Genomic DNA, 67,340 nt, shown 5'->3' with positions numbered 1-67,340 from the left:
CATGGTTGAGGCCTGTGGCACACCCCACATTCCAGCAGGGGATATCAGGGGGCTTCCAGTGGCAGCTTGGTCATTGCTGGGCTGGATGCTGATGTCAGGGGGGTGTGGCTGAAGCCCTTGGTCCTGCACCACCCTTGTTTGGGAGCCCAGGGTGTTTCTGGGGGTTGCTCAGTGATTGTCGCTGGGCTGGTTGCGGATGTTGGGGGTGTGTGGCTGAGGCTCCTGGCCCCCACCACCCTGGCTTGGGAGACCAGAGCATTTCCAGCAGCTACTCAGTGGTTGTTGCTGGGCTATTTGTTGGGGGGACATGGCTGAGGCCCTCGGCTCCCCACTGTCCTGGCTCGGGAGTCCAGGATGCTTCCTGCAGGAGCTTGGTGGTCATTGCTGGGCTGGTTGTGGATGCTGGGGGTAGGGCATGGCTGAGGCCCTCAGCCCTCCCCTCTCTCTGGCTTGGAAGCTCAGGGGTCTTCCAGTCCTTTTAGGTTTTATAAGTGTTCTTTGGTGGTGTTAGACCTTTACTAGTTAATATCAGAACTTTGTCTCTGACCTGTGGGTATTTTGTTTTTCTTTCAGTTCTGTGTTGGATTATTAGCTATTCCTACCACTCAAACTCTATACTGGAAGTAATTTGTTGTCCTTTACTTACTTCTGAAATGGGGGAACTTCCTGTGGGAACTAGCACTTGAGCCCTGTGATTGAGCTAAATTGCTGCTTTGCTGCTAATTCTCTGGGGAAGGCTTTTTATACAGCTCAACTTTTAATTGTTGACCTTGTAAGCACTTCCAGGTCTTGTGAGGTCCGATACACCCGGGTTGTGTGGAAACTCTGGTTGGGGCCTGAGGCTTTCAGCAAATTGCACCCCCTGCAGTTCTATATTCCCCACTGAGTGGGTCTGTGCTGATTGGGGGCAGATCAGCTGTCCTTGCTGTGCCCCAATGTTCCCCTGGTGGGCCTGTCTTCCCCACTGCCCATACTCCAAACACTTCCCATGAGATCGGTCGTGTGCTGTTCCCTTATGATGACTCACCAGCCTCTGAGTGGCTCCTTTTCTCAGTTGTTCTGGCTTCTCACTCCTATGTGGGTCCACGGGAACCCTGTTAGTGGTCTTCCTGGCCTGGGGGCCACCCAGGCCCTCTTCTCCCCTGACACCTCCAAGCAACTTCATAAGAAGGGCACAGCTGCAGCTTTTGCCAGCTCTTGCTCCATGTGCTCACCAGGGCCAGCCTTTCTTTCTCTCATGGCAGCTTCTCCTGCTTTCATGCTCTCCGTAGTCTCTCCTCCTCTTCCCTTGAGCCCTAGCGACTCCAGCTTTGCTGTCATTGCTTTGTAATCGTTGTAAATTGGTTGATTTGTGGGAGAGAGTGACACTGGAGACCATCTATTCCACCATCTTGACTGGAAACTAGGAAAAATGTTTTAAACTGATGGTTTTCTTCTACTATACTGTACTCTTAACACAACACAGAACATTTCTGACTCCAGATGTGTGGGAGTTTTCCGCTCACACAATTCTCCAGTAGACATTGACTAGGTGGTTTATAATTCAAGTTAATTCTGATGCTGTCTACCTGGAATGAGTCAGATCCCACAGGTCAGGGATCAGTCCCACAAGACTGCCCCACTTCACATGCCAATTGCAAGCCCCAGGTTGTTTTACCTGTACTTCTATCCACTAGCTATATATCAGAGTTTCCCACAACCCCCTCCTAGGCTTCGATGAATGTGCAAGAGTGACTCACAGAACTCAGGGAAACATTGGACTTGCTATTGTTGATTTATTATAAAGGGCATTTGAAAGGATGCAAATGAACGTCCAGATGAAGAGATACATGGGGTAAAGTTTGGAAGGGTCCTGAGTGCAAGAGCTTCTGTCTCCATGGCATTGAGCTGTGCTAAACCTCCTGGTACATAGATATGTTCTTGTTGAACAATCTGGAAGCTCTCCAAGCCCTGCCCTTTTGGTTTTTATGGAGGCTTCATTATGTAGGCATGATTGATTAAATCACCGGTCATTGGTGATTAACTCAACCTTGAGCCCCTCTCCCCTCCCTGGAGGTTGGAGGTGGGGTGTGGCTAAAAGTTCAAACCCTTTAATCACAAGGTTGGCTTCCCTGGCAACCAGCCACCATCATGAAACCATCCTGGAGCCCCAGCCACCAGTTATCTCATTAGCATGCCAGAAGATACTTATCACTTTGGAGAGTCCAAGGGTTTTCAGACCTATATGCCAGGAAAAGAAGAAGACCAAATGTATATTTATTATAAATCACAATATCACAGAAGGCCAAGGAGGCAAAAACAAACAACCCATACCTGGAAGTATTATAGTAAAACCTAAGAATATCAAGTGCAGAGAACATTCTAAAAGCTTCCAGTGAGAAAGAATTAACCACTTATAAATAAGGCAACTAAATACCTGTACAAAAGTAGACAAAATGTCTCAGTTTACACAGGATGGTCCTGGTTTACTCCTACTGGCCAAGCCCAATTATTAGTACTGTGCACTTCACCCTCAAAAGTGTCCTAGTTAAATGGTAAGTTATATCATCATCCTGCCTACAAAGGATCAGAGACAGGTTGACAGTGGACTTCTCGATAGCAAACAGTACAGGAGGATAATGGTGTAATGTTTTTAAAGTATTAAAAGGAAAAAGCCTTTGAATATTAAAACTTTTTGTGCAAATGATCATTCAAATGTGAGAATATCATAAAAATATTCTCCTCATACAAAGGCTCAAAAATTTTGTCAGACATAGAAAATGTTCTTGAAGACAGGATTCAGATTAGGAAAGCAAGAAACCCAGAAGATAGCTACAAGAGACATGGAAATTAAAGTTGATTAAATATTTAAGTAAAGTTTATTATAGGACCAAAAAAGGAAAGACACTGTACCCATAACAGCCTAGAACTAAAATATCAGCCTGAAAAAGCCGAGGGAAGAGGGAGACCAAGGAACATGATCATGTGCAAAAATTCTTGATTTGTAAGAGGTACAGTACAGATATTGCTAAGTTTATTACTAAGGGTAAATATGCATAGTTACAGGCTTCAAATTAATGGTAACCACTATAAGAACAAAAATATAATGTTTAATTTTAAACTGGTAGAATACTCAGAATGACCAAACGAAAGCGGGAAAAGAGAAAAAAAGGAAGCAAAAAGTAAGTCCAATAAAAGTAAAACATAAAACAGCAAAAATACATCCTAATATATGGTAATTGTAATAATTGTAAATAATAAAACTCATAAAAATAATAATAAAGATTCTGAGATTGAATATAGAAAAAACTGTATCCAACAATATGATGTCCAGAAAGATTGAAAATAAAGAATGGCAAAAATACAAATAAAGTATTAGCAAGTAGAGTCCAGCACCACATTAAAAAAATAAATGATTCACAATGACCAAGTGGGATTTATTCCAGGAATACAAAATTGGTTCAACATTTGGAACTCAGGTGGGCTGGTTGGCTCAGTTGGTTAGAGCACAGCCTTGTAAAACCAAGGTCAAGGGTTTGGATCCCCCGGGGCAATATATAAATATATTTGGAACTCCATTAATATAAAACCAAGGTCAAGGGTTTGGATCCCCCGGGGCAATATATATATATTTGGAACTCCATTAATATAATATATATATTTATAGATCCAGGAAAACATCAAATAATTATCCCCACAGATGACATAAAAGTCTTGGACAAAATTCAAAACCCATCCCTGATAAAAATTTCTCAATTGAAATTAGAAATGCTTTCTAAATATAATAAAGTATGGTCAATTGGCCCTAAACCCGGTTTGTTATTTAATAAAGAAACGTTAGAGGAACTTTCATTAATATCAAGAAGAAGGTAAGGATGCCTCGTATGTACCCTGCTATTCAGCATTGTACAGACATATTAGCTGATGTAATTAGGTAAGAGAAATCAATTATAGGCATAAGAATTGGTAAAGAAATTTTAAAAAATTCTCTATTTGCATATGATATGATCATATGCCAGGAAAACCCTACAGAATTAATGGTAAAACTAACTTGAACAATAAAGGAATTCAATATGGTAGCAGGATATAAAACTTACATACAGAAATTAAGGGTCTTCATATACACAAACAATTACCAACTGGAGGACACAGTAGCAGGTAAAATCCTATTTATAATAGCAACAGAGAAGACGAAATACTTAGTAATAAACATAACAAGAAATATGATGCCAAACCTGTATAAGAAAACTTTAGAGCCCTCCTGAAAGATACAAAAATAGACTTGCAGAAGTGGAAAGAGACTCCCTGTTCTTATAGGGTAATTTGACATGATGTAGACATCAGTTCTCCCTAGGGAAATTTATAACTGCGATTAAATCTCAGTAAAAACATCAATAAGCTTTTTTATGGAGTTAGACAAGTTAATATTAAAATTCATATAGAAAAATAAACATGCAAAGGTAGCTAGGAAAATACAAAAAAAAAAAAAAAAAACACCAAAAAGGAACTATGAGGGTGGATTATCCCTAATATACTATAAACATTTTAAATTAAAACACTGTGGTATTTGTGCATGAATAGACAAATAGACCAGTGGAATACAATAGAAAGTCCAGAAATAGACACAGCATGTATAAAAATCTAATATAAGAAAATGGTGGAATCTCAAGTTACTGGGACAAAGACTAAGTCATATTGATAGTGGACTTCTCAATAACAAAGCAAGATACAAGAGGACTTTTAATAAATGTTGCGGGGACAACTGGGTAGCCATCCAGTACTAGACATAGTTAGATCCATACCTCACACCATATACAAATATAGACACCAAATGAAACAAGAATGTAAATGAAAAGAAGAAACCATTCAAGTGCTAGAAGAAACCATGGGTGAATTCCTCTTTAGCCTCCGTGTAGGGAAAGGCTTTCTAACTATGACTGAAAAAAAAATATTGACTACAAAAAATATTTTAAATTTTTGCATGAAAAAAGCACCATACACAAAATCAAAATGCAACTGTCAAGATGGGAGAAAATATTTGCAACTTATAACACAGTAAAAAAAAAAACAACCTAGAATGAATGATGGAAATAAAAAGTTACCATCAGGCAAACACTGCAGTAATAATTGGTGGGCAAGAATGATCTACTGATGCTAAAAATCAGCACACTGAGGTATGATGAGAAACAATTTTTGCCATCTCAAAATATCTCCCCACAAGGTTTGTGTTAATGACAGAGGGGAAAACAGCCAGTCTGCAGTGAAGAAGCCCGGCCCGCACCACCCTGCTCAAGTGACCAGAGTTAATAGTCCCCTAAGAGGACAAACAAGCCCTTCCTGATATGATGGGCTGAGGAGAACACGCATCACTTCTGTAGTATTCTTGTCAGAAACATACCACCCTGACGTGATCATGAGGAAATAGCAGATTAACCCAAACCAAGGGACATCCTACAAAAGAACTGCCCAGTAATCTTCAAGTGTGCTGAGGTCACGAAAGATAATGAAAGGCCATGCACAGGCTCCGGCTGCAGGAGACCAAGGAGACAATGGGACTGGATCCTGGACCAGAGAGCAGAGCCTCTGGGACAGCTGCAGAGGTGTGAGAAAGTCTGTAGGATAGTTAGTGGGATTGTACCAACCTTAATGTCCTGTTTTTGACCATGTCACCCAGTTATGTAAGGTGCTAACATGAGGGGAAATTGGGTGAAGGGTATGAGTAAATGCTACTATTTTTGTGACATTTTTGCAAATCTAAAATGGTCTGGAAGGGAGACATCATACAGTACAAAGATGAACACAATAAAAACTACAGCATTATAATAACTGATGTGTACTAAGCACTTAAGATTTTCTGGGCACTTTACACACCCCCATGTCCTTCCTTTTACAGATAAAGACACTGAGGTATAGAAGGGTTAAATAACTTATCTGAGATCCATCACAGGGTGAGTTGGGCTCAGAATTTGAACCCAGCTCCTTAAGGCCCAAATCCATTCACCTAACCACTAGGCAGTGCTGTAAATTATAGTCCCAGACACTGTTTTGAATTTCAGTGGTGGAATGTTCACCTGAGACAGGTTCTGACTTTGTGATTGCCAATACTCACGTTAACTAAAATGTTTGTTTTCTTTTTCCTGGTTTCAGCTCAGGTTCCTTAACAACTGTATCAGCATTTCTCATCCCACTGGAGTTTTCCTGAACAGAACTCGGATGGAACACAACCAGAGTGAGAACACGTCCTTCCCGAAGGCCTGGGAACTGCTCTCCCGGGCCAGGTGTGGCCTCTCAGATCCTCCGTTCTTTCTCCTGTTTACATCAGCTCTTGCATGTTGGGCCTTAGAGAGAGCTGCAAGGCCAAGGACATAAAGGGCAACAGTGATGGAGGTTGTTGAATACGAGTTAAAAATATAATAACAAAAAAAGGAAATTTGTTGGCTTGCTGTCAGATTTAGCAATAAATTAAATATTTTGAGTTTGCAATAAAATACACTGAAATGTAAAAAATATCCTATGTCACTAAAATTGCTGCAGAAATGACTTTGCTTTTCCTGTCTGTGAATTGAGGTTACTTAGGAACACAGTTAGCTTGTCATTGGGTTGTGATAGACTCACCTGTGCGCTCCTTAGGAGCAAGCAGCACTTCAGCAAGAACCTAGGAGCTAACGAACACCTCTCTTCCTTCAGAATCCCAGTGGCCCCTAGTGCCCCTTCCAGATGTCTGGAGTATCTATGGCAACCCTGCACCACCTCAAGGTGTCAAAAGATTCTGACTCTGAGGTGACGAGTAGGACCTTGTAATTTCTGTTTATCTGATATTTATTTTAGGAAATATGAAAACACTTTCAAAACATACATTCTCCTTATAAGAATATCCCTTTCATCTAAAAATATGTATATAAAAATCTAAGACAAAACCCTCACAGATTTTTCTAAACTGAATTTCTCAGATTTAGCATCTGGCCTAGGTAAGGCAGGGCAGAGACTAGGAAAAGTATGGGGCTTTTATTCTTTGTAACCAATCCTTCTGCAAGAGTGATTAACAAACGGCCCTGATGGGGGTGAAAAAAATTTGCCTCCTTACCACTTTCTGCCTCCATAAATATATCTAGATGGGAAACAGGAGGTGAGGGGAGACTGGACGTCACAAAAGGAGGCTTGAGAGGCCGTCCTCCTCACCCCTGCCCAGGCCAGCAAGGCGGGTAAGGCTCTGGTCACAAAGGGCTTGTTAATCTGGGTGTCGTTTGCTTGGTTCCTAATCAGGTATGAGACTGCAAGAAAGCCACTTGCAAAGTCCTTGGACCTTGATTTTTTTTTTTAAGGAAAGACAAGATGATTTCTAGTTAACTTTTGGAATTAGAATAGAATGCTTTGCCCATTCATTCATGCAAAAAATATAATTGTGGAGCCTCTACTACATTATGCAACTCTGAGAATACATGGAGACAAAAAAAAAAAAAAAAAAAAAAAAAGAAGGGCATGGTTCCCCAGTTCAAGTAGATTATCACATGGGAAGATAAGATGTTCATCCTATGGGAAAAATGCAAGGGCAGGGAACCACAACATTACTTCATCATCAAGCAAAATGACACGTCCAAACTTTGACACTAGGAAGCCGTGTAAACGACGGAAGAATCGCACAGTGCACAGCTAAAATACTTTAGGAACTGGGGCAAACGGCTCCTGCGTACTGCCTCACTGGCCTCGTGGGAAGCTGCAGAGCCCTGCACATTAGTGAGATAGCTTTGTTCCAACTGCAAAGGCTCTGGCAGAGAGCTGAGGAGCAGGACGCACATGACACTTGCATTACCCCAGCTTTTAGAGTAATTGCCAAAAATCATCCCGTTTATATTAAACATAACATGAACTAATGTCTGCACCAACAACAGGCAGGTTTCCAATAAACTTTTTGGGGATGTCTATGCATCCATTATATTGACTGTACTTGATGCAGCATATGAAAATTCTCTGTCAAGAGTTTTTTCAAAGGCATTCACTGTTCTGGTGATGGGGAAAACAAAGAAATACTTGATCATTGTGTTAGAGGTTCAATATTTTTTTGACATGAAAATGTAAATTGTACTGGAGTAAAGCTAGCACACAGTTTACTCAGTGAACGTCACACAGCGCCGAGAGAGTGCTGTGTGCAGAGTAACCCCAGGTTCCTGCACCCTGAATGTTAATATTCTTGGCAGTTGCACAAAACATTCCCCCCCCCCCTTTTTTTCTTTATTGGTTGTCCAAATGGATTGTTTCACACCAAATTGCAATTCACTTTCTTATCCAGGGAATAGAATTTATGAAAGATGCAATCAACAAAGTGCATGAAGTAATGTATTCCTAAGCAGAGATGTGAGGAAGTGGGGGGAAAAACACAAGGTGTGACATTGTGATATTTGTATACTGGTTTTCGTCCACGGTTCCTGGCTCATGACGCTCTCTGACCTTCTCCTGCTGTCCTTTTACCTGCTCCTTTTTCTCCCTGAGGTGAGAAATTCTCTGACCCAACTTAGCTGATTGTAGGTTACAAGACCCCCATTTCAGGAGGGTCCCACCCTATGCCTGGGATGAAGGAATGCTGCACAGAAAGACCAAGAAGAGCCTGAACAGACAGTCCTTGCTGGGTTTCTCCACCCAGGCTGTTCGTGTTGGATCAGACCCTTCTTGTCCAATCACATCTCTACACAGTTGTCATGCTTCAGTCATGCCTATGCAATGAAGCTTCCATAAAACCCAAGAGCACAGGGTTTGGGGAGCTTCTGGACAGCTGGACATGTGGAGGTTCCTGGAGGGTGGCACCTGGGGAGGGCATGGAAGCTCCGTGCCCCTTCCCCATACCTCACCCTATGCATCTCTTTGTATCCTCTGTAATATCCTTTATAACAAACCAGTAAACATGTTTCCCTGAGTTCTGTAAGCCACTCAAGCAAACTAATCAAACCCAAGGAAGGGGTGTGGGAACCCTGACTTATACTGGTCGGTCAGAAGTTCCAGAAGCCTGGACTTGAGACTGGCACCTGAAGTGGCAGTCTCGGGGACTGAGCCCTCAAACAGTGGGCTATCTCCAGGTAGATGGTGTCAGAATCAAATTGGAGGACACCCATTGGTGTCCACTGAAGAACTGCTGGCTTGCTTGCCACTGGGGAGAAATCCCCACACGTGTGGTCACAGAAGTCAGAAGTTCAGAAGTCAGTCTTCTGTGTTGATTGTTGTTGAGTAAGAGCATAGAGGGAAAATCACTACAGTTTGTGTTTTCCCCACTTGTTCTCTCTCTCACGAGGTCACAGAACAAGTAAGTGACCAAGCTGGGAAATATGGTTGGTTTATACAAGCCAGTGACACTAAATGCATCATTCATTGAGTGAGCACTTCACATGTAGAAGGCGAGGCTCTGAGATCTCTACTTGTATGATCTCATTGAGTCCCTACAACAGCCCTACGATGTAGGTACTATCATTGCTCTCTACTTACAGATAAGAAAGAGGAGACAGGCAAAACATGAAGTACACTGGTCATACTAAACGGAAGAGTCAGGATTCAAATAGACTGCCCCTCCACCCTTGATGTAAATTGAGATGTCCCTAAAGTAACCTTCAAGTCTGTAGCCAAATAGCTTTTAAAGATCTGAGAGTGTGAATAGAATCCAGTGGTCTTTGTCTCCAGTATCCACCATAGAACTCCCACCCCGCGTTCCCCCATGAGTTCCCTTTCCAGCTGCGGCAGCTGCCACCAGTGCCTCCGTGCCATGGCCTTGCCTGAGCCCCCACTCTGGCTGGCACCTGGCACCACACACTGCTGGCCTCTCTGTGATCACTGGCTGACTGCACCTCTCATGCGTAGCCCTGGATGAGTCCTTCGGTGTTGGCACTGACAGCTCCCAGCTGAGCCATCTTTGGGAACTGCCCCGTGCTGAGGAAGCTGCCTCACCAAGGTTGCATGCTACCCCAGAGGCAGCTGGCATCCAGTGACCGGTCCACGTGGGAAATACAGGCCCAGGCCTCTGCGGGGCCACTGGCTCTGGGGATGGGTTTGCTGCCTTTACGGTGCCTCATGTGCTGCAGTGTCTCTGTCTGACAGCTGCTTTTTTATCCCCTACAGATGGGATCCTGTTTCCTGCACGCAGATCCCTGCATGCCTGTTTCCCCCTGGAGACCAATCTTGACCACGTTTGCAGGGGGGGAAGCATCCTGGAGTTAAAGCCGAGGGGTGTCATCATACTGCAGTTCAGCCGGTCACCTTGGCAGTGGAACGAGTGAGTGAGAGCCGAAAGAGCCAGGCCAGCAGGGAGTCAGGACACACTCGCTGTAAGGAGGAGTGAGGCGGAGGCTCTGCAGAGCTGGTGGAGATGGAGAAAAGAGGACAGAATCAACAGGGACTGGCAAAGTAAAACATCTGAAACTTGGCAGTCAAGTCCTCATTCTTATGTAAGTATCTTTGCAAGTCTGCCTCTTGGATAAAGTGCCTCTGAATCTCCCTCTCCCCCTGAATACCTGTGGAAACCGCAGAGGAGACCAGATCCTTTCACACTGGCCTGAGGCTCCTGGTGCCCCAGATGGTGAGTCAGCGGGTAAGCAGGGGCCTGAGATTCTGCACTTCCAATGGTGGTAGGGGTGGCTGCCGCTGCTGGTGCACACACCACGCTGTAAGCAGCAAAGCCAGAATTCACTACACACAGTCGTGCTTTGGTTCATCCTGATTAAATCTTATTTCAAAAATTAATTTGTAAATTCTTCGAGGGCAGAGATAGTATCTTTTTCTTCCCCGAATAAAGTGTCGAATACACAGCTACGTATGTTACTCCACTGATTCCTTAAAAACGAGATTGTTATTTTTAATTAGGTCACAATTTAGTAGCACCGATACGCACTCTTTTTCTATAGATTGCATCCTGGCTGTTACCTCAGTTACCATGGGAACATTTTAAACTCATTTGTGTAACATTGCGGTCACAGTTCCATCAACTAATTACAGTAGGGATATAACAAACGGATCGGGGAAATAAATTATGAAGACACTGAATCTACTTTTGCTTTTAGGCAAGCAACATCCAAATCGTGTTTAGTTGGCTCAGTAATTCAAAGCATCAATTTGTGGGAGGTTCATTTGCTTTCATGGACTAGCACATGGGTTTTATGAAGGCCTCAAATGGACACTCACAGAGTCACTGGCAGCTTCATCACACAGCATAGCTGTGACTGCAGCAGGGACTTACGGCTGGCGACACCTGCTGTTGTCAGAAAGGTAAGGCAAGGAACACTGTTTGTCTCCAGGGCTCCAGCCTCTCTCTGCTCTCTCTTTGAAGACAGGATTTAAGGAAGGCATTTTCTCTCATCATGGGGTTTCAGGTGCAAAAATTTCTCTCCTGGAAAAAACATAAAGCCCAACACAAAACTGTACAAAAAATCACTTTTGTGCCTTTCTTTGGAATGATGCATATAAGCAAAATATAAGAGCAGTATATTTTCTGCAAGAGCATATCCTTGGGGAAAATATTTAACCTACTCATCATTCAACAGTTTATATGGGTCGGTGAGTGAGAGGAGCTAAGTATCAAGACAAATTGGACATTGGTGCTTATTTATCTGCACGTAGCAAAGCTTCTGGATCTTTTCTTCAGTCATGTGTGAGGGCCCATGAACAGCCCAAGGTGGAAGAAATGCCTGGTTTATTCTGGCCATCTGAATGCTCAGCTGTTCCTTTCCAGACCTCACTACCCTCTGACAGGAGAGCTACAGAAACACAGGACGTGGTGCCACTTCGCCGTCCCTCGCGCTCATCGCGGGCAGATGGGATGCCCGCTGCGCCCCTTCTCAGCGCGTCTGCTCCCTGCTCCCCGCCTTAACAGCCTCTACAGGACTTGGCCGGCATTTTTGCTGTCCCCGCTGGCTTCCTGGGGGTTTTCTTCACTTCCAGGGCTCCACCTAGATGTCTCCCAAACCTCTAAGTCTAATCTATCTGCACACAGATGTCTCCCAAGCATCGCTTACTCTGAACATCCTTTCCCTCAGCCTCCTGGACACCAGCTGTACCACGGCCTCCACGCCCAGCTGAGGCCCGAGCGCCGTCCACCCCACTTCCAGACTCTCTGGATGGTTCACTTCCATCTTGTAGTTGAAGCCACCGTGACCCTCCTCTGGTACCTCTAACAGGTCCCCCTCAGCTACACCTGTTCCCAGACCCACTTTCCAAGCATGAGCCAGAGTGAGCTTTCTAAACTGCAGGTTTGCTTTGGTCCCACACTCACACCTTCAGTGGCCTCCCATCTTTAGAGGATACAGTTCAAAATCCTGAACGCCATCTGCAAGGTTCCCTCCGGCCCCGTCCTGCCTCCCCTACCCCATCTCTCTCTCTTGCTCTCTAAGTGCCTGCCAAAACACACACAACTTTCTCTTTCAGCTTCAGGTATGCTAACTTCCTCCCACCTGGAGGCCTTTGCAGGTGCTGTCCCCTCTTCCCAGAACACCCTCGCCACTCTCCACGGCCTCTCACACACTCTGTGAGACCTCTGGGCACCTTCCCACTCCTGAGGCTCATGCGGCAACCCCAGCTGCAAACTGGACTGAGATGTGCGCTTCTTTCCTGACAGTGGCCACAATGTACTGAACTCTCTCGAACCTATCATTTTCAATGAATAGACTTCATCTTTTTGAGCAGTTTTAAGTTTATAGAAAAATGGGCAGAAAGCACAGAGTTCCTACATAGCCCCTTTCCCCACCGAGTTTTCCCTTTTATTAATATCTTGCATTTGTGTAGTACACTGTTTACAACTGATGAGCTAACTGATGCATACTTATTAATTAAAGTCTGTAGCACACATTAGGGCTCATTCTTGGTGTTGCGCATTCTGAGTTTGGACAAATGTGTAATGAATGACATGTCCACCATTATAGTGTCATACAGGTAATTTTCACTGCCCTAAAAATCCTGTGTTCTGCCCGCTTATCCCTCCCTCCTCTCTAACCCTTAGCAACCACTAATCTTTTCACTGTCTCCCTAGCTTTGACTTTTCCAGAATGTCATACAGTTGGAATCATACAGTATTCTTTGACTTCGTAATATGCATATAAGCTTCCTCCATATCTTTTCACGGCTTGAGAGCTCATTCCATTTTAATGTCAAATAATATTCCATTGTCTGGCTGAACTACAGTCTGCTTATCCATTATAATTATTTTTTTAAGTTCCTCCCTTCCTAGCCAGTCCCCATCACAGGGCAAGGGCAAGATTTCTCTCACTCACTTATGTTAGTTAATTGTTAATTAACTAACACCTGGATTTATTTTCTCCTCTAAAACTAACCCTAAATATCATATGGAGGCAATTTACGTCTCAGATTCTTTAACATGCTCTAGTTATGTTATTCATTTATTCGTTCTAGAATCATATGCCAAGTTTCTATCACCAGGCAGGCTCTATGCCCAGGGAGAGGTCTGGACATGAATGAGACCAGCTATTGGGGCAGTGGATAGTGGTTGGCGATGTCAGTAGGGTGACAGGTGGGGTCCCCCCTGGGGAAACACTGGAGCTAGGATAGCACAGGAGGGCATCGAGCCAGATCTTAAGAGGTCCAGGAAGGCTTCCCAGAGGAGGAGACATCTCAGGTAATACCCACAGGTCAGGTGGGAATTGTCCAAGAAAGGAAGCATGGAGGAGTTGAGGGAGGTGACAAGGCATTTGGGGAGCAAGATTTCATGCAGTGAGAGCTGTGTGTGCAAAGACTCGTCAGTGGGACTATGACTTCACAGACTCAGAGCAGGGTGGTCAGGCTAGGTCTGGGAACTTCTACACATGTTCACATGCATGTGTGCCTGCCTGCGTGCACACATGAGCACATGCATGTATTGTGGAAAGAAAGGATGTGGTTATGCTAGACAGAAAAGCTGGGGCTGCTCTGTGTTTTATGTCAGGATTGTGGCCTTTATTCTGATGACACAGGGAACTGTTGAAGGTTTTTAGGCAGCAGAGTGAGATGAGCAGATTTACATCTTGAAATCACCTCCCTAGCCACGTGTTGAAGGACAGGTTTGAGCAGGGCCAGACTGTAGGTATTAGCTGCAGTTCACTGGCCATTTCTGTGCCTTGTGTCTGCCGGGATTGTCAGACTTACCAAACCATGTGCAGCTTATTCACTACATGTCTGCCTTCCTTCTTAATCGTCTCACTGCCCCTCCTGACCTGAATGGAACTGTGGGGAGGGTGCCACCTCCTGCTCTAATTGGACCACGGACATGTCCCTTGTATCACCTTTATGGCCACAGCTGTCAAAGCAGGTCACTTTGTTTCTAGGATACAGGAATAACAGAAACACTGAAACACGTAATGGACAATAATCAAGGTCTCTTGGGAAAAGTAAAAAGCATAACTAGAACTAAGGCTGGGCTTTTCTAAAGCCTGTCTCATCTCTTTATGTTAGTCATATTCCTTTGAAGCAGTTATCTCTAATTTCTCCTTTCTCACTCACACGTTGATGACCAGTCTTTGTTCTCTGCCCGGGGTGGGCCTTGGTCCTGCTGTTCTTTGACTGTATTGTTCAGGTGAGTATGGCAGCAGACTGGGTAATAGCTGGCCGACTGTTCACTCACAAGGAGTTCTGGGGCCTTCAGTCTTTAAGGAAGAATAGCTATTGTGTTACAGTGTGTACCAAGATTTGTTGTCATGTTCAGAGAAGCGATTAAGACAAGCTTATGAAAGGCAGCAAAAGACCAGTGACTCAATAGTATTAGATTTATCCCAAACTCATGGGTTGTGCACATTTTTAAAATGTATTTCTCACCATTCAGAGACTTACTTTCAAGTGTAATTTCCTATCTAAACTGTCACATGAGAGTGTTTGACACATTTGATGTTTTCTACCAAGTACAGCATGAAATCTTAGAGATGGGAAGACAATATAAGACTGTGGCTGTCAAGGTTCTACATTACCTCTGTTTCAAAATGCTTAAAACATTGCCATTGGGGAAAGGTGCCCACACACCTCTGTGATGCTCCTGTCCTGAGAAATCCTCCAGGAACCCAGCCCCTTTCACCAGTCACCTGACTGGGGTGGTTTGGGTGGGGTCCCTGCAGGGCAGGGTTCCATTCACATCTCAGGGATGGACTTCTGTAGGGCTCTGGACGGTGGGCTGGGCCTGGGCTTGCCTGAGGAAAGGATGAAACTCCCTAGCTCCCATGGCCACTGCGTGGCATGGCTGGGGGTGGGCTCCACTTCAGAAATGAGACTCTTCTCTGAATTTGTCTTTGCCTTTCTTGCTTCTGCTTTCCCGCAGGTCAAGGCAAGGAAAGAGGCTGGAGCAGGCTGCAGGGGCTGATTTCTGGTGTGGAGACCATGGTCTATGAAACTACTTCCTAGCAGGATGGAGGACAGCAGGTCAGGAAAGGTGCTCATCTCAGTGCAGACGGGAGAGATGAGATTTACTCAAGCACCTTGTCTCTCTCCACTAGGAGCCTCCCTGTATTTTGTGCCTGGGGCTGCCTTGCATTGGGGAGGGTCATTGGCTCTGGAAAGCTACGTGGCTGGGAGCAGGAAGAACAAGGAAGTAGAAGGCCACGTTGAGTTTTTCTGGGTTTATGCACAAGAGGAAAAGGCCCACTTTAGATTTCCTTACAGAGAGCTCGGTAACTCACTAGGATGGGGATAGAGAGGGATCCAGATCAGAAATGGAATGTGATGAACAATGATTGTTATAATTATAAAAACCAACATTGATTTGGCACTTGGCATAAGCTAGGCCCTGTTCTAAGCGTTTACATGTACTGTCATTTCTTGTCACTTGGGGTGGCTTTGTTCTATAAAGTCAGCACAAACATGGAATTAGTGAACGCTGAAGTACTGCTCCTGCAGGAAATACAACGTTAGGCTCCTGTGAGCCTGTGGCCATAACAATTCTGTCAACTAATCAATACATAACCTTGTTTTATATGTGTATATATATTAAAACACCTTATTTAATACATACTGTTGATTCATTAACATCGATCTCAAAGCCAGCAGCCCTATTTCTCATGGCTGAATGAAGCATCTGTAACACATGTTTTTTCTCCATAAGGCGCATCACAGCTATATTGTGTTTAGGAACACCAGACATTACTTCAGCATTGTGCTTGGGGGCCACAAAAAACAGCGAAGTCACCAACAGAAAAAGCACAAAAATGTGAAAAACATGGCACTAAATAGGCCATGAAAAGGACATTTGTTAACAGTATGAGCTGAAACAAGAATGCAGAGGGTCATCTTGTTTGATCTCAAATGCGAGCATAAATTTTTCAATCCTCTGCCTAGGTTTCTGAATTATCTCGAAAATGCGGCAAGTATTAATCTTGGGGTAACAAATTTTCGTGAGTTGGTGCATTTGCAAATACAGAACCTGTGGAAAATGTGGATTGATTGTAATATTATTTCATTTAATCCTTATAACAGCCCTGCAAGGTAGAAACTATTATCTCAATTTTCACATTTGAGAACATGAAACACAGTTTAGGTTGACTTGCTCCAAATCCTGCAGCTACAAAACAGTGGAGCCAGAATTCTAACCCAGGAAGTCTAACTTCAGAGCCTTAAACATTGCATTATTTCCATAAGGGCTATTAAGTCACAAATAAACTTTGTGCAGTACTTTTTAGGAAAATAAGCTTGGCTTACAGGGTACAAGAAATAAAAAGGCCCATACCCCATCCGTAAACCTTCAATATTATTTTCTAAGAAAAATTTCTTACATACAAGTACAAGCTGAACTATATAAAATTACAGTTTTTAGGTTCAACTATTTTAGTTGAACATTGGCAACGTCATACGGTTCAACCTCATCTGCCCTTGGAAAGCACTCTGTCCATTACTAGAGGTATAAGTTTATTTCATCTTTTTCCATATAGAAAAATAAACTTACTATACTAAAAAAAAACTCTTGAAAATTTATAGATGTACTCTGTTTTATTAAATAGAAGCACAGAGGTTTATTATTCTACAGATTTTATCATCTATTTTCTGACCTTTTAAAGTTAAGAACAAAAGGTTAAAATTTCACACCTAAATTTTTTTTTTATTAAATCATACTTGATTATACATTAAGATTTCACACTTTGGTATGAATAGGCTGAATGTAAATATTTTCTACCTGAATGATGCTGGGTATTGGACTGTTGTAGTGGATTGAATTATGTTCCCCCAAAACTCACTGAGGCTTGAATTGTCTCCCAAGTTTTATGTATTAGAAACAGCCCCCACTGTGACTGTTAAGAGGTAGGGAAATCCCTCCTATTATGGTAGTTGAAAGGTGGAGCCTTGAAGAGGTGATTCAATTGTAGGACCCTGCAGTAGTGAATGGATTAAAAATGGTGGTCAGGGGCGTGGTTCTGAGGGCCTTGAAAGAAGAGAGTCTGTCTCTGCTCTCTCTGCTTATAACATCTTGCAATGTGAGACCCCTGTGTCACTGTTGCCACCACCAGATGGCCTTTGGACTTCCCAGTCAGAAACTGTAAGCAGCAGTCATTTTGTTATAAGCAACATAAACAGACTAAAACAACTGTTTTATCAGAGGAAGTGTATGACCTGCTTTTCTAGGGGTGTTATGATACGATATCTCTTTTTATCTAACTGAGATTAAATATCTACTAAAGGCAGTGGGAAGGACTATGAAAGTCTTTGGGGTTCCCCTTTTACCCATCAGATTTTAGGGAGGAAACAGAGTGGGTAAAGTAGTAAAACAAAATAACAGACTCTTTCGTCACCAGTTTACCAAACCTGAAAGCAAACAGAAGAACAAAACCAATCAGTTCACGACTTTGGAGTGGCATACTTAACAGAATGCTCCAAATTCCTCTAGAACCCATATTGAACAGACAGCCCTAATTTTTAATCTTTCTTAGCATGGTGTTAAATGATAGGGAAAAAAAGTGCCCCTTCCCCATTTTTGCCAGTGCTGCTTCACTCAGCACTGGCCAGGGAACAGTAAACCCTTGTTCAAAGGTCTGCGCAGTTCATGCAAAACTGAAAAGATGGGTTTTCTTATAAGGAGGGTTCAACGCTTTCAAATTCCTATCTGGTAGGTGAACTGAGTAAATTACCTCTCACGAGTGAAAAGGAATACGGCAGCCTCCTGCTGTCTCTTCTGAGACAGTGTGAAGTTTACTTATGCTCATGCAATCTCGAAAGGCAGGTGTCTGCATCTCCTGCCGAGGGGAGCAAGCCGGCAGCGGCCTGACGGTCTCTGAAGCCACACCGTCCGCAAGCGCAAGCAGCAGGGCGGAAGTCAGGGCACGGGCCACCTACCCGCAGATGCACTTGGACAACTCCGCTGCGGGTGGCACGGCTGGAGCCCTCCTGCCAGGACCGCAAAGCTGACTGACGGGATTCTGCTCGCGCCCTGCGGCTGGACTCCGGGTCCGCATGGCCAGGCGGCTGTGGGCGCTCGCGGGGTCCGTACCCACGGCTGTGAGCCCGCTGTAGGCAGGGAACCCTCAGGGCGCTGCGCCGTGCTCTGCGTGTGGACACCCCAAACCCACCGGCCAGCGGGACAGGACTGGAGCCCGCTTCCCACAGCCCCCGCCGCCCTCACCCCCACGCCCTCACACCCCCACACCCCCACACGCCCACCGACAGGCGGGGAGAGCAACCACGCATGCGCACACGGCGGCGTGCCGGAAGTGGGCGTACCCAGACCTCCGGTAGGTCCGTGGGGGTTCGGCTTCCGGGTTTCCAGGTGGGCTCGGGGGGCCGGAGAGTGAGTGGCCGGCGCTGCGGCCCGGGAGCAGGGCCATGGAGAAGCTGCGGCGGGTCCTGAACGGCCAGGATGACGAGGAGCAGGGCCTGACCTCGCAGGTAGCGAGCCCGCGCCCTCTCCCGGCTCCCGGTTCCCGGCCGCGGCGAGGACGGGCGGAGCGGGCACTAGTGGGTGTGGGTCCGGGCCCAGTAGTCGGAGACCTGGGCCCCTCTGCTCGGCCAGTGGAAGGAGGAGGGCTCCACCCGCCTCCTGGGAAGAGTTAGGGTTTTTCCGGGCTTTCATGGAGTCTGCGTACGCCCACTTTGAAACCCACCCCCAATCCCCGCATTTGGCCTTGTGATTCAGGAAGCCGCTTTGCTGCTGACCACCCTCTTCCAGGTAACCCGTCCGCCCCACGCCTCCCTCACTCAGCCTTTGCTGGGCTTCCTGAGCCTGGCGTGGGCGTCCGGACTCGGGCTGCGCAGCGCAGGTGGGTGTGCGGGTCACTCATCCTGAGAGCAGTAGTGACCCGACATCTTCAAGCTTGTGGCATCCGTTTGCACGTGGAGGTAAATGGGGGTCTGTGAGTGGGTGCGTATCTTTTGGAAGAGGGAGACTGGAGGAAAAACAGGTCGTTGAAAAGGAAAATGATATTGAATTAAAAGTTGTCTGTTAAGGCAGTGAGCCCGATGAGAGCTTAGAACAAAAACAAAAACCCTTGTGTCTGCGCTTTACCCATGGGACTTGATAAGGGTTACTTCCTCCTATAGGAGGTTTAAAAATAGGAGTGGAGCAGGAAGTGCTTTGTGAGTATTCTTATTATTTGCATGCGAACAGATTCTTGTTTGCTGGCCACAGAAGTTGAACATTTAAGGTGGATTGTATTACCCAAGGATCTTTTGTTTTTCTCTTTTCCTTAACTGACTTGCTTCCTTGTCATATTTATTCAGCAGTTCTTGTGGGCAGGGTTCTGGGCTAGTCTGAGAAGGTTCAGAGACTCTAAGACAAGAATCTGCACTCAGTGAACTCTCTAACTTTATAAATAGTAATACAAGAACTTATACATAGTAATATCAGAAATGTCAGAAAGACAGTGTATATGGCTTACTCAACTCATTTGACCTTTTTTGAACCACTTTTTTGTGCTTGACTTGATGCTCTAGATCTGTGCTGTACAATACAGTACCATAGCCACATGTGGCCGTTTAAATTAAAATTAAGTAAAATTAAGTAAAATATAAAATTCAGCTCCTTAGTTACACCAGCCACATTTCAAGAGTTCAGTAGGCATGCGTTGTTAGTGGCTACTGTATTGGACAGTGCATATATGTAACATTTCTATTGCAGAAAATTCTGTTGGACAATGCTGCTCTAAACCTTAGGCCCACTGTCTAGAGGGGAGAAAAATATGCAGGGAAGTAATTGATTAAAGATTAGAGTGACTGACTGCTTTCAACAAGTGCTGTGAGTTCATTCAGTCATTTGGCTTATTCAAGTTATCTATCTACACATGTGGTACTGTTCAAGATGCTGGTGTTATAACAATGACCAGCATAAAAACCTCCCTCATATGGAACTTACATTTTAATTGAGGGAAACAATTAATAAACTAGTAAGTCTGTAACATGTCAGAGAGTGCTAAGTCACTTGGAAAAAGTTAAAGCAGGTTGAGGAGGTTGGGATTGCCATATTATGTAGGATGGTCAGATAAGGCCTCCCTGTTAGGGCGACAGGTGAGCGTAGATCTGAAGAGCTGTTGAGATGTCTCTACAACTCATGTGAGTAAGAGCATCCCAGGCAGAGGGTGCAGCAGATAAAGAGCCCTGAGTGGAGTGTGGGCCACATGTTCAAGGCCAGTGAGGAGGCCAGAGTGGCTTGAGCAGAGAGACAGAGAAGATAGACAAATGTAGGAGACAAGGTCAGGCAGGAAGTGAGTTCCTGGTCATGTGGGGTTGGAGGCCATAGAAAGGATTTTACTTTACTCTGAGTGCTATGGGAAGCCTGTGGGTTTGAGCCAAGTGATGGGTGACCGACCTAGATTTTAAAGGATCACTTTGGCTCTTCCATGGAGAACAGACTGTAGTGGCAAAAGGGTGGAAGCCTAGAGACTGGCCAGGAGACTAGTACAGCAGTCCCAGCAAGAAGTGACTGTGGCTTGAATCAGAGTGATAGAAGTGACGGCAGTTGTCGGGTCCGCTGCCGGTGGACCAGAACAGCCCTAGCCTCGTTATCAGTCTTTTCCCTTTTGGTGGGCGAGCGAATTGCCCGGATTCCTTTTTCCCTCTGGTCCCCGTTGGGAGGAGACGGGGAAAGAGAGCTGTGAAGAGAGGTGAGCACAGGCGCCGGCCCCAACCAGCCCGTTAAAGGACACACTCAGATGTGGTGGGGGTTCTGTCAAGCAGTTCTGTCACACAAGCACTTGCTTTTAAAGGCAAATGGGGACGGGAGGTTTTTACATCCTCCAATCAGCTTAAAGGTTACGAGAGCATGCATCCTGTCTCAATGCCTAGCTGTTGCAATCACGCAGTGTTCACGAGCGTGGAAGCGCATATTTGGCCAATAAGGGCTAAGGCAAGATTCCCGCAGACACTTCCACCCTACTTCCTCCCAGCACCTTCTTAGGCTGCCACATTAATACGCCCTTGTGGGCCCATAATGGCACCACTTGTAATGTCACTTAAGGTGGCATTAGTTTTAAGGCCCGACAGGCAGTTAAACAAAAGGGGTCAGGTTCTGTAAATGGTGTGAACATAGAGCCACCAGGGCTTGCTGTTGATGGACTTGGTGTGTGAGAGAAGGAGGAGCCAGGGATGCCTCTGCGGTGTCTGACCCGAATAGCTGCAAAGATGGAGTTGCCATCAACTGAGGTTGGGAGGAGCAGGTTTGGGGAGGAAAATCACTTCAGGATGGGTGCTAAGTCTGAGGTGCCAGGTAGCATCCAAGCGGAGATGTCAGGAGAGCAACTGTACGTAAGGTTCTGGACTTCATGGGAGGAAATATGAGATGAAATCACCAAGGGATTGTGTATAAGTGGAAAAGAGATGAGGTCCAGGTTTGACCTCTGGATGTCTCTGGTGTGTAAAGGGTAGGAGGACAGAGAAAGCCGAGAGGAGAACCGAGAGAGCGCGATGTCCTGGGCTGTGAAGGAAGAGAGTTTCAGGAAGGGGGTCCAGTGCTATGATGTGTCACGTAAGTTAAGAAAGATTATCAGCGGAGGTCACGGTCACTTCCACGAGAGCAGTTTTGGTGACTAGGTGGGAATGAAGGCCTGACTGAAGAGGGTCAGGAGGTAATAGCAACAGAAAGTGGAGATGGCGAGTGTGGATATCTCTGATTTTTGCCGTAGAGCAGAGAAGCAGATGGTAGTTGGAGGAAGAAGTGGGGGCAGGGAACATTTTATTTTTCCAGGGAAAACACTGGATGTTTCTGTGCATTTGGGAATGGTCTAGGAAATGGGAAAAGGATAATGCTGGCAAGAGGGAATCATTGCCAGGGTGCTGCCCAGGAGTGCTTGGGGAGTGGTAGGATCTAGTACCCAACAGAAAGGCTGCCTGGTGGGAGCATGCAGGGGTGCGAGCACGCGGGCTCGCAGGAGGAGAGGCCAAGGGTGTCTCAGGTGCAGGTGTAGGTGTGGTGGTTGGAGTGTGTGGGAATTCCTTAACTGTTGTCGCTGAAATAGGAAATAAGGTCACCAGCAAAAGTTTGGAGGAGGTGGGTCTTGGGAGTTCAAGGAGAAGGTAGGAAGAGATTAAGAGAGTGGGGGAGTGAATGGGTAGGAAGGTACGGTAGATGTGTTCTGGGGCCCCCTCCTCATGAGATGTCTGGGAAGCATTCAAGGATGAAGAGACCTGAACCAGGTCTTAGAGAATCCCATTGTATTCCTCCCTTGATGAATCCTTCAGTGACTTCCTGTAGCACTTGGAAAAAGTACAGTGGCTCTCAGACCTGCACGTGGTCCACTTCTACCTGCCAACACCTGCTCTCCCAGCGCTTGCGAGTCCAGCCCTCCTTCCTCTCATTGTTCTGAGGGTCTGAGCCATTTTCTTCAGCCTGGGGGCTTAGCATTTGCATTTCCTTTTTCTGGAGTGCCCCAAGCTAGCCCTTTTCAAGGTTGGCTTTTATTCCTACGTCTTCACCTCTGTGGAGAGGCCCTTCCTGATCCCAGGTGCTGTACCCGTGTTTGCGTCCTCTGCAGAACTCGCCCCAGCTTGTAACTAACTGCCTTTCGTCTGTTCGTCGCCTGTGTTCCCCTGTTTGAAGGTGAGCACCATGTGGGCTGAGAACTTGCCTGTCTTGGTCCCTACTACATGTCTAGAAGCTATCAAGCACCTCGCATAAAATATCTGTTCATAGATACTTGTTGAGGGAAGGAGTGAATGAGAGTTTGGGTTTGGACATCTCCTGAGGAGAGGGAAGGAACTGTTGTAAGGCACTTGCTGGTGGTTGGATGGCCAGGATGTAATGTGGGAACATTCTACAGAAGACTCCTGGAAACCCCACTCACTTATTTAACAGACCATTTGCAAGGTGTCATAGTCCATTAGTCCTCTCTAATAAAATACCTTAGACCACGTGACTTACAGACTACAGAAAATTATTTCTCACAGTTATGGAGACTGGAAGTCCAAAGTCAAGGCACATTACTTTCAGTGAACCCACTTCCTGGTTCACAGCCTCCTGGCTGTGTCCTTACATGGCAGAAGGAACAGGGCAGCTCTGTGGGGTCTCTGGCTTCATGACCCAGTCATCTCCCAAAAGCCCCACCTCCTGTTGAATCAACCTGACACTGGGAGGAGATTGGGAAAGGCCATTGCACGTTAGGGGGCTAGGAACAGAAAGGCTAGGGCCAGGCTGTCCACATGACATGGAAGTCAGACAGGATCCCTCACGTGGATCCTAGGCCCAGGCCTGTGGTCAGGAGTCCTGAATGAGAGAGTCACGGGGAGAGCACAAGGCCACAGAGATGAGGAATGTGTGAGCCCCAGGGTCGGGGAGCTGTGGGGCTTGGGGCGTGGGCGGCACTGCTTGGACTGGTTCTGTGGAGCAGGACCCCGAGGGGGTGCAGTGTGCAGCCCACATGAGAGGGTCTGTGGATGCCTGTGTCTTTTGCTCACTTTTCTACTTGTCTTTATCTTTTTATACACCACTGTCATCTTGAAAAAGGAATGGTAGGAATACTGGATTCAGTGTATTTGTTATTGAAAGCCACACCGTTTGTCTTTTATTTGAATGGCAGTAGCCCAGGAGCTCAGGTCTCCGCAGCCGTCCCCTGGTGGAGTGCAGATCTGGTCCTCAGCTTCTTCATCGCTTGTAGAAATAGCAGCATTTTCTGCTGTGCCATGGGATCCATTCATTCATCTTTAATGTCTTTGTTGCTAGGAATATGATTTTCTCTATGTTTCCCAACTAGTTTTTTGTTGCTGTTTTTTTAATTAATGAAGTCCTAGTTGTAGGCGGTGCTGTTGATTGCAGCAGGAAGAGAGCACCTGAGAATGCGGAGAGTGGCCCCTGCTCTAAAGGTGTTTTGTCCTTGCTTCCTCTTCCTTTGATAACACATAAGTAAAATAATTGGTAGCAGTATTTTGGGGGTGTGGGGAGGTGACAATTTTAATGTATATTTTTTTCTAAGACTAAATTTAAAGATCAACAAAGTTGCTGGTTTTGATGAGAATGTTGCTGATGTTGGTTGGAAAAGAAAGTAGCAGGCAGACCTGAAGTTTCGCGTTCCTCTGTCTCCTGCATGGAAATGCAGTGCCGGGTTATGGTGCATGTTGAAGCATGTATAGTTTTCCCAATTAGGAGTGAGGAAATCCATGATTTGTTCTGTATCCTAGACAATTTGCAAGGCTTGGGAGAAGTCATTTGTGGATTGAATATTCCATATTTCCAAATGGAAATAATTTGTCATAATGTTTCACTTTAAAGATCATCATGTAGAAGATGGCAATAAAAGGAAAAAGACGTACTATTACGTAAATAACCATGCTGTTTTGTTGCTGAGAGAAAAATAAACTGGCCATTGAAAACCAGCCATTGAACTTATGAACAATAGGGTGATTTAAACTTGTGAGAGAAAGTAAAAATGCAAACAAATAAGGGGGGGAAGAAAAAAAAGACACAACAATTACAATTCCTTGAACTTGTTAAGACAGATGAACAGATGTGGTGGAGGAGAGAGGGGAGAGCGAGGGAGGAAAAGGAGGAATTGATAAAGGGACCCAAAAATCAACTACACTGTATATTGATAAAGTAAAAGAACAAAAAAAGAAAGTAAAAATGGATGCTTTTCCCTCTTGTTAAGTCCTTCTCAGATCATTGCTGACTCACACTAATCTTTAGGAATAATGATTAGTGTAATATTCCATATTTTAATTGACAGATAAAAAATTGTATATATTTAGGGGCTGGCCCCATGGCTCACTCGGGAGAGTGCGGCACGGGGGGTGCTGAGGCCACGGGTTCGGATCCTATATAGGGATGGCCAGTGCGCTCACTGGTTGAGCGTGGTGCAGACAACACTGAGCCAAGGGTTGCGATCCCCTTACAGGTCAGAAAAAAAAAAAATTGTATATATTTAGGATGCACAACATGATCTTTTGAGAGAGAGAGAAAGAGAGAGATACACTGTGGAATGGCTAAATCGAGCTAGGTAACATATTTTCTTTTCTTTTTTTTTTTTTTTTTAAATGAACTGTTAGATCATTTGCTATGTAATGTGTAGTCTTTAGGGTTTATTCTGTTCTTTGTAGTTAAAGTATGCTTGGTTTGTATTCTTCCTGATCAGAGAATGAAATTTAGATGTTTTTGTAGACATGTTCATTCTTTGTTTAAAATCAAGTGATCAGTTTTGCTATGAACAGATGACATTGCTGGAAACAAGAATGTCTGTGAATTAAAGTAAATTTTTTTTAATGTATTAAAAAGTGATATATGTTACATTGACAGAATATTTAGTTATTTTTTATCTACTTTTCATGCTACATAAGGATTCACAGATTAATCTGTTAAGGTAAGGAATGTAAACAAAAGTATTTTGAGCTGTTGCATATAAAACTTTCAATTTTTGTTTCATTTTTCTTGAAAATACATCATAAGCATGCAGTCTTATTTTTAAGTGTATATGGTAGTGTAAATTAGAAATTTACATTTTGGAATATAAATCCTTATTGCATATTTATAGTTTTTGGAAACAGCTGTTGTTGATACTTTTTCAGCCTTACTGGGGAAATAAGTTTTAATAGTGTACTTAGTGACCTAAATGTGTTTACTTAATTGTTACTGTATGCTGGGTTATCAGATTGTATAGAGACTGGATAGTAATTTCTACTTCTTTCCCACATAGTTTGGTTAGAATTTGTGTGACATATAAGAATGCTGTTGCTCTAAAATAAATTATTATTTCAAAAATTTGTTTTCACTGTGGTTGAGGAGATATCCAAAGCTTTCATGAGTTGATTGTAAATTAACTTTCTTTAATGGAAATTGTCAGGTGTGTCCTGTGGTAGACACAGCTTGTGCCTGCCCAGGTTCCCTCTATTAGGTGGCGAAGCTTCATCACCCACCCCACCCAACTGCTGCCCACTCTCAGGTGTGCCATCACCTCCTCTCCACCCCAGCCTATAGCCAATGCCCAGCTGATGGCAGGTGGGTTCCAGAGGCATGCAGTTTACACTGCAGGCCAAGGCTGAAATCTAGTTTAAACCACTAGAGTTCCTTTCTTGGTTCCTTCCGTTTCTGTATTCAGCTTTCTTCACTTCCTTAGAGGTTTCTGCTGAGAGCAACTCCTGCGTAAGCGTCCTCGTCTCAGGCCCTGCATCTGGGGAACCTAAGACCTAGAGAAGTTGAGAGATTGCCTGCCTTGTTTTGTCCATCCTCTATTTTTTTTTTTCAGTCCTCACATCTTATATCTCGTACATTCTGTCATTTTATCCATATCGATATGCATCTTCTGTCCCTAACAGGTAAGGACTTTTGTGAAACATAAACAATACTGTTATCAGATTTAGCAAAATTAGCAGTTATTCTTCAATATCATCTGCTACCCAGACCATGTTCATATTTCCTTTAACAATTATGGAATCTTAATATTCTTAAATGACACTGCAATTTGTAAAGTAAAACAAAGGTTCAGAGTATATGTTAAAGTAAATCTTTGCCTTAAATTAATATAGAGAATCAGATTGGCAGATAGTGATTTAAGAACATATTCTAATTTTCTTTCTTTCTTAAGGTCCTGGATGCCTCGTCCCTTAGTTTCAACACCAGATTGAAGTGGTTTGCCATATGCTTTGTGTGTGGCATTTTCTGTTCTATCCTTGTGAGTGAAAACTGTATTGCTTAAAAATTTTTATTTTGACTTAGACTAATAATCTCATTTAGTACCAACAAGCAATCTACTTTATCTAAATCCTTGTTAGACTGTTTTGATGGTACATATTTAGTCACCTGAAATAGAGGGATAGAGATCAATAAAAAGATGTAGGAATTAACATTTTGGGAAGTTTTATGGATTGTTGAAATAATTTTATTTAAGAAAAATCAGTGTGGGTTAAGAGAGTTGGAGGGTCAATAATTTAGATATGATTATTGCCTTTTTTAACTTGCCATTTAAAATGAATATTTAAGTAGAGTGACATTTAGTGACGAGTGCAATGAAAGTTTTTTTATGACTCATTTATATATACTTATGCAAATAGGCAGAAGACTCATATTAGTTATAACATTGAAAATTAACTGATTTTTTTGCTATGTAATCAGAGACTGTATACTAGCACATTTATATTTAAACATATTATTACATAATACATTATTAGCACTGTAGTAGCACGTTTATATTTCAAGTCATTAAAATCATAAAATTATTTTTAAATAACTATCATATCTTCACTTAGGGAACTGGATTGCTGTGGCTTCCTGGTGGTATAAAGCTTTTTGCAGTGTTTTATACCCTTGGAAATCTTGCGGCATTAGCCAGGTATGTATGTAACTTTGGCTTCTCAAAATATGTTTGCTGTCACTACCAAATTTATCTTTCTAATAAACACTTCCCAATTAGGATATGTTTCTGTAGCTCTTTACATGTATAGAAGAATTCAGTCACAAAATTTATATTCATTCAATAAATATTTATTGGCTCCTGGTATGTAACTGTTACAATAATAGAGTATTGATGGTAAGAATAGCCAACATTTGGGAGGACCTTACTGTGTGCCAGGGACTATTCTAAATGTTCTCTATTTATAACAACAAGTTTATCAGGTAGGTTCTCTTACCATCCCCATCCCATAGTTGGAGCTGTAGGGAGAGCTCACAGGGAGGGTGAGTCACTTGCCCACCATGATGTGCCTAGTGAGTAGACTAAGGCAGGATTTCCAGCAGACAGCGGGCTCCAGTGCCCAGACTTACAGCTGCTGCACTGTGGTCCTTGCTCCTGTGGAGCTTATGCTGTAGTGGGGGAGATGGTATTGGTGCTGTGCAGAGAGTTCAGATAGGGTGGAGCAGCAGTGATCTTGCAGCTACCTTAGATTGAGTGTTCAGGGATTCCTTTTTTGAGAATCTTTGATGCATCTTTGGGTATGTTGATTGTCTTAGTCTGTTTTGTGCTGCTATAGCAGAATTCCACAGACTGGCGTAATTTATAATGAACAGAAATTCATTTTTCTTCGGGGGCCGGGAAGTCCAAGATCAAGGTGCTGGCAGGTTTGGTGTCTGGTGAGGGCTGCATCCTCCGGAGGGGAGGAAGGCTGTGTCCTCATGTGGCAGACGAGTGGAGGAGCAGCCTCCGTGTGAGCCCTCATGGCCTAATCCCCTGTTCAAGCCCCACCACTTAATACTCTCACATTGATAACCCCTGAATTTTGGAGGGGACACATTCAAACTATAGCATATCTGTTGGAATAGTTGTGAAGTTTCCTTTTAAAGTAAAGGAAAAAAGAAAACAAATTTAGTGAGAGAGTTTTATTAAATAAACTAATATAGGATTTCTTTTTTTAAAAGCAGTTTATTTTTGCATAGCGAGACAAATTAGTAGACCGATCTCTGAGGTATTTTATTTGTTTCTAATAGTACATGCTTTCTAATGGGACCCATGAAGCAACTGAAAAAGATGTTTGAAACAACAAGATTGTTTGCAACAATTATTATGCTTGTAAGTAAATGATGATAATTTAAAAAAAACTTTTATTGAAGTGTTTTTTCATTATTAATTTATGAATAATTGCCTGCTTTTACGTATGTACTATTGTTTTATTTCTCTTGTTGAATATAATAATTATATCCTTAAGGCTGTGTGGTTAAAGAGTTTGAATTATAGAGTATTATCTAAAATTATTGGCTGGGTAAGGCCTGCTCTCTGTTGCATATATCTAAGGTTGTAGCAGTTTGTATTGAAAATGAAAACTGGAGCTGGATGTATTTTTATTTTTAAGCCCTGTACTGTAGACTGTTTCTTAATGGATCGTGATTTGCATCCTTTGGAGGATAGGGATAGAAGACAGGTTACTTCTGAGTCCATTTGAATCTTCTCAGGGAGAACTGGCATTATTTGTCATCTGGCTTTGTCCCTTCCCTGTTTGTCCGCTTGACAAATAATTCTAACAGTATGGCTCTTATAACAGCACCTTTTGCTGTGCTGTCCATTGCTTGGTGAGTTCTGTATGTGACTATCACATCGTCACACTTCAGTTAAGTGTTCTTTTTATCTGGAGCTAGGTGGAAGTGGGGTTGTTGTCATGCATTGTGGGTGTTTAGCTGACCATTGTTTTGTGTGTTACGGGCAGAGAAATCCAAGTCCCTCTCTTCTGTGCCTCTGGTTCCTAACTTACTTGTTCTGGGTCTTTTGCAGATTTCTTTTGCCTTAAAGGATTTCTGATATTTAAAGAACTTAAATATCAACATTAGCTGATTAGTTTTTACTTTTAACTATTAACATTAGTTTTTCAAACACAAGTAATCTGTGTTAATTTATAAGTAAAAGTTTTTTTAACTGTAATCTGCCTGACAGTCTCCCATCTCCTCACCAGAGGAAAAAAAACCTAATTTTCTAGCTCAATTTTTTATTTTTATGGCCTTATTCAACTTCATATTTTATTACCATTTTTATAACTCTTCCAGTCATTTTCAGTTTCCTACATTAGCGTGTACATCAACATGTATGCTAACGTTTAACTTTACCTAGATTACTAAGAAATTATCTTACACTGTTAGATGACAAGAAGTTTATATTCCACTAAGATTTTACTTAGATTTGTTTTATTTAAGATATCTTGGCACTTTATCACTTAACCTTTTTAGTAACATACTATATAACATTACACAAACAAACATGAGGTCAAGAGAATGTCAGAACATTTGGAAATATAAAATATTTCCCAAAAGGAACCATTAATTACTTTTGTGGGATAACTTTGGTGAGGACTTGAGTCACTGTTGCGCGTTGAACACCTGGCATGGTCTGATTTACCGCTCACATAGATCCTGCCCATGGTGGCAGTGAGGAGGTGCCACCACCTATGGAGCACCTTCCCTATGCCAGCGTCCAACTTGCCGCGTTACAGACGCATTCTCAGTTATTCATTACAGCAGCTCTTGACAGTGCGTGGGTAGACACTCTCCTTTCAAAGAGAAGAAAACTGAAGTCTAGACATGTTAACTAACTTGACCAAGGACACTCGGGTGACAGGCATCAGAGCTGGAGTCTTACTAGGTCTTTCCAACGCCAAGCCTCCTCCCGTTCACGTTCACTCCAGGGCCTGCTTTGGGGACACAGGTTAGGGGACAGTTGGAGTTGCTTTCACAGGGATATGGAACGAGAGTATAGTATTTCTGTATGAAAAATTGTAACAGTAGAATAGTTACATAAAGCTGAGTGAAATAAAATTTACTGTTATTAGCAGCTGTACTAATTGATGTGTTGGCAATATCCTGTTACTAAACATTAACATAAGCATTCATAAGAACAGCTTTTTGTTACTCTAAAACATTCCTCATATGTTCAGTTTACTTTATCAGCAGATTATTCATTAGGTGCATCCATTTTGCCAAGGAATATTGCAGTCATAGATGTTAAACTAATACTCATGGAATATGTAAGTAAAACTAGAGTCAGCTGTCTCATTATTTCTGTTCTAAGGTATATTATCTATGCAAACAAATGCAGAATAGTTTATGCATTTTAATCAGGTTTTTTAAAGGATCTAAAATTTGTAATTTACGCTTTCCTTCTCTGCAGCTGTGTTTTGTGTTTACCCTGTGTGCTGCTCTTTGGGTAAGTTGTAGTAGTCGTGTTGGCTTTCTGATAATTGTGTGTCCCCTCACCAGGTGATGTGTCATTACACCATCATCTCAAAACAGCTCCAAGTCTGTTTTCTTAAAACCCTCCAGAGATTAGGTGTCCCTAAAATTTGACATGGTGACATCCAGTCAGTGGCTAGATGTGCAATAGATTCTACTCTGTACCACAGAGACAGAGGTAGTTAATTGGCACACGTGGGCACATGCTTACCACGGTAGGTTGGGCTGACTCCTCCCCAGCGCCCTGTATGTGGGTGGCATTTGCTCAGGTCTGTGTTCTCTGTCTGCTGTGTGAGCTGGTGGGGCTGTGCCAAGCCTCGAGGTCAGGGAGGGCGCAGCTGGCAGGAGGGAGGGCAGATGACAGAGCAGCTAACACGGAAGAGACAGAACAACCCAAATCAGTCTCATAGCACTTATGCAAAAGGGGAAGTAGTTACCGTATTGCAACTCAGTGGAGTTGTAAAGTGATGCTCCTCATTTTAAAATATATTTAATTATTGTACCCTGCCCACTCCCCAAAAGGATTTGAGGCAGTTTTTGAGCCATCAGGAAAACTATACATTTTAGAGAAGGGCGGTGTATAATACATTTTAGAAATATTCTATCAAAAATGTTCTGGTGTCCTTTTTTATTTTGATGATGTAAGGACTGAACTCTAGTTATATGAGATTCACTTAGACCTCATTTCTCAATGATAACTTAAAAGAATGTTCTTACATAATTTTTGCACATCCCCATGGAACATCGATTTCTGGTTTTGGAATGGTCTAGCAGCTTGTTTATTTACAGACAATTGATTAAAAATAAAGAAGTAAATAAAAGTAACAATGGACTAGGAATTCTTAAAATAGATCATTTTAAAACGACCATGGAAACTGTTTGTGTTATTCCAGAAGATCACAACACAATACAGTATTCCTTCAAAAAATAATTCAAGAAAAGGAGCAAGTGGGAGTGAGTGAAATGAATCCTTTGTGAGATACAGATCTAACTGCAGAGTTTTAAATGTTGATGCTAAAAAAGTTAACGATGACTTTAAAGACCTAACTCTTAAGAGTTTGGTATTTTCAGCTTATGCACAGTTGTTTCAGTAACATGTATTTAATGTAATATATGTTGCAGAATTTTAATTAATGGATACAGATAGCTTTATGTATTTATTTTTTGGTGGCTGGCTGGAACTGGGATGTGGATATAGACAGTTTTAGAAATGTAAATTTCTATGGATATTTAAGTTTGAGATCAACTGTATCTTAAATTTTTCAGACTAAAATTTAACACAGAAAATAAATGGAACTATTATCTACATTTTTGAAGGGGAAGAATTGAACTTGTGAAAAATATCTTTTAGGTTTTAAACTCATTTCCCTGTTTTTGCTGTTGTTAGTGGCATAAGAAGGGACTGGCCGTATTATTCTGCATATTGCAGTTTTTGTCAATGACCTGGTAAGTCTTTCCCTGTACTAGTTAAAAAGTTAAAATTGCCTGAGATGTGATAAGCATTTTGTTTGGAACCTGCAAAGCCCTAGCAACATCATTGCATTTATTCTGGTGATTTGAAGCACATGCCTTGCAGCCAGACCTTCCCGTGAGGTCAGATGAGCTGAGATCTGGGGTGAGTCCTCTTGGACCTGCAGTGGGTTTCGGTGCCTTCAGGAGAGCTGTGGAGGGGTTACTTCAGTGCTGGGGTGGGGTGCTGTTCCTACAGAGTTATACAGTGATGCATTCAGTCCTTTTCCACCATGTGAAAGAAATGATAAACAGAGGTGATGCCTTACGAACCCATAAAAGCGAGGCCAAATCACAGGAGGAGTGCAAGGGAAGATCAGTTCACCACGTGTTCTGCACTCTATTGCTGGACAGTTACTTGGTGGGATTCATTCTGACGTTGACTCTCTGGCATGGGATAGCTGGAGATGTCCTCAGCAGTGATTAAATACTTGTTAAGGACTTTCCTGGCCTTCCCCTACCGGAAGTTTCCTTTTCCTCTTTTCAAGTATTCACTTTTGCCTTTCTTCCTCATCAGACTCCACTCCTTCCTGCAGCCTTCTGGGTCTTGCACTGCATCTAGTGCACCTGCACAGGAGGCCATGGGTATGCGCCCTGCCGCCTCCCTGTGCGCATCTGTGTTAGATAATAGGAGGTGCTTTTCCTTGTTCTTTCGAGCTACGTCATGTTAGTCTGTAAACCCCTTCCTGATTTTGCTGTTTAAATCTCTCCTGTTTGATGTTACCAGACCTGGGATGAGTCTCTCTTTGGCCCTGTTCCTGCATTTCCACTAATAGATGTAGCATCAACGAATGCTAATTTAGTTCTCTACATTCTTCAGATTAACTGTACGATGTTATTGTACTCTTTATCATTGAAATGTGAAGACATTTAAATTGAATCTCTTAGTTATTGTCTCTAATATTTTGCCTTTTATTGCCCAATCTATACTTAATAATTGATTTATCCCTAAAAGAGAATATAATTTATTCTCAATTATTTTACAGTATCTGTTAAAACAAATAAGAGGGTACTGTTTTTATATTATAAGAAGCTCAAACTTTAGCAGGCAGCAGAATCACCTAGAGAGTTTGTTAAAACACAGATTACTTGTTAAAACAGCCTTGTGATTCAGGAGGTCTAGGGTAGGGCTCACAATTTGCATTTTTAACAAGTTCCTAGGCAATGCTGTTGCCCCTGGTCTGGGCCTCACGTTGAGAACCGCTGTACAGTATTATGCTGCCGTATTTATTATGATGTTAGATGTGTCCATTTGGCATAAAGAAAATCATTATTTAGATTAAATTTCAACATACTTGAATTTTTCTTGCAGGTATAGTCTGTCGTACATCCCGTATGCAAGGTGAGCTTGTCTGAATTCCATCTTGTTTCTGGTCTTTTAATTGTATTTACACAAATACATGAATTTAAACAATTTTTACATTAAAATATTATTTAAAGCCTTTTTTGGTTAACTTTGACTTTCTTTCTAAAAGGAAATTAATTACTATTTAAATGAGATGAATAGAATCTTGCCATGTAGAGTATCTGTGTGTAAACATTTGAGTATGTGTAGCTGATAGGTCAGGCTTTTACTCTCTCCTTACCCACCACGTGAACGTGTGCAGTTAGGGAATTTTGACAAGAGATTCTAGACCCTTTTGTGTGGCTATAAATGTTCAGTAAATAGGATAGAGGGACTCCAGTAAAACAAAGTTTACTTTTTTAAAAAAAGGAAAATGCTGGGAAAATGAGGTGTGATACATGAACGTTTGTTTTTATCCAGCAGAAGCATTTTAGTTGTATGTCAAGAGATAACTCATTTTTGTATATTTTCCAGAGAACTGTATTAATTTAGTTGTGGCGGAAAAAGCCAGAACTAATTCCAATCTAAACCTGGTCAATTCAGAAAAAGATTCTGGTGAGGCTTGGCTTTGCCTTTTTGTGAAATCTGTAGATGTGTTGTATATTAAGAAAACCAGCAAAATTGTATGCCAAATATGAACAGTGAAGGAAATTGGTAGAAAATTTTTTATATCATTTCAAATGTATGATTCTTTTTGATGAGTACTTAAACAAGGAGAAAAAGCAAAATAGGGTCAACTTCAGGTGAGAAAGCTGAAGAACGACTTTGCACAGCTCACTTACCACACACTAGAGCTTCACCCAGGAGACCTCCTGAGGTTTCTTAGCGAGGAGGAAAGGTTACCTGGACATGATATCCACTGCCGCACACCTTGAGACTCCGCAGAGATGGCAAGGCTTCTGGAGATGAACAGCCTCTCTCGCCTAGGAGTTCAGGGCCCTGCACTTGAGAGCAACAAGTGGTGTACAGAATTTGCCCATTAATCTCAAATTTTTTGAGTGGGTATTTTTAACAGTCTACATAAAAGATTTTTTTAAATGAACAGAAGTATTAAGTAACAGTTTAAACATACAGTTTTGGAAGAAAATGTGAATGAGGTTTATCACATTAATTTTTTCGGCATTTCTAGGATGTGATTATAAACATTTGCTTTTAAAATCCAGTTCATTAATTCTTTTGTTAGGTTATTTTCAGTATTTAAAGTTATTTCTTCTTCTTAAGATCTGTGTATGTGCTGATAAATGTTTCCTAAGATAAATACCATTTTAAAAATTAGCGAAATATTTCCAGGTCTCAGTTTTTGATTTTAAGTGATGCTCAGTGAAGTTTTAGTTAATGAAAAAATGTGTTGAGAGTTCACTGAGTTTAATGTAAAAAGGTGATTGTGTACTTGGCAGGAACGTATCCTGCAAATCTGTTCTTGAGGAAGATTATTATATTGGTTTCTCCCCCTGCCCCCCCCCTTTTTTTTTTTTACCAGGGATGCAGTCATTAAATGCTGTTCTTCTGTCCTAAGCTGAAAATCAGAAACTCGTGGAAAAGAACATTTGAATGCTGATACTCTTATTTTGGGTGAAGGCTACTTTTCCTGATATAATAATCACCCCAAAACAACTGCAGTGACAGTTTGAGACCATTTTGTATACTGGTGAAAACTACATGTTTGATTAAATTGTTAAATGCTTATAAATGTAGTTCACTATGTGTCTTTAATATGCTCTTCCAAAGATAAGCAGATTTTAATTGTTAACAGTTGTAAATTATTTTTAGGCAGTTAATCTTTTCACAACAGTTTTTGAAATGTAAATATTTAAGGGATAAACCTGTACTGCAAGATATATTCAGCTTTTTTGGCTTTTAAAAAAATATCTACATTTTTAAGACACCTTTTAGAAAAAACTTTAAATGTGAAACTTTTTACTTTAAGCTAAAAATTGCTTATTATGTATAGTAAAAAATAATATATAAATCTTTATAATTTTGAAATAAACCCCCCTTGGAAAAATAACATTTTCTGGATCAAATTTATAATACTTTAAGTGGGTGGTACATTGATTCAGATCAATAAAATGTAGTTCAGGCACTGTGCAGTCATTCTGTAGAAAAATGAGAGGATAGTCTCTGTCCTAGGTAATACTGCTGAGTACAAATGCGCCAGTGGTGCAAGACTGAGAGCAGAGCGCATGCCAGAGGTGCAGGTGTTGGCAGGTGTGAGTCGGCCTGGCTGTGAAGGTGTTGGGGAAGTTGTGTAGGACTGAGAGCAGAGCGCATGCCAGAGGTGCAGGTGCAGGTGAGGGCAGGTGTGAGTGGGCCTGGCTGTGAAGGTGTTGGGGAAGTGGTGCAGGACTGAGAGCAGAGCGCATGCCAGAGGTGCAGGTGCTGGCAGGTGTGAGTCGGCCTGGCTGTGAAGGTGTTGGGGAAGTGGTGCAGGACTGAGAGCAGAGCGCATGCCAGAGGTGCAGGTGCAGGTGCGGGCAGGTGTGAGTGGGCCTGGCTGTAAAGGTGTCGGGGAAGTGGTGCAGGACTGAGAGCAGAGCGCATGCCAGAGGTGCAGGTGCAGGTGCGGGCAGGTGTGAGTGGGCCTGGCTGTAAAGGTGTCGGGGGCAGTGCGGCAGCGGGAGCGGGGCTGGAGGGGCTGGAGGGGCTGGAGCCGCGGAGGAGAAGCAGCGCAGGAGAAATAGCCCAGCTCCCCTCGCCTCCGCCTCCCCGCCAGTGGCTGGCCCTGGCCAAGTGTCAGAATGCAGGTGGCAGGAAAGGCTGATGGCGGATGGTCATACACCGAGGAGGTGGTGAGATCTGTGAAGGAGGCGCCCCCAGGGCGATGTAGGCTTGCTTCCTGCACAGCTGGCCGGCGAGCGTCGCACAGATGGGGTAGCAGGGCTGGCCATCGCTGAGCACAGAAGTGGGGGTGCAGGGAGCCGAAGCTGCGGGGAGGCTGGTCCGCACCGCAGAGCGCTTCTGCCGCCAGGACCCCGCTGCCCTGATGCAGAATAGTTCCCTGCTCTGCGTGGGAGCTAGACGAAAGTGCAATGAACGTCCTTGTCCCCAGGAGGCCACAGTCATGGGAGACTAATTCCCAGTCGTGACAGTGAGGTGTGGGGACCGCGGCTGCAGAGGTACGCACAGGATATCGTGCTAGTGTGGACGGCAGCTCACCCAGCCGGGAGGGAATCGGAGCCGGGAGCGGAGCCACCGCGGGGGAGGCGTGTCTGCAGAACACGTGCAGACCCGGAGAAGAATCATCTTATTTAGACGGCTGGTAGGTGACAGCACAGACAGCTCCTGAGTCACGACGGTCGGACCTTCAGGTTTTCTAATGTGGGTGGTGTGAAAGCGATACGTGCTCAGTAGAGACCACACTTAGTCCTCGAATTACACGATACCCAACACTGCCATAGAACAGGCTCTGGTTAGGTGATCTTGCCCACCTGTAGGCTAACGTGAGTGTCTCTGCACGTGTTAGGTAGGCAGGCCAAGCTGTGACGTTGGCTAGGGCAGGTGCATTCAATGCATTCTCAACTAGCGGTATTTTCAACTTAGGATGGGTTTGTCGGGATGTAACCCCATCCGAAGTCAAAGAGCGTCTGTAGTAGAAAGGAAGAGATCTTGGTTCTCCCAGATGAGGGGAAAGAGGTCATGTGCGGAGCCCCCCAACTCACCGGCTGTTCCACACCTCCCTGGGCGCAGCCAGGCCGCGACAGCCTCTGCAGCTTGCCAGGCCGCGTGCACAGTGGGGTCTCGGGCGGCTACAGTCTGCGGCTGTCCGTCACCTTCTGCCACCCCGCTGAACCATCCTGTTCCGTTTTCACGTTTGTCAGTGTGTCCCAGAAACACTGCACCAGGAAGAAAGCAGAATTCGCACTCTCACTGAGAGATGTCTGTTCAGTTCCATTTCAGTCCAGACATATTTTTAAAAATTGAAATGGTATTATTTATTTTTGCCCTGCATTGGCTGTAGGATTTAGCCTGACCAAAGTAAGGGGCCTTCTAGGAGTTAGTATGAGAGAAGTAGGGGTCAAGTGAAACACATAAAATCAGGCACCAAACTGGGGCAGACACTAGCATCAGAGCCCCAGCAAGAGCCAGATTAGGGACAGATCACACAGATGATTACCAGAGAGTGATGCCCCTTATTTCGAAAGGGATCCTAGTCTTCCAAAAATGGAACTTAGATTGGAGGCCACTGCTGGAGTTACAGTTTGGAGTGATTGTTTCCAGAAACTACCTCTGGGAGCATATTGCTGTGTTGGTGCAGGAGGATTCCAGGACGGAATAAGATGTCCACCAGTTCCATTCATGTTGCTGCAAATGTTAGGATATCATTTCTTTTTATAGCTAAGTAGTATTCCATTGTGTATATATACCACAATTTTTTAATCCATTCATCTCTCAATGGACATTTAGGTTGATTCCTTCTCTTGGCTATTGTAAATAGCATAATGATGAACATGGGAGTGCAGGTGTCTTTGATATCTTGATTTCATACTCAAAGTATATACCCAGTAGTGGGATAGCTGGATCATAAGGTAGATCACTTCTAGTTCTCTGAGGAATCTCTATACTGCTTTCCACAGTGGCCATACCAGTTTACATTCCCACCAACAATGCAGGAGAGTTCCCTTTTCTCTGCATGCTCACCAGCATTTGTTATTCTCTGTCTTGTTGATCACAGCCATTCTAACTGGGATTAAGTCATATCTCATTGTGGTTTTAATTTGCATTTCCCCAATGATTTTGAGCATTTTTTCATGTGCTTGTTGGCTACTTGTATGTCTTCTTTTGAAAAATGTCTGTTCAAGTTGTTTGTCTGTATTTTAATTGGGTTTTTTTTGTTTGGTGTTTTTTTTGGCTGTTGGATTGTTAAAGTTCCTTATGTATTCTGTATACTAGTCCCTTGTCTGATGTGCAGTTTGCAAACACTTTCTCTCATTCTATAGGTTGTCTCTTCACTTTGTTGATAGTGTCCCTTGCTGTGCAGAAGTTTTTCAGTTTGATGTAGTCCCATCTGTGAATTTTTGCTTTAGTTGCCTGTGCCTTTGTGTCACTCAAAAAAGTGCTGCCCACCCCCATTTTGTGTAGTGTTTTCCCTAAGTTTTCTTCTAGTAGTTTCATAGTTTCTGGTGTTAAATTTAGGTCTTTAATCCATTTTGATGAGATTGGGCACATTCAGGGTGGAATGGCCATAGACCTTTAGTCCATTTTGAGTTGATTTTTGTGTAGGGTGAGACACAGGGTCTCATTTCAGTCTTCTACGTGTGGACATTCGGTTTTCCCAGCACCATTTATTGACGAGATTGTCCTCTCCCCACTGTACATTCTTGGCACCTTTGTCAAAAAGCAGTTGGCTGTCAATGCGTGGGCTTATTTCTCGCTGTCTATTCTTTTCCATTAGCTGTGTCTGTTTTCATGCCAGTACCATGCTATTTTGGTTACTACAACCTTATAGTATATTTTAAAGTCAGGAAGTGTGATGCCTCTAACTTGGTTCTTTTTGTTCAAGATTGCTTTAGCTATACCAGGTCTTTTGTGGTTTCATAAAGATTTTAAGATCATTTTTTCTGTTTTTGTGGAGAATGTCATGGTATTTTGATAGGGATTGCATTGAATGTGTAGATTGCCTTGTGTAAAAAGGACATTTTGATGATGGTAATTCTTCCAACCCAAGAACATGGTATGTCATTCCATTTATTTGTGTCCTTTTCAATTTTTTTCACCCATACTTGGGAAATTTTCAGCCATTATGTCCTTGAATATGCTTTCTACATTTCTTCCTTTTTCTTCCCCTTTGGGTATGCCAATTATGCAGATGTTATTTTGCATGAGGGAGTGCCATATTTGCTGTATTTGTTTCATTTCTTCTTATTCTGTTTATTTTTGCTCCTCTAATTTGATAATTTCATATGTTCTATTTTTGAGCTAATTCTTTCCTCTGTTGGAGTTCTATAGAGTTTTCAGTTCAGATGATGTATTCTTTATTTCTAGAATTTCTCTTTTTTATTTTAGTTTTTCACTGATTCAATTCCTTTGTCAAATTCCTCATTTTGCCTCTGGATTGGCTTGCAGATATCATTTAATCCTCCGTCTGTATTTTCTTGTGACTTACTGAACATCCTTAAGAGGGTTGTTCTGAATTCTCTGTCAGACAGTTCATAGATCTGCTGTTCTCTGGTCCATTGCTGGTGCTTTGTTTATTTCCTTTGTTGGTGTCTTATCACTCTGTTCTTTCTCGATTTTTGTGTCTTTACATTGATGCCCGGGGCCTTTACTGGTTAATTATCAGAACTTTGTCTCTGGTTTGTGGTTTTGGTTAATTACAAAATTGGGGGAACTTCCTGTGGGGACCAGCACTCGAACCTGGTGGTTAAGCTAAACTGCCGCTTTGCCGATTCTGTGGGGAGGGCTTTTTGTGCAGATTGGATTTTAATTGTTGGCCTTTTAATCACTTCCAGGTGTTGTGGAACCCCGCCCACAGCAGTTCTGTCACCATGACCAGTCTCCATTGAGTGGATCTGCCTTCAGATAGAAGGCAGATCAGCTGGCCACTCTGTACCCCAATGCTCCCCCAGTGGGCCAGCCTCTCCCCGCAGGTCCTTCGCCATGACTCACCGGCCTCTGGGTGGATCCTTTCTTCAGTTGGCTGCAACCCTTGCTCCTACGTGGATCACTGGGAACCCTGTCAGTGGTCTGGCTGGCCTGGGGGCTAGTATGGTGCACGCTGAGGCCCTCTTGTCCCCTGCAGACTCCAGGCAACTTCACACAAAGGGCTCGGCTGTGGCTTTTGCAGCTCCTGCTCTGTGCGCTACTGCTTCTTTCTGCCTCTCACAGGGCCGGCTGGGCTCCAGGTGGTTGGGGCGATTTCTTCTTCCTTTCGCTGAGGCTTCTCCCCCCTTCACAAACTCCACGAGTCTCTCCTCCCATTCCCCCAAGCTCCAGACGTCCCAGGATGGCACTCTTTGCTTTGTAAATTATGGTTGACTGTCAGGGAGAGTGACACTGGGGACCATCTATTCCATCTTGATGACATCCCTCCAGGTTAGTTTCCTTTAAGCATATACTAACCCACTATTTCTAGGTAAATGCTTAGTAGCACACAGATTACATCCACATTATATAAAAGACTTGTAGTTACTGCCTCTACCTACTGCATGAGAATATCGTGAGTACAGAAAATATATCTAAAAACACTGAACTTTGCAAGTAAAAAGTGTAATATAAATTTAAGGCATCTCATTTTTAATAGAGTTTAGCTTTTCTTCCTGTGTGATCCCATGTTCTTATTTGTGTCACTTTTTTTCAGGTTGTTATAAGAAGGAATCAAATATTGAGTTTTGCTTCTGGGCTTACTAGCTGAGATTATGGCTAACCACATGGGGGCTTAGGGTTGCTTGTGACACAGGTCGGATAACACAGCACTTGTAAGTGTGTTCCAGGGATGCCTGGATATCCTGGAGACCTTCCAGGGTCTGTTATCATCATAACACTGAGACACTGTTACTCCCTTTCACACTCCTGCTGTCACCAGCACACAGTAGAGTTGCCAAGGCCCCATGACATGTCCACACAGGACCGAGCAGAGCAGGCAAGAGAAGATCGCCCTTCCAGAAGCCTCCCGTTCATCCCTCGTGTGTTGGTTTTAGAAATGTTATTTTTCATTAAAAAATGTTAACATGATGGGTTTATTGTTAACATGTAATAGATTTATTGTTATTTTTAAATGTATTAATAAATATTTTTTAAAGTCCTGGTTTAAATTTCTAATAAGGTTAACATCAATAGGTAGAATCCACAAAAATGGAACTTCATTGGGATCTTTGGTAATTTAAGAACCTAAGGGGTCTTGAGACTAAGGAAACTGAGACCCCTTGTGTGATGAGGAGGACATGTGCTCCAGGGTCTCAGTGCTGGGCAGGTCTCCCTGGGCCACACACTGGTTGTGTGACTGCTTGGTTAGGCCTTGGTTTCTTCACCTGTAAAATGCAAGTATTATTAGCACTTCTCTCAGAAGGCGCTCGTGAGCACTAAGTGAAATAGTTCGGATGAAGTGGATTATTAAATGTGCAATAGACACTGCCTGTTATTATTTTAATAATGAGGAAAAAAAATAAAGACTTTAAAGGTAATTAGCATCTGAACAATTTCCTAAATGTTTTTCCACTCCCAAAGCCTTTCATAGGAACAGACCAGTGTTAGAAGAATTTTAGACATTTTAAGTTATCGCCAAGTTCTGGAAGTAATAAAGTGGGGTTTTTAAAACTAGAATTAGCTTTTCCTGTTTTAAAATTTAGGTTTAGTTTTAGTTCTAGATGTTGGACTACCTATTGCTATATCCATTAAAATTATTTGATCAAAGTATAGAAACAGGAAGAGTGGATAATTAGAAAAACAATATATTGAAATGTTTTGAAGTTCTTCTGAAAGCACATTTAAATATTATAACACTTAGTAAAACCAAGAAATTAAGTTAATGAGAAAAAGTAAACATTTTTTAGAATAATGGCTAATTTCCTGGTATTAGGATGTGATTACTGGCTCTGATTGTACTCACTGGCAACTCCATGGGAATGACAGATTGAACAGCAGCGTGTGTTGCTGCGGTAGCGGACGGTCAGTGTGGACAGTTTCTGCAGGACCCAGGTGGGCGGTGTGGTCACATCCACAGCTCTTTGCAGAGTGCAGCCGGCATGCAGCCGCCTTGAGCATTTTCAGCCCCTACAATTCAACCCTGTGGAACAGGTGCCCTGTGTGATCTTAGCTGGGCCCAGATGTAACCCTCCTGGCAATTCACTTTAGTGATGGAGATGCACGTTTACTCATTCTGGAAATGCCTTAACATGTTGTTGTAATGAAGTCTTGACTCTGATACATACTTTCTCTAACAGAACAGTAGGGAGGAAATCACTGTGAATTCCCAAATGTGGACAAGTACTGTTTTTGTTATATTTGAAATTTGGAACTCAAATAAACCTAATTTGAAAATTAAATGACATAAGTAAAAAATTTAGATTCTAAGTACCTAATATTTGATTTTGCTTACATGACCTTTCAACCAGCTTATTTGAGATAGTAAATTTAGTAACCTCAAGATGAAGTGTAATCATGTATTTTAGAGATCAGCTCTTGTAATCTGGTGAACCCCAAAATATGGTTCTAAAACATAAGCTGATCTCCGTATTCTAGTGCTCAAGTTCCGCTATTTAATATAATAATTACAATAACAATATAATAGTGGTTGTCAACATTCTTGTGTTCTGGGCTGTTATGCAAACTCCCATGCAAATTATAAGTTAAATTGGACTATATTTTTTGACTCTAACCAGTTTTCAGTCACATCTCCTATTCTGAAATTAAATTTGGTTATCCTCTTTTAGTGTGACTTTCCTTCCTGGTAACTGTCACCGGCTACTCAGGTCCACCAAATAGAATGTGTTAACGGACGGATTCTTTAACAGCCATTGCACCAGTGACTGAGGACGAGGGACAGACGCTGTTTCCCCACGTTCCCTTCCAGGCCCCGGCCAATCTTTCTAATTTCCAATTTACAGGGGCTGAAGGTTTCAAGTAACAGAGGTGGCCAGTTGGGGGACAAGTGATGCTGTCTTTCGGATGCTTTTATCAGAGTTTGAAGACTGAAGAGTCCCGTCAGAAATGATAGCTCCCCCATCACTTCGGGGGCTGCAGCCCACCATGAGGTACAGGAGCTTGTCCTCACTGATAGCACACACGTGTTTTGAGGCTTTCGGAGGAGGCAGGGAGAGGAACGCCCTGCCTGCCCGGGCTGGTGATGGGGGTGGGCCCTCAGCGTTTACTCCTCTGCCTCTCAAGGGTGAGGCAAACTTACAGCTTCCCACGTATCCAGGCTTCTGGGCTGGGACAAGCTGTCTGGTCGCATGTGCATTGGCCTGATCAAATTTTGCTTTCTCTTCTTGGCTTAAAAATGCCTATAGTTTTACCTTCTTGGGGCAGGGTGAGGGTGGGAGTTCACTCAGTTCGGTCACCCCTACAAACAGACCTCCTCTCCCTCTCCTCTTCAGTGGTTCCCATCTGCCTTAGACTCAAGTTCCTGGGAATGAGTCTCATCTCTATCCCGTTTGAGCTGCGAGATATTGGGCAGGGGGGTGGGCCATTTGTAAGCCCTAGGTTCCCAGTAGAAAGGAGATGGTGCAGAAGTTGGGAGAGTGCTTGGCACACAGCACTTAATCAGCATGTATTAGCTGTCGTTATTATGCGACTGCCAGTCACCCTCACCTCTAACCTTCACCCCGAGAGTAACAGGAAGGAAGAGGACCCATCAGTCAGACTCTGAATGTTGCACACTATCACTGACACCTGCCAGGGTCCACACTCACACGTCTGGGTATCCGACTGTTTGCTGATTTTTCACCAAACTCTGCCTTTCCAACTGTGCCCCACAGAAGTAGCATCCGATGCCTTCCCCACCCTAGTCCTGTCCTGCCTCCATTCCCTCTTCCAGTCCTCCACTCTCCAGGCACAGAACTGTCCACCTGCTGCCACCACTCAATATCTATTCCCCACACCCACCTATAAATTCTAAAACCTGGAATAAAATGTGTGCTTTCAGCAACCATATTAACAGTCTGAGCCCAGGGGCAGGAACAGGCTGCCCTTGAGGCCCGAGGCAGGGATGGGGAGGAGGTTCCTGTGAGCTGGGAGACATGCCTTGAAGCTCTATTTGCAGAGTGTATGGAGAATATGCAAATGTGTGGGTGGTTTTGGAGGTACTGGTGGAGATTACGGGGCCTAAACCTATCCCTTCCCCAACCCCTGCTCTGGTGAGAAATGTTTCCAGCCCCCTATCAAGTTTCTTTGACTGTACCCTGTATCCCCCATGGTCACCTGGTCACTGACAGGCAACAGCAGGGAGGGTCTGTTGCTGCTGCTGCAACATGGGGTGGGGGGCGTTGGGGGTCGGGGTGCCACCCTGCTGTGACTGTTGGCACCGGGCACATTCTAGTTTATCCACATTTGAATATGCTTTGGAGCTAACCTGGGGCCATAACCATCACACAAGCTTGTCATGTTCTCAGGTTAGCCCAGAAAAGCATATCAGATGGAAAAGTATTTTTTGGAGATCTGAACAGTTGATAGTTATCCTTAAGTAATGCAGGGGCTGCTTTTAAACTGATTTTTTGATGCATTGTTTTGTAATTGCTCAGTTTTTCATTTCAACAAACATTTGAATATTGTGGCAATATCTCCATGTGTCTACAGCTAGCATGTAAGTTGACAGGGAAGACTTGTCTCATTCAGTTTGAGTCACTGCTATAGGGATGAGCATATTGCTTTGCTAACAATAGTCTTTCACTAAAAGAACTTAATGTCTAATATCTCCTGTGTCATCATCATTTATAACTGAAACTGAACTATTTATTTTGCCTCTTCATAGATAGAAAGTTAGGTTTTTCATTTTAAAAATAACTCTTTAAGGAGCAGCATGAATGGTACCTAAGGGTAAAACCAACGTGATTCACTGAAAAGTCTTTCCCCATCTCTAAGTTCCAGCCGGGTTTCAACTAGTTCACCAGAAAGTGATGCCAGCACGGCCAGATTGGCCGCAGTTTTGTTCCCAGCGTCCTACAGGCGCTGACAGGTTATGAGGGATTTTCTCCCAAGCTTGCAAGGGCTCCCCTGTGACTTAGGAACACACCGGCTCCCCGAGGGGCCTGCCTCCCGCTTCTGATGGGCCACAATCAAGATCGGGCTACGGGAGAGCCCGCTGGGCAGCTTTGGGACGCCTGGCGCCCAGCTCCCTCCCTCCCCACCTTCGACAGCCGGTGGCAGCGGGCGCGGCCCCGGACTTGGCAGGCCCGGTCCTTCCGAGCGCGCTCGGCTCCTCCTCCCGCCGGCCCGGCCCAGCCTGGCGCGTCTCCGTCGCGGGGACCGGGCGGTGTCCAGACTCGCCCGCAGTCGGGCGGTTGGTGGCGGTTCCCGCAGGGTCAGCCCCAAGAGCACCCGAGTTAGGGGGAGCCCCCGGCCCCAGCAGGCGGGGAGGGGCGGGGGACGCCTTGGCTCGAAGTCGCGGGTTTGTTGGGGGGACGCGAGGACGCCGGAGACGCAGCTGCTGGGCGCAGGTGGGTGTCGGGGAGCGCGAGGGGCCGGACTCGGCGCCAAGGGGCAGGGCGCAGGGGTCGCCGGGCCCTGCGGGGCCGGGCTCGGCTCCCCGCGACCGAGACCCGCCCTCTCCTTCCAGGGCGCGGATGATCCGCAGGCTCGGCAGCACCGTGCCTTTCCCGCCGATGCCGCCGCCGCCCGCCCCGGCCCCGGGGGTCCCCGCCGCGCGCCAGGCGCCCCGGAGGCCCTGCGCGCCGCCTGCGCCCTCGCCGCCCGCCGCCGCCGGGGAGAAGAGGAGGCCCCCGGAGAGGCCCGAGGCGCTCCTGTCCAGCTCCTGGCCCTCGGCCACCCTCAAGAGGCCTCAGGTGCGGCGCGGCCCCGGGCTCGGTCCGGGCCCCGGCAGGGCGCAGCCGCCGGCCCCTCCGCGCGCCCCGGCCACGTGCGCCACATCCCGGCCGGCCGGCTCCGGCCACAGCCCGGCCCGGGCCACCGCCGCAGGGACCTCCGCTGGGGCCGGGCCCGACGACGGCGGGCGCTTCTCCTTGAGCCTCACCCCCGAGGCCATCCTAGTCATCCAGAGGCGCCACCTGGAGAAGCAGCTGCTGGCGCGGCCCCGCAGGCCCTGCCCCTCGCCCTCCGCCCATCCCAGGCGCCTGCTCGGCCCCTGTCCCCGGGCCGCGGCCGCGGGCCTGGGCCGCCGCCCGCCGCCGCCCCTCGCCCCGCTGCTGCCCGTCGGCCTGCAGCCCCCTGACCCGCGCCCGCTGCTCAAGGTGTCGCTGCTCAACGAGCGGCACAAGTACGACGACGTGGAGTACGAGGAGGAGACCGCGGCCGTGGACGAGGGTCTGGTGCGCAAGTGCGCGGAGTGGCTGCGCGGCGTGGAGTCGGCGGCCGCCGCGCGGGGCCGAGCGCGGGCCCCGGACGCGCTGCCGCACCTGAGCACGCTGTGAGCCGCGGGGCCTGGAGGCCAGGACCCCGCCTGCCGCCCGCCCCTACCTCCGGGACGTGCTGCTCCGCCTGGGCTGGGTGTCCGCGTGGGAGACCCACAGCTCCTTCTACCTTTCGTTGCCCACCGCTTGGGCACCTGTAAGGCAAGCAGGACCGTGGGGGACACAGAACGCCTCGCCCCTCCTGCCCACGCAGCCGCAGCCCGGCCCCTTCCCTGTCCCACACCGATGGGCTCTAGCCCAGAAGTCACCTCTGCGTCCTTCAGGCCTTCTCTTAGCGTGCACAGGTGGCCTTGTGGCTTGTGGGGGACTGAGCAGCTGTGAAAATGCCTCTCAGCCCCCCACCCTCAAGTTTGTTCAGGTCCTGGAGACCCTCTGCCTGAGGGGGCCCTGCCCCAGGGCCGCAGCCACACCTCTGACTGTGGGTGTCGCGGCGGGTGCTGGGTGCCCTGCACTGAGCAGCTGGCCATGGCCATGAGGGTGGGTGGCCGCGAGGGTGGCCGTCTGTTTCAGAACTGGGAAGTGGTGCTTCATGTATGATTTTGTTTCCTCCCAAGTAAGAAAAATTTGGGGGTATTGGAAAGCCTGGAAACTCAACGCTAATCTAATTTCCAATCTCCTTGTGGATGGGTAATAATCACCAAGTACTAGTGGACCCTAGTAAATGAGCCTTTCAATGAAAATGTCCTGTTGTCACACAACAGGTGACTCACCAGTTTTGTGCTCTGCATGCCGAGTGTGCCCTTGCACACGCCCGTGTGCACTCACAGGCACGCACATGCTCACACACAGCCACACGCACTCATGCCTACTCACACATGTGACTCCTCTAGTCACACACACAGTCGTACAGACGCACATGGCCACGTAATCACTCATACAGTCACATGCACACTCACAGTCATACCCATAGTCACACTCACATGGGCGCACACATACGCGCACACTCACTCACAAGTCTCTCCTGAAACACAGAGGGGGGAATTGTTTTCAAGGCTCAAGGGCTGGCTTTTAAAAACCATTGTCTTTTATTGGAAGTGCTCACAAAAGACGTTTTGTGCTAGAGAAAGAAAGCATGATCAAATGAGAGGTAAATGCAGAAAGCCGTAACACCCACAGGCAGGACAGAATGTTCTATGTTCTGTGCTACGGTAGCAACTTATTTGACGAGAAAGTGGGAAGTCCTTGGGTGAGGGTAGGTGTGTATATGTTTTTAGTATTTTCCATCACTGTGTGGAAATCAGTGACGGCGGCTTTGTACAGCTGTATGCAGTGATTTTAAAGATTTTATTAATTATATGAATAAAAGTAAAACTCCTCTGCCTTTTAGTAGCTATACCCTTTTCCCACTAACCGGAGGCTGATTTCTAGACCTTTTTTCCATGCCTCTAAGTGTATTTAACTCTAAGGATGAGAAGGAAATAGAATATTATAATCAGATAAAGTAGGTTATAGAAGAGTACTATATGACCTCAGTTTTTGACTTATTTTGTAAAAGTCAATAACTGATGTTTGTCTTGTTTGACTTTAATGTGTCAAGTCTTAATTATATTTTAAATTGAAGCCTTACATTTTAAAACATCAATTTTATATTCTTCCTGTGGAGCTCTTTATTCTGGTATATTTCTCAAGTTCTAGGCACAAACTTAGTTAGAGGAGAAGCATTTAATTCCGTGGAACCTAGATCAGCCACCAGATGAGTTGCAAAAAGAAAAATCCCACCTGTTGAATAACGTCTCTTTTCTAACCCCTATTAGAATGCAGAGAAATAAATTTGCTTTTACTTAAAGTGAATATTTTAATACCAGATAGGCAGAGTTAGCAATGCTTGCCAAAGTGAATTGGAGACCTACGTCTCTGTAAATGCTCTTGGTCCCATCCCCACCCTGCCCCGGATGACCACTGCAGCACTCGGTCCTGTGTGGGAGGACTTGTCCTGGAGCTGAGACAGCAGGTCGGGAGCAAATAAATTGACTCTGAGTTTAAGGTGGGGAGCGGGGTGGCACAACTTGGCTTCATCTTGCACTTAGTGCAGATACAAGTAATCAAGATGCCCAGATTTCTGCTTTTGTTTTAAAACAGCAGCATGTTGAAGACGTTGCTGGTGGCATCCTAAAGAGACTGAATTCCCGAAGCATCTGTCTGTCTCTGCGTCTGCAGGTCTGCTTGTACATCCCTGTCTGTCACTTTCCTCCCCCTCCCTCTTTCTACAGGCTCTCCACCCCTGTCTCTCTCATAACTGGCCCCAATACAAAATTCAGCATGTTTTTCTACTTTGCATTTATTAAGTAGAGTTGGTGTGCCTCCGTCTTCACTTTAAAAGCGAAGGAGTGGGACATTTATGTTGGCTAATGATGCTCTAGAAAAAACAAAAAGGTTCTACATATGATACATAATGTCTGTTCATTGCTGTGACTGACATTTTGAGAAAGTTTTCTGTCACTGTGCTACAATTTCTCAATGCTTAAATAAAAGAGAAATTCAATGACTGTGTTTCTTTTTGAGGAGGATATTGAAAATTGGTCAGGAAGAGATCGCGGAGTTATCTGAAGTTCGTATGAGATGATTTCTCCATAGTGGTGTTCAAAGATTTCCAGGGGTTTGCAAAAGTTTATTGGTTTTAATTACTTCTAAAAATTACCAGAATTAAGAATTTTAGTGATCAAATATTATGAGGCTATTTGGCAGTGACACAACTTTTTATGGGATCACAAGTCATCTGGAGAGCTATATTCCAAATATACTCTTACGTATATGTACCACGTAAAATTTGCATATATTTTAGGAAGCTCCTGGATTCTAGATGAAAAACTCTTCCTATATATGCTCACTAAAACATTTTTCTTTTGCCTAAAATAATTTCAAACTGTTAGGTCATGCCAATCAGAAATTAAAGGGCCAGTTTGCATAGTGCCCAGGACTATTGGATTACTAGAAAAGGGGGAATATCACTTAAATGTGGTTTATCTTTAAACCTTTGGGTCCATGGAGAAAAAAAGTAATAAAAGTCATCCTTGGAAGTAAGAAGGTTGGGAACCATTCTTTGTCTCTTTTTCTCTATATACACATATGTATATACAAGGCACACACACCTATATACAGTGACATTATTGTCAAATTCTTCCATAACTACTGTCCTGTAGCAAGGAGTGGGGAACACCTCCTCCCCCCAGGTGAGCCTTGTGTGTGGGACGGAGAGAAAACTGTACACCACTATGTAAGGGGAAGTGCATGTCAATTCCAAAGATCAACCATATACGACCTAAATATATTTAAAGAATACCTGGCACGTTAAGATAGGTTTTCATCTTGATCTGCTTTATTTCTAGGAAAAGTAGATGCCGAGATGTCAGACCTTTAGTTTTGTGGCTTTTCCAGAAGTTGCACAATTCAAGTTTAGCGTGGGCGAACTGTGTGATAGAAGTATATTAAACTTACTCTGAGATCCCAGTTTTGAGCCTTTGATTTTCAGCATGGTGATTTCAGTCAACTCTGGTGTATTATTCAAACAAAGCCTTAAAATAACAGTCTCTCTACGAAGCGATAAGAGTACTTTTGCATTAACGTAATGTAACCTGTGGAAAGCCTGGGCTGGCGTAGATGAGACCAGCATTACTTCTGTCCAGATTCTGACTGGGGATGGGGCTGCTGCTGCTCCCACGGCCTGGGATGGTGGACCGATGGCCCAGCTTAGCGACAGACCATCTCCCCATGATTTTCTGGGAGACGGCGCTGCACCGTGCTTGGAGGTGGGCTTTGGATCCTGGAGGCTGCAGTTTCCATACAGACTGTCATTTATCACCTGTTTCTCATTATGTACATTTCCTTTTCCTCTTCCCTACAATGGAGATAAGAATACATAGTTGACCCCTGGTAAGGATTACAATGAGGCAATGTGAAAAGCATTTAGGACACTGCCTGTATGTCACCCAGCTCAGGGGCAACTGTAATTTTTGCTACCACAAAAAAGTCTGCACTACTCAAACAACATCATTCTCTGGCACTCAGACACGTAAAATCAAAACTCACCCTAGCTACAGTATTCTGAAGTGTTTCTCTGTAACCATTTTATGCACAACTTCCGTGGGGGCTACGCTTTTACTTCCCTGAGGAATTAAAAAATAAAAACATCTATTGTGTTTTACCTTGTTATCTCACACTTATTTATTACTTATGTCTTGAATGATAGCAGAGGCAAAGTTAAAAGAAATGAGTTACATAATCTCAATATCTAATAATAAACGCTAATGCATTACAGGAGACAAACTTTATTTTTTAGAGAAAATTACTTTGTGTTATGTGTATACGTGTATACTCATATAGTATATGATATAATGGGCAGTATCCTTGACTACAGTTTCTTGAAAATGTATGAATTTTCTTCATATCGCCATTAGCTCTTGACGTTCTTGATGGGACAGTATTCACCTGCATCCTTGCCCATACTGGACCATCCCAACTTATGGAGGTACATCATAGGGAAACCTGTACAATATGGTAGAGAATCTTTAGGAAGTAGTCTTAGATCTGTGTATTAGTCCATTTTTGTTGCTTATAAGAGAAATACTTGAAACTGGGTAATTTATAAAGAAATGATATTTATTGCTTACAGTTTCAGAGGCTGGGAAGTCCAAAGTTCAGGGAACACATCTGGTGAGAACCTTGTTCATGCTTAGTGATTCTTCACAGCAAAGCATGGGTTACATGGCAGATGGCAGAAACAGAGAGAGAGAGAGAGAGCTTCTCAAGTGCTCTCTTTATAAAGCCATCAGAACCATGCCCTTGACTACCATTAAACCATCAAATGGATTAATCCATTCGCTATGGCATGGTCCTCACAATTTAATCACTTCTTCAAGGCCCCACCTTTCAATTACTATAATGGGACTTTTCACCCTCAACAGTTACAGTGGGGATTAAGCTTCAGTGAGTTTGTGGGAACACTCAATCCACAGCATCCCACCATGACTCCCCAAAGCTCATGTCATTTTCACATACAAATACAGTCATTTTATCCTCATAGTCTTAACTTATTTCAGCTCAAAAGTCCAAAGTCCCATCTGTGAAGTTAAAAAGAGTTATCTACTTCCAAAATGCAGTGGTGGGACAAACAAAGGGTACACATTCCCATTCAAAAAGGGAGAAATAGGCCAAAAGAAAGGGGTAACAGGTCCTAAGCAAGTCCAAAACCCAGCAGGGCAGGCATCGAATCTTAAAACTGGTGAATCATGTACCTTGATGCCACGTTCAACATTCTTTACACGCTGGTGCAGGGGTTGGGTCCCAAGTCCTCTGGCAGCCACACTTTATGGCTTTCCTGGTCTCAAGCCATGCTTCAGCTCTTGCAGGCTAGCATTACATGCTGGTAGCTCCATAGTTCTGGGGTCCCCATGGCGGTCCTGCTCTCACGTCTTCATTAGATATGGTTCTGGTGGGATTTCTCTGCTGCAACTCTGATCCCATGATTCTGCTCAGCATTGCTTTAGTGAAGGCTGTATGTGGTGACTCCACTCCTGCAACAGATCTCTTTCTGAGCCCCCAGGCTTTTCCATACATCCTTTGAAATCTGGGTGGCACAGCTCTGGCATTCTGGGAGCCTGCAGACTTAACACCATGTGGATGTCACCAAGATTTCCAGTTTGTAACTTCTGAAGCTGTGGGTCTAGCCATGCCTGTGGCCAATTTAGCCACAGCTGGAGTAACCAGAGCAGTCAAGATGCTGGTGCACATAGCAGCTCCCTGAGGTGGCCCTGGGCAGCAAGTCCGTGGAGGGCACCTCAGGCCTGTTCCCTGAAACCATTCAGCCTCCCAAGTCCTTTGGGCCTGTGCTGGGAGAGGCAGCCTTGAAGATCTCTGAAATGCCTTCAAGGTCTTTCTTCCATTCTCCTTATAATCCCTTCCTTCTGTACTAATCTCCTTTAGCAAACAGTCACTGGGCAACAGCACTGGTTTCCTCTCCCAAGGACACCTTTTAACTCTTATGTGGCCAGGCTGAGAATTTCCCAGCTTTTTACCCTCGGTTTCCTTTTAATTATAGATTCTGCCTTTACCTCATGCCTTTTCTGCCATAACTCGGCATATGTTGTTGTAAGTGGCTATGCAGTCGTCTGAATGCTTTGCTGCTTAGAAATTTCTTGTGCCAAATATTCTAGTTCAAAACTCCTAAGTTCCATATTCCATAAAACTTTTGGGCATGAACAGAATGCAGCCAAGTTCCTTGCCAGTTCATAGCCAGGGTGATCTTTGCCCTAGTTTCTAATAAGCTCCTTCTCTTTTACATCTGAGATCTCCTGAGAATGGCCTTTAGTGTCCATAACTCTATCAGCATTCTGGTCACCACCATTTAACCAGTCTCTAAGAAGTTCCAGACTTTCCCTGGTATTCTTGTCTTTTCAGCTCTCACTGGCATCTAGGCTTTTTCTAGGCTGCTTCTCCAATTTCTTCCAGCCTTTGCCCAATGCCCAGTTTCAAAGCCGCTTCCACATTTCCAGGTATTTGCTGTCAACACCCCATGTCTCTGGTACCAATTTTCTGTTTCAGTCCATTTCTGTTGCTTATAACAGAAATGTCTGAAACTGGGTAATTTATAAAGAAACCGTATTTATTGCTTACAGCTTTGGAGGCTGGGAAGTCCACAGCCCGAGCAGCACATCTGGTGAGGTCCTTGTTCTTGGGCTACTCTCCACAGAGGTGCAGGGCTCCATATGGCAGATGTGGAACATGGCAGAATTCAAAGAGCAAGAGCTTCTCAGGTGCTCTCCTTTTAAAGCTGTCAGAACCACACCCACGACCACCATTAAACCATCCAATGGGTTAATGCATTCACCATGGCAGGTCTTCATCATCTAATCACCTCTTCAAGGTCCCACCTTTCAATTATCAGAATAGGACTTCCCACCCTCAACAGTAACAGTGGGGATTAAACTTCAGTGAGGGACATTCAATCCACAGCAATCTGCTCAAATATTTAGCAAGCACTGGCATAAAACCGAGAAAATTGTCTGTACATCAGTTCCCAAGCTTGTTGGTTTCAACACCCCTTTACATTCCCCCAAATTGAGGGAAGCCAAATTGAGGGCTTTTGTTTACCTGGTTATATCTATCAACATGTCCTGTATTTGAAACAAAAGCTGAGACCCTAAAAGGGCCTGGGGACCCTCAAAATTCTTGGGGCTGCACTTTGAGAGCCACTGTTGTATGTTGGTTCCTAGCATCTGCCAGATGCACTGGGCTGGCTGCATCTGAAATATGGAGAAAACACTTTAAGATACAAATTTTCCAGACTCCAAACCTAGAGATTCTAATTCCATAGTCTGGGAAGGGGCCTGGGGGGCAGTGCCAACGTGCCACCAGGTTTAGGACCCATTGCTCTACTGCAAGAAATACAGGACAGGGCTCAGAAAATAATTAAGGTGGATTTTACCAGTTGTGTCCTCTCATGCAGGACCCCCAATGCTACACTGTACATATCAGAATCTCCTTTCCTAGGTTATACCCCCATCCCCAGCCATGTGTTTTCACAGCAGGAGGAGTATAGCACAGTGACTAAAAGTAATGAAAATGACCACACGCCAGCTTTCTCTGCCACCCGGCTCAGCATGGCTCTGGAAGCAGGTGGCATCCACCTCTGAGAGGCCTCAAGCCCCGCCCTCCTGGGCCCCCTCCCTGGATGGCTGAAGTTCCAGATCTTCCCTGGTCTACATCTGTCATTGTCATTCCAACTGCCTCCCGGATGACGCTTACAAGCACACTCACATGCACAGCGCCTTTCGCTCCTTGACCCCGTCGTGGCACCATAGTGGTGGGCTCTCTCTGAGAACATGCATGTGTGTGTGGAAAAGCCAACTCCAAACACCTTGCAAGGTTCAGCATCTTCCAGTTTTATGAGCAAACCCTGGCAGATACCTATGGGATATTCTACCTTGAGCAGGACAGCATCCCAGCAAGCCCAGAGTAATCCAGTCCACTCAGAAAATATTGACCCCATTTCTACTGTTTGATGTGTACTTGAGGTACAGAACTAACCCTACGTAACTTGATGAGATGGCCTGTAAAAAGGTGTAATTGGGGATATTATCTGCCAAGAGCAATGATTTTGGCTTGAGGACAGTTAATATTGAGTTGTTTTTTAGGACAGCCACTGGTCTGTGTTAGTTTGCTAGAGATGCCATAACAGAATACACAGACTGGGTTGCTTAAAAAGCAAATTTATTAGCAGAGAGTCAAGATGGTGGAATAGATGGTCCCCAGCATCACTTTCTCCCACAATCAACCAATTTACAACTATTAAGAAGCAACGACAGCCAAGCTGGGGCCACTAGAGCTCAGGGGAAGAGGAGGGGAGACCTACAGAGTTCATGAAGGCAGGAGAAGCCACGATGAGAGAAAGAAAGGATAGTTCCCACCATTTTGAGCCCTGGCCACTTCAAGACTGCCCCTGCTGAGTGCATGGAGCAGGAGCTGGCAAAAGCTACTGCTGCACCCTTTGTGTGAAGTTGCTTGGAGGTGGCAGGGGCGAAGAGGTCCTTGGTGGTCCCAAGCCAGCAAGACCACTGACAGGGTTCCTGTGGACCCACATAGGAGTAAGAGGTCGTGACTACTGAAAAAAGGAGCTGCTCAAAGGCTGGTGAGTCACCGCAAGGGACTGGTACATGGTCCACCCCATGGGAAGTAGTTGGAGCACAGGTGGTGGAGGAGACAGGCCACCGAGGGAACACTAGGGCACAGCAAGGAGGGCTGATCTGCCCTCCAATCAGCACAGGACCATGCAGTGGAGACTGGTCAGGAATACAGAATTTCAGGGGGTACAGTTTGCTGAAAAGACTGAGGCCCAGACCAGAGTTTCTACACAACCCAGGTGTACCGGGCCTCACAAGACCTGGATACGAGGTCAACAATTAAAACCAGAGCTGCACAAAAAGCCTTCCCCAGAAAATTATTAGCAAAGCAGCAATTTAGCTCAACCATAGGGCTCAAGTGCTGGTCCCTACAGGAAGTTCCCCCATTTTAGAAGTAAGCAAAGGATAAATAATTCCAGTGCAGTGTTTAAGTGATAGAAACAGCAAATAATTCAACTCAGAACTGAAAGAAAATACAAAATACCCAAAGACAAGAGAGAAAGTTCTGAAATTGAACAGTAAAGGTCTAACACCACCAAAGAACACCCATAAAACCTACAGGAGCCAGAAGTGCCCCAGGCTCCTGAGCCAGGATGAGGGGGGTCTGAGGGCCTCAGCCACACCTACCCCCTGCCCTCCAAAATCAGGCCAGCAAAGGAGCTGCCATGGGCCAGCCCCATCTCCCCACCCCCACCTCCTTTCTGAACCCCCCTCCTGCTTCCCCCCCACCACTGCTCTGCAACAACACCTTAGAATGTAAAATAATAGTAATAATAAGTACAGAAAAAAATTATCTCACAGTCTGGAGGCTGGAAGTCCAAGATTGAGATGCCAGAAGGGCTGGTTCCTGGTGAGGCCTCTGTCCTTGGCTTGCAGATGGCTGCCTTCTCGCTATGTCCTCCCAAGGAACTTGTTTGTCTTTTGTCCATGCCCTAGCACTTTGTGGAAATTGGAATTTAGGAGCTGTGAACCGAAGAGTTTGGCAGAAGAAATTTGTAAGCAGCAAAGCATTAAGGAAGCTGCATGGCTACTTGTAACAGCCTACACTGAGTTATGGAGGCAAAAGCACAACATAAAGGCAGAATTTAAAAGGGAAGCAAGCATAAAGATTTGGAAAATTTGCAACCTGCCCACGTGGTAGAGAAGCAGAGAGCATTTTCAGAAGAAAAATGCAATGGTACTAGGAAGATTAACGGAAAAGTACAGGATTATCAAGAGAAGGGGGAAAGGCCCTGAAGGCATTGCAGAAGCCTCTGGGGCCAACCTTTCTATTTCAGGCCCAAAGACCTAGGGAGACAGAATGATCTTGGGGAACAGGCCTGACGCACCCTCCACAGGCTCGCTGCTCAAGGCCACCTCGGGAATCTGCTTCTAGCACCAGCACCCTAGCTGCTTTGGCTGCTCCAGCCTTGGCTAAATTGGCCCCAGTTGTGGCTGGACCCGCAGCTTTCGAAAACATAAGCCAGAAGCCTTGGCAGAGTCCACGTGGTGTTAAGTCTGCAAGCTCGCAGAATGCCAGAGCTGTGAAGGCTTGGGAGCCTCCACCTCGATTTCAAAGGATGTATGGAAAAGTCTGGGGGCCCAGGAAGAGATCTGTCACAGGGGCAGAGTCACCACAGACAGCCTTCACTAGAGCAATGCCGAGTGGAAACGTGGGGTCAGAGTTGCAGCAGAGAAACCCCAACAGCGCCATGCCTAGTGGAGCTGTGAGAGTGGGACCGCCATGGAGACCCCAGACCTGTGGAGCTACTGGAGTGGAACAACAGCCTGGGAGAGCTGAAGCATCATCTGAGATCAGGAAAGCCATAGAAGTGGAGCTGCCTGAGGACTTGATGACCTAACCAGTGGTGCAAGGGACACTGAACATGGAGTCTAGGTACGTGATTCACCAGGTTTGAGATTTAATGCCTGCCCTGCTGGGTTTTGAATGTGCTTAGGACCTGTCACCCCTTTCTTTTGGCCCATTTCTTTCTTTTGGATTGGGAATATGTATCCTATGCATCTCCCACCATTGTATCTTGGAAGTAGATGATTTGTATTGGTTTCACACAGGGGACTTTGAACTTTAGACTTTTGAGTTGAAACAAGTTAAGACTTGGGATGAAATGAATTTGTTTGTATGTGAAAAGGACATGAGTTTTGGGGAGCCAGGGGTAGAATGTAGTGGATTGACTCATGTCCCCCCCAAACTCCTTGAAGCTTGAATTGTGTCCCCCAAATTTTATGTTTTAGAAACTTGGCCCCCACTGTGACTGTTAAGAGGACCTATTATGGTAATTGAAAGGTGGGGCCTTAAATAGGTGATTGGATTGTAGAACCATGCATTAGTGAGTGACTAAAAATGGTGGTCAGGGGCATAGTTCTGAGGGCTTTAAAAGAAGAAAAGAGTCTGTCTCCTGCTCTCTCTGCTCTCTCTGCTTCCACCATCTTGTAATGTGAGACGCCTGGGTCACTGTCACCACCACCAGATGGACTTTCAACTTCCCAGGCTCAGAAACTGTTAGCAATAAATTTCGTTTTCTTACTAAGTACCCAGTTCTGTGTATTTTATTATAAGCAACAGAAATGGACTAATACATGAAGGACACCAGTCCTGTTGGATTAGAACCCACCCTTATGTCTCTATTTAACCCTAGTTACCTCCTTAAAGGCGCTGTCTCCAAACATAGTCAGCATGGAGGTTAAGGCTTTAACATATGAATGGGGGGGGGGGGGACAACACAATTCAATCCCTAACACGGTGGTATGGCTTCGGATGATTTTTAAGATCACTTATGGAAAGTGGTAGCAAGATAAGATCATCAGCTTCCTCCAACCACGTAGGTGTACACACGCACACAAATGCACACTCGCACACACACAAACACAACTGTCAGAATCATAAAGCTGTAAGAAGAGAGGAGTTTTTGTTGAAATCTAAAAAATCATTAGTTCAACATTTTTATTTCTATAGACAAGAACATGGTGGTGAGATTTGCCCAGCTGGTCAGATAGGTGTAAGCCAGGGCTGAGGTCTGTAACCTGAGATTTTAAAGATTTTATTTGCCCACCCCACCGCCCTTATTTTTGCCTCTGTGTTTGTTTCACTGTTAATGTTTGTTCTGGAATTGTTGGTAAGATGTGCAGGGGCAGGTCAGGTGGGTCTGTCCTCTGTGGCTGCTGCAGCTGCCTGTCTCTGCTCTTCCCTGGCTGCTGCATATGGATAAGTGCTCTGTGTGCTTGCTCTTTTCTTCTCTCATTTTCTTCTTCCAACCACTTCTTTCTTTGCTCCTTACAGTCCTCTTCTGTTGCTGCTTCTGTTTCTGTAAAGCTGTTACACTTGCTGCTTCCAGCTGACCCGGCAGTTATTTTCCCTTCCCCTCCAGGTGGAGGCCACTTAATTAGGAGGAGGCAGAGGCTGCACTATGCACCTCTTGTGGCGTCCGTGGGGAGCCAGACTGAACCGTGCTTGCCCTGACCCTTCTCCTTTACACATTTGCATCTTCAACAGTACACGTATGCACATGCACACACATGCCTATGTGCACACCCTCACACACTCATGCACACATGTGTGCACACACTTTTAAAACCATATGTGCATTAGATTCCCTTTACTTGAAATGCCTGGAGTGGTTTTTATTTGCTGATAGCACATAGGGGTGTCAGAGCCTGTCCGTGCAGCCCTGCATAATCCCTGGAGGGAGCTTCTCCCATATTCTCCAACACTCAGGAGGGTCAAGGTGCTGTGCTAACCACTTTGCATGTGTGAGCAAGTTTGGGCCTCACAGCAACCTTATGCCTATTTACTGATGTAGAAAATGAGTTTCTGAGGGCAAAGTAACTGACGCTGACACCTGGCAACTCTCCAGCTGCAGAGCTGATCTCATTCCCAGGTCTACCTGAGTTCAAGTTCATAACCATTGTGCAAAGGACCTAGCTCAGTGCTGGGGTGGGCCATGAGCAAGAAAACAGGCAGCACGTATGCACACTGTCACTTCTAGGAAAATCCCTTACAATGGGTTTTAGGAACCTTGAATGTTCCATAGATTTAAAATGCCCAGTGAATAAATATCATACCAGAAATCAACAAAACAGGACACGAAGAAGAGAGAAGATCAACAAAGCCCAAAGTCGGTTCTTTCAAAAATTAGATTGAGCGACACTTAGCAAGACTGACGGAGAAAGAAAAAAATCATAAATTATTAAGATTTGGAATGAAAGAAGGGAAATAACTACAGATCCTACAGATTTCGAAAGGCAACCAGACTGTGTCACGAACAGAAAGAGTCACAGGCCCACAGCCTCCCAGGCTACTGCCCGCACAGTCGTTCAGAGCAGGCACTAACCAGCGTTTTTTTCTGTGTTCTTTTAGGAAAATATCCTTTCTGTGGCCAATAGCTGTTTGTTAAAAATTAAACAGTTGACATACATATGTCTGAGGTCGAAATTTTAAATTTTGCAATGGTCTTTGTCAGATGGGAGGCAAGGGGAATTTTGCCTTTATTTTCTTCACCAAGAGAAGAGACACACGATGCCCCCCAGCACACAGAGTCACAAATGTACCAGAAAAATAATTTCCCTTTTGCAAGTGACAGCCCGATGTGCAGGCCGCAGCATTCAGTGTGAGGAGACTGTGCTAGTCCCTGACTCGCCTTCATCTCTGAGGTGGCACGTTCACTACCCGGTCGCTACCAGTTTAACTCCTTGGCTAAGTGTAGACAAAGGGAGGGAACTTTGTGTGATGTGGCCCTAACCAGGCAGGCAGCAGCGGCCACACGGACTCGGGGCCAGGCCGCAGGAGGGAGCTTCTCCCAGGTCCCCTCCCACAACCCTGAAGCACGTGCTGGTCTCGGTCACTTCACGGTAGAGGGGCCAGCACCGTTCGACCAAGTCCTCTCACAGCAGACGGCTCGGCCTGGGCTTACTTCTTTACTAGGACGGAAGCACGAAAACCTCATTCCAGGGAGTATTGAAAGACACTTTTAGATGAAACCAATTGTCTGGCAAAATGACGCAGAAGACAGATCCTGGGGGACACCGGCCACTCCGAGAGGGAGCGGGGCCAGGTGACCTGTTGCTCGCAGCCGCCGCGTCCCCGCCCCCTGTCCCCGCGCCTGGCACAGGGTGGCACGGCCTTCGTCCTCAGCCACCATCGCGGCAGATCACTTGGCACAGACCGAGCGCGAGCCCCGACTGCCTGCAGCGCAGCACGGAGACAAAGAGCCAAAGAGCTGGGAACAAGCACTGCTCTTTGCCACCTCCCCATCTGGGGCGCGCCCCATGCGACAGAGAGGTTGGCAGCGGGGACAGTGGCTTTGGACAAAGGGCTTCACCCACCGACGCCGGGCGCAGCGAGCGCCGCTTCTGCGTCAGCCTGGGAAGGAACATCCAGAGGAAGAAAGCGCCAGTCACAGAAGACCCGAGACCAGCTCAGCTCAGCTCACACAACTCCGCATTGGCTGTAGATCACGGCGACCTGGGCGGCTCCACGGCCAGAGCCACACGCAGGAGAGGACCGTGTGGGCCCTGCTCCCCACGGGCGGCGCGTCTCTCCTGGAGGTGGACAGTGATCGCCCCCTTTGCTGGGTCGCCCATCCGGGCTCGGAGCCAGCAGCTCCCAGAGTGACGCCCACTCTCCCGCAGGCGGTGGAACATTTATCAGAATTTTAGAAAAATGTGTTCCACACATGATAACTAAGGCCAGGAAGGGACCTCCTGCCAGAAGCTGGAAGCATGGAGACAGGTGTCCATCATACTGTGCTGTGTGCAGCTGTTAGGTTACACTTGCCTTTGTTCTAGAATCTTCAATACATCTGGTTACAAAAAAAAAAAAAAAAAAAAAAAATGAGGAACTGAGTTATGAAGGCAGAGGTTTTTTTATTCTTTTTTTCTTGTCAGCTGGTCTTTTCAGTTAAGACCAGCTGACAAGAAATAGGCCTGTGCTTTCTGAACACAAATGAGACTGTCTCCAGTTGTACAGAGGCCTGGGAAAGGGTTGGAATTGCCAGCACCGAACCCGGCGTGCATGTACTTACGGTCTGTGGCTGAAGATTCTGAATTTGCCCTAAAACGCAGCATGCACTTACAAGGGTTTGCTCTGCAAGCCCACCCGAGGGGTCCATGTGCTCCATAAGTCACTAGAATGCTTTTCCCCAGGGGAGGGGGGAGGCTCATGGGGCATTTGGAGTGGTGGGGGGGGGGGGTGAGTGGGGACAGCAGAACTAGGAGGGGATGTGAGTGGAAGATACAGGATGAGCCTGGGCACTGTCCTCACCGTCCTGCTCTGCCAGCCCTGGAGGAAGAGGGAGGGGAGAGCACGGAGTGGGCAGGAGGAAACCCACCTGCTGTGGGCATTGTAAAGTGCCTGAAGGTCCCCTGCCACCCACCCTCCCAGGCCATCCCCTCCCCTAGGTCCAACTGAACTCTTCAAAGTTTAAAATTGTTCTGATACTTCTCTTTTGGTCATAGCTTCAGAGTCTGTTTTTTAAGGAAAACAGACCCAAATCAATATCACTACGTCTTTGTGCAAACATGCATGTGAGCATATGCCCTATTTGGGGGCCATATTCATGGGAGGTGTGCAGGGGGCGTCCTGTGGTCTGCTGCATGGGCCGTGCTTGCTGGTGGGGGTATCCCGGGCACTCAGACTGCTGCCTGTCAATTGGAATGCCAAGTCCCTCTTTCCTGCTACACACCGGCGCAGTGTTTCAGATCCTTTCAGACTGTTGTGTAATAATGCATTCATTGCCTTAACTGTGACAGAACCGTTCATGTCCCCACACAGGATGCAGAGAACGAAAGAATTGCTTCTGCAGCTGAGACTGAAGAGGTGTTCCTCCTTCCAGAGCATTATTCACTGACTCTGGAATGTGCAGCTGGTTGATACTGTTGAATTGTTCAGGAATCGAGAGAGAAAATTCCAAGTGCTTAGTACTGTGGACAAGCTATGAGTCACCCTCCCAGGCAACGGGCAGCTGGGTGGTGTAGCAGGAATGGACCGCTGGTGCTGCCAGGAGGTGCACCCAGACCTCTTTCATGAAGCTTCAGTGAGGCTCGTTTAGGAGATTTGCTCTTTGATATAATTAAACTGTGCATCGATACTGGGTTGTGTTGACATGGCACATGTTTGTTTACCAGTAGTGTTGTAAGGACCCAGAAGCTGTCTCATATTTAGCTGTCTTTGGGCTGTCCGCTCCCACCCCAACATGCACCCACAATTTCTATGATCACAGATATTTGATAGATGGAAAAAGAAAATTCTGCTGTGTGCAACTGAACTTCAGGTGTCACATAGTAGAACAATTTTCAGTTAAAGCTTTCTTTATTAGATTTTTTTTTCTTCCCCACACTCTTTATTTGTTGATTTGGTTGTTCCTCCTCTTCAGACATGGCCCTCCTGCTACCTCTGGACACTCACACATTGGTGTGGCCTCTCAGACTGAGGCCCCCAGGCAAGGGATACCCAGGGCCCAGGCCCTACCCCTGGGACCAAAAAAGCAGCTGCAGGTTGGAGTCTTGAGAAAGAGAGTCCCAAATTCAAGAAGATGGCTAAGACTGGGGGGATGGGGACCCTCAAGGGCATGAGGAGCTCAGAAGTCCAAGAAGGTTGCTCAGGTAGGGGGCAGACCCTGGGAGAGCCCAGAAGTCTTCAGGCAGCAGTGTCTGGAAGAGAGCTACGCATTGACTCCAGCATTTCTGTCTCCACCCTTAGCGTCCCCCTGCATCCCCTTCCCCACTTTATTAGATCTTTTAAATTATAAAGAAATGCATGCTCCTTGTGACAAGATAGCAGATGTGTAAAGACGGTTAGAAGTCCCTGTGGCCCTGTCCCCACTTCCCCTGTTCCCTGAGACCTTCCTTACTAAGGTGGCCAAGGTCCACCTGAAGTGGGTTCTTCCAACCTTCTCCATTCAACGCTAGATTTACTATTATCCTTGCTTGTTGTGATAACATACTACGCATTCTGCAATTAAAAAGAGCTGAAGACAAGTGAAATTGTTTTATTTTAAAAAGTATATTTCAAAAACATTCATGTGATGTTAGAAAAAAGATTTGCCTATTTGCCCACCAAAGACTTTGACAGTCACCAACGTGCATTGGAGGCCCCCTGCCAGCACCTGCAGTGGCTCAGGCCATCACGGCTGTTGGCTGTCAAGCTCCGGCCACTGGTAGGGCTTGTCCACTGTTCCCCCGAGAGCAAACTGTCAGGACAGCAGGCAGTTTGGGCCACCTGCCCTGGGTTTGCTTTTCTTGGGGTTATAAAGGGCACGTGAGGAAGACCCGCCTCCCATGTCACTCCTGGGCAGGGAGTGCATGCCTGGGCCAGCACCTGGTGCACCAGGAGACGCCGTCAGGTCAGAGGTGTGCCAAGTTACAGTCACAATAACTGAAAATTCCAATTCCATATTTCCCAGGAACGTTCTGGTTCACTAAGATTCTTCCCCACGTTCATTTTAATTAGAAAAAATAGTCATCTCAGATTTAGCGGTGTAAGGCTGAGATGGGCATTATTCACTTTCTTCTGCTCCTCACCCGTTGTGTGTTCTTTGGCAGTGGCCTCTTTCACCTCACCTTGAATAAATAAGGGACCCTTCAGGGCACAATAAATCCAAAGTGAGAAAGTGACTGCTTTGATTCAGAATTCTCTGTGCTTCTTGGTCAAATAATAATTTATTATTTTTTTTAAAGAAAATGTAATTTTATTAATATTTTTTACATTCTAGGATGTTTTTGCAGAGCAGTTAGGAGGGAGGGGGAGAGAGGAAAGAGGAAGGAAATGGGATGGAAGAAGGAAAAAGGAGGAAGGAGGAGGGGAGGATTGAGGCCTGTGGCACCCACCTCATTCCCACAGGGGAGACTGGGGGACTTCCAGTGGTGGCTTGGTCATTGCCTGGCTGGGTGCAGATGTCAGGCATGTGTGGCAAAAGCCTTCACCCCCCACCATCCCAGCTTGGGAACCTGGGGCCCTTCTTGCTGCAGCTTGCTGGTCATTGCTTGGCTGGTTGCACCTGTCTGCGGGGCGTGGCTGAGGCCCTTGGCCCCCCACCACCTCGGCTGGGAAGCTTCTAGCAGCAGTTCAGTGGTCATTGCTGGGCTGGCTATGCATGTCAGGGGGGTGTAGCCGAGGCCTGAGGCCCCCCACTGCCCTGGCTGGGAGAGCCCAGGGTGCTTCCTGTGGTGGCTCAGTGGTCACCACTGGGCTGGCAGCCTTTGTCAGGGGGGTGTGGCTGAGGCCCTCGGCCCCCATTCTCAGGATTGGTCACTGGTGTTGGAGGGCATGGCTGAGACCCCTGGCCCTTCCCTCTTTCTGGCTCGATAGCCCATGGGACTTCCAGTCTTTCTAGGTGTTATAGGTGTTCTTTGGTGAAATGAGACCTTTACTAGTTAATATCAAATTTTGTCTGTGGTTGTGGGTACTTTGTTTTTTCTTTCAGTTCTGTGTTGGATTATTTGTTGTTCCCACCATTTAAACTCTGCTCTGGAACTAATTTGTCATCCTTTGCTTACTTCTAATACGGGGGAACTTCCTGTGGGGACCAGTGCGTGAGCTCTGTGGTTGAGCTAAATTTCTGCTTTGCTGCTGTTTCCCTAGGGAAGGCTTTTTGTGCAGCTCAGGTTTTAATGGTTGACCTTATAGGTACTTCCGGCTCTCCAGAGACCTGGTGCACCTGGGTTGTGTAGAAACTCTGATCTGGGCCTGAGTCTTTTCATCAAACTGCACCCCATGCTGTTCTGTATTCCTGACCAGTCTCAAGTGAGTGGTCCTGTGCTGATTGGGGGGCAGATCAGCTGTCCTTGCTGTGACCCAGTGTTCTCCTGCTGTGCCTATCTTCCCTACCGCCTGTGCTCCAAACACTTCCCATGGGACGGGCCCTGCGCTGGTCCCTTGTGATGATTCAGTAGCCTCTGAATGGCTCCCTTCTTTCAGCTGTTCTGGCTCCTTGCTTTTGTGTGGGTCCACAGGAACCCTATTAGTGGCTGCTGGCCTGGGGACCACCAAGGCCCTCCTCCCCTGCTGCCTCCAAGCAAGTCCATCTGAAGGGCACAGCTGTGGCTTTTGCCAGCTCTTGCTCCATGTGCTCAGCAGGGTAACATTTGCCTTATGGAAATCCAGATCACTGGATGTGGCCAGTGCTCAAAACAGTTGGAGTGGTTTTTTTCTCTCGTCATGGCTTCTCCTGCCTTCATGTACTCTGTGGGTCTCTCCTCCTCTTCCCCCAACCTCTAGCAGCCCCAGCTTGGCTGTCATTACTTTTCTATAGTTGTGAATTGGTTGATATGTGGGAGAGAGTGATGCTGGGGACTGTCTATTCTGCCATCTTGACTGGAAGCCCGATAATGTTTTAACATAACAAAAACCACAACAGAAAATGAACCCAGGGCAAGGTCCAAACCTGTGCTATCCAGCTCAAAACCACTGTCAAAACGAATGCATTAGATAACTGAAAACACCCCTCACATGGTTTCTGCGAGCCCCCTCTGTTATCTCAAGATGCTGGTTTTATTTCTGTATGAAATAATTTGACTGTGGGACATTATTCATTTGGTTTTTCCATTCTCAAAAAGTTTAATATCTTGTAAATGCTTACAATCATGTACAAATTTCGTTTTATTATTTGCAGTAAATAAAAATACTAGATCCTTAATGACACTCAAAAAAACCTAACGGCTCGACCTTTCCGCAGTCCAAGCCTGAGTCTGACCTCTCGCCTTCCTCCCCGGACAGCATGAGCTTCTCCACCCGCTCCAGCACCTTCTCCACCAGCTACCGGTCCCTGGGCTCCGTCCAGTCGTCCGGCCACCGGGCCCGGCCGGCCAGCAGCGCGGCCAGCGTCTATGCAGGCGCCGGGGGCTCGGGCTCCCGCATCTCCGTGTCCCGCTCCACCCACTTCCGGAGCGGCTGGGGGTCTGGGAGCTTGGCCGCGGGGATGGCTGGGGGCCTGGCGGGAATAGGGAACATCCAGGGCGAGAAGGAGACCATGCAAGACCTGAACGACCGCCTGGCCTCCTACCTGGACAGAGTGAGGAGCCTGGAGAGTGAAAATCGGAAGCTGGATAGCAAAATCCGGGAACACCTGGAGAAGAAGGGGCCCCAGGTCAGAGACTGGGGGAATTATTTCAAGACCATCGAGGACCTGAGGGCTCAGATCTTTGCAAATTCCGTGGACAATGCCCGCATCGTTCTGCAGATTGACAATGCCCGTCTTGCTGCTGATGACTTTAAAGTCAAGTATGAGACAGAGCTGGCCATGCGCCAGTCTGTGGAGAGCGACATCCATGGTCTCCGCAAGGTCATTGATGACACCAATGTCACCCGGCTGCAGCTAGAGACAGAGATTGAGGCTCTCAAGGAGGAGCTGCTCTTCATGAAGAAGAATCATGAAGAGGAAGTAAAAGGCCTACAAGCCCAGATTGCCAACTCTGGGTTGACTGTGGAAGTAGATGCCCCCCAATCTCAAGACCTCAGCAAGATCTTGGCGGACATCCGGGCCCAGTATGAACAACTGGCTCAGAAGAACCGAGAGGAACTGGACAAGTACTGGACCACGCTGATTGAGGAGCACACCATAGTGATCACCTCGCAGTCTGCTGAGATTGGAGATGCTGAGATGAGGCTTAAGGAGCTGAGGCGTACAGTCCAGTCCTTGGAGATTGACCTGGACTCATTGAGAAATCTGAAGGCCAGTTTGGAGAACAGTCTGAGGGAGGTGGAGAACCGCTATGCCATGCAGATAGAGCAGCTCAATGGGGTCCTGCTGCACTTGGAGTCAGAGCTGGCACAGACCCGGGCAGAGGGACAACGCCAGGCCCAGGAGTTCGAAGCACTGCTGAACATCAAGGTCAAGCTGGAGGCTGAGATCGCTACCTACCGCCGCCTGCTGGAAGATGGGGAGGACTTCAGTCTC

The 67,340-nt window shown here is 45.4% G+C and overlaps 3 protein-coding genes and 1 long non-coding RNA gene across 4 annotated transcripts in view; 3 read left to right on the top strand and 1 right to left on the bottom strand.

Annotated features, from left to right (window-relative positions):
• Nucleotides 1-9,953: 9,953 nt before the first annotated feature.
• On the bottom strand, nt 9,954-18,387 carry LOC134377554 (uncharacterized). Its single transcript, XR_010023539.1, has 4 exons — nt 18,244-18,387; nt 11,137-11,341; nt 10,470-10,619; nt 9,954-10,315 (listed from the first exon to the last, which is right to left on the bottom strand). It is a non-coding gene; the product is annotated as an uncharacterized LOC134377554 (long non-coding RNA).
• A 256-nt stretch (nt 18,388-18,643) lies between these two features.
• SFT2D1 (SFT2 domain containing 1) lies at nt 18,644-35,648 on the top strand. Its single transcript, XM_063097955.1, has 8 exons — nt 18,644-18,792; nt 26,904-26,990; nt 27,565-27,647; nt 28,739-28,820; nt 30,903-30,938; nt 32,352-32,410; nt 33,786-33,815; nt 35,299-35,648. Exons 1-8 carry the CDS (start codon nt 18,730-18,732, stop codon nt 35,336-35,338), a joined length of 480 nt encoding a protein of 159 aa, XP_062954025.1. The 5' UTR covers nt 18,644-18,729; the 3' UTR covers nt 35,339-35,648.
• Nucleotides 35,649-46,033: 10,385 nt separating this feature from the next.
• PRR18 (proline rich 18) lies at nt 46,034-46,837 on the top strand. The gene has a single exon (XM_063096293.1). The coding sequence runs from the start codon at nt 46,034-46,036 to the stop codon at nt 46,835-46,837; it is 804 nt and encodes a 267-aa protein (XP_062952363.1).
• Nucleotides 46,838-66,161: 19,324 nt separating this feature from the next.
• Nucleotides 66,162-67,340, top strand: part of LOC134378776 (keratin, type I cytoskeletal 18) — a 1,328-nt gene continuing 149 nt past the window's right edge. The window contains exon 1 of the mRNA XM_063098085.1: nt 66,162-67,340. This exon is cut by the window's right edge and continues 149 nt beyond it. Within this exon, the coding sequence (XP_062954155.1) occupies nt 66,162-67,340 (1,179 nt within the window).

The sequence above is a fragment of the Cynocephalus volans genome, chromosome 5 (assembly GCF_027409185.1).
Source record: "Cynocephalus volans isolate mCynVol1 chromosome 5, mCynVol1.pri, whole genome shotgun sequence".
Lineage (NCBI taxonomy): Eukaryota > Metazoa > Chordata > Mammalia > Dermoptera > Cynocephalidae > Cynocephalus > Cynocephalus volans.
The sequence above is the reverse complement of the archived record's forward strand: the minus strand, read 5'-3'. Positions and strand labels throughout refer to the sequence as shown.

Coding starts and splice junctions, on each gene's coding strand:
- SFT2D1 (XM_063097955.1), top strand. CDS start 18,730: ATGGAGAAGCTGCGGCGGGTCCTGAACGGCCAGGATGACGAGGAGCAG. Junction 27,648..28,738: donor AATCTTGCGGCATTAGCCAG/GTATGTATGTAA, acceptor TGTTTCTAATAG/TACATGCTTTCTAATGGGAC. Junction 32,411..33,785: donor CAGTTTTTGTCAATGACCTG/GTAAGTCTTTCC, acceptor TTTTTCTTGCAG/GTATAGTCTGTCGTACATCC.
- PRR18 (XM_063096293.1), top strand. CDS start 46,034: ATGATCCGCAGGCTCGGCAGCACCGTGCCTTTCCCGCCGATGCCGCCG.